The 72,089-nt window shown below is 43.4% G+C and overlaps 4 protein-coding genes across 6 annotated transcripts in view; all 4 read right to left on the reverse strand.

The window, feature by feature from the left end:
• LOC109864621 (zinc finger protein 800) overlaps positions 1-2,014 on the reverse strand; it is a 16,785-nt gene extending 14,771 nt beyond the window's left edge. Inside the window, exon 1 of one of the 2 annotated variants that reach the window (XM_031798061.1) lies at positions 1,658-2,014. The gene's annotated coding sequence lies outside the window, so the exon portion shown is untranslated. The remainder of the gene's footprint in view (positions 1-1,657) is intronic. The other variant, XM_031798062.1, reaches the window with a different exon arrangement.
• A 3,671-nt stretch (positions 2,015-5,685) lies between these two features.
• LOC109864321 (ataxin-7-like protein 1) lies at positions 5,686-37,571 on the reverse strand. Of its 2 annotated transcripts, XM_031797627.1 has the most exons (12): positions 37,417-37,563; positions 36,884-36,952; positions 33,751-33,855; positions 30,663-30,781; positions 20,573-20,762; positions 19,929-20,335; positions 18,268-18,350; positions 17,817-18,061; positions 16,895-17,117; positions 10,061-10,182; positions 9,014-9,698; positions 5,686-8,773 (listed from the first exon to the last, which is right to left on the reverse strand). In XM_031797627.1, the coding sequence occupies exons 4-12, from the start codon at positions 30,676-30,678 to the stop codon at positions 8,756-8,758; spliced, it is 1,989 nt and encodes a 662-aa protein (XP_031653487.1). In that variant the 5' UTR covers positions 30,679-30,781; positions 33,751-33,855; positions 36,884-36,952; positions 37,417-37,563; the 3' UTR covers positions 5,686-8,755. The 2 variants fall into 2 exon arrangements, with proteins under 2 accessions (XP_031653487.1, XP_020307625.1); XM_020452036.2 differs by lacking the exon at positions 30,663-30,781 and having other exon boundaries at positions 37,417-37,571.
• A 1,323-nt stretch (positions 37,572-38,894) lies between these two features.
• Positions 38,895-48,545, reverse strand: LOC109864348 (synaptophysin-like protein 1). Its single transcript, XM_020452078.2, has 5 exons — positions 48,148-48,545; positions 46,118-46,236; positions 44,233-44,437; positions 40,595-40,786; positions 38,895-40,365 (listed from the first exon to the last, which is right to left on the reverse strand). Exons 1-5 carry the CDS (start codon positions 48,217-48,219, stop codon positions 40,225-40,227), a joined length of 729 nt encoding a protein of 242 aa, XP_020307667.1. The 5' UTR covers positions 48,220-48,545; the 3' UTR covers positions 38,895-40,224.
• Positions 48,546-62,696: 14,151 nt separating this feature from the next.
• Positions 62,697-72,089, reverse strand: part of LOC109864323 (nicotinamide phosphoribosyltransferase) — a 25,499-nt gene continuing 16,106 nt past the window's right edge. Inside the window, exons 6-11 of the mRNA XM_031796981.1 lie at positions 71,573-71,709; positions 70,565-70,790; positions 69,791-69,910; positions 68,520-68,660; positions 66,027-66,161; positions 62,697-65,837 (exon numbers count right to left, since the gene is read on the reverse strand). Coding sequence (XP_031652841.1) covers positions 65,724-65,837; positions 66,027-66,161; positions 68,520-68,660; positions 69,791-69,910; positions 70,565-70,790; positions 71,573-71,709 — 873 coding nt within the window. The 3' untranslated portion in view covers positions 62,697-65,723. The remainder of the gene's footprint in view (positions 65,838-66,026; positions 66,162-68,519; positions 68,661-69,790; positions 69,911-70,564; positions 70,791-71,572; positions 71,710-72,089) is intronic.

Genomic DNA, 72,089 nt, shown 5'->3' on the forward strand with positions numbered 1-72,089 from the left:
AGTTTTATTGTCCAATTGCAGTTGTGTCTGTCTGTGTAAAGGACTTCCCATTAGTTCATTTAAAAAAATACATAATTCATCTGAACAAGTACAAGGTTCCTGCAGTTTGACAGCGTTTTGATAGTTTCATCCTCACTAGGGCCCAAAGTAAAAAATTTAATAAAAAACATATGACCTGATTAGACATTTTTTTGTCCCATCATAGCCCATATAAAACTGTTTTACCGTTGATTTATTACCAGATCATACCCTACAACTAGGGTCCAGAGTTTTACCTAGTTAGGTTTGCCTACCAGATCAGGAGAAACTCTGTGCTCCTCACGCCGAGGAGTGTGCTCCTCACGCAGCACATAGGCTAGCTGTTAGAGCTTTGGACCAGTAACTGAAAGGTCGCTGGTTTGAACACCCAAGCAGACATGGTGAAAAATATGTGTCCTTGAGCAAGGCACTTAACCCTCATTTGCTCCAGGGGTGCTGTACTACTATGGCTGACCCTGTAAAACATTTCACTGCACCTATCCAGTGTATGTGTAAAATACAACTGTTTCTTCTAAGAATCATTCTATATAGGCCTAGGGATCTCTCGAAATGTCAACTTAGTATCTCAAAATGTTGATTTATGTAGGCCTATTTCGAATTAGTATCTGAACATATAGTATCTGAACATATTGAGATATCCAATTGTTCAGATACTATCTCATTTTTTGTGTATAGTATCTCGAAATGTTGAGATAGTAGGCCGCCTGTTGACATTGTGGGAATGGGCTTCCATAGATATGTGCAACGCAGCATATCGTTGCGCAGCACTGAACTTTCCCAGTTTTGTGCTAACTACGTGATGTTCCAAAGGACCATTTTATTCAGGCTGTCCTCACTGGCAATCTGGAAGCCAGAGCGCAGGGCATTTTGCCGTTCTCATGGCACGATTTGCATTGCCTCATTATCCCCGAAAATCTCCTTTACACGGTTATATTGTCAGCCTCAAAACGCCAGTATGTTGAGCAACAAAAGACCAGCTTAACTTGATCAAAGCAGAAGCCAAGTACAAAATGCACCTTTCAAGCCGTAAAAGAGAGGCCCCTTCTACATTTTGCAGCATGGCAGGGGAGTGCGGCGTAAAAACGGGCTAACCCATACAAAATAAATACAACGAGAACGTACAACACTCACATAAACACATCCATCACCATCTTAGGGAAATCCCTAAACCACTCTCAGATATTTGGCTTTGTAAAGACTCTCCCGAGTGGACGATATTACGAATGTAAAACGCTGCGCTTTGCGGCTCTGTGCCACCTTTTCCAAGAAGCAGCTTGGCGCACAGACCGGTGACCCTTCCGGCTTTGCGCGTCTTTATAACGACTAGATTTTTACCAACAAATCTAATTTTAGCAATGAAATATGACTAAATACATCTAGTTGTAACTATCATCGTATTTGAGGCCCTGGAAATATTATTTAAGGGCGAGTTTGAGTCGCCGAAACCAATTCCTCTCCCCTCCATGGACAGGCAGAACAAGAGAACGATGACGCCATTTTCTGCAAAAACAACCACGTTCGGGGAGCCAAGGCGAGGGTTTTTACGCTTCCATAACGCGTTCCGGGTCTTCGATTAGACATTTAGGGCGAATATAAATGTGTTAAGAATAGTTCTTACCTGTATAAGTCTTAACCTGACGATGGAATCCGGTTTCACGGAGTAAAGCTACGGGCTTGGGCCGGGGAGCGACTTCGAGTCCGCGTCCCTGTCTGTAGCTAGCCGGGGGTTGTTTATTACGCCTCTCAGCGCTCGGCTCTCGCACTGAACTGTTCCTCCAGCAGCTGCCTTTGTGCACTCAGAGGGGACCGTTCAGCTAAAGGCGGCCGCTGCGCAAAGGTGCAGCACTTCTACTTTTCTTTATAAATGCCAGTCTCGTTGGCACTTTGGGGGGTAGGAGAGGAATAGTTGACCCCCCCCCCCTCGTGATCGAGGAACACTGTTGCCAAATTCAGGCCGTTTAGTGCTCCATTTACTAAGCGCGCGCACAGGCTTTCCAGAATCCAGGACACACAAATTAAACCGAAACGTTAGGTCGTTTTGTTCTCTTCTGCGCATTCTTGTCGTTGATAAAAGTGCATTATTCCTTGGGAAAAGTCGTAAAACGCTAAACGTAAAATAATAAACTGATGATTTGGAACTGTTGGAAATGTTGCACCATGGCCATTTATAATTTCTGTGTTTTGAGTTTATTTAATAGTAGGGCAAACAGAACAATGCCACAATTTTGAGAAAAAATACATTTATTTCAATAAATCGAAGTTATTTATCTTGCCACCAAAACGCAACCTACAATTGTTCACCTGTGGGTTGAAGTGAACGAGTAGCCTATCCAGTGATTCATTTGTTTCATTAAGGATCAAATATATTACTTTCATAAGTGATAAGATAGGCCTATATTATAATAATGATACAATTATATATTTCAACATTTCCCTTGATACACAGGAATACAGGATTTCCCCTAAAGAACGCATCATCTACAGCCCTTTTGATAATCTCATTTAATTAAAAAAAAGTTTAGTCTAGAACATTCCAGTAGCCTATTAGATAAGCCTACATTTTCATATTGCATAACTAGTCCTACAGCATAGCCACAATTAGTCAATGCAGATTATGAATTGTCGTGATATGTTAATATTGGTTGCAATAACGCATGTCCAGCATCGGCACCAGCCTGGTCTCATAGACTAGACACAACATAGTAAATCCGGGACACTCAAATTAGTGTGATATGTTATGTTTGGTATGGTTACATAAGACAGAAGGTTACTAAAGGCAAAAATAATGGGGTGGTTGGTCGGGGTGGATGGGTGGGTGGGCATATAACTGGATAATCTAGCAACCCAAAGGTTGTGTGTTTGAATCTCATCAAGGACAACTTTAGCATTTGAGCTAATTAGCAACTTTGCAACTACTTGCTACTTTTTAGCTACTTTTCTACTACTTAGCATGTTAGCTAACCTTTCCCCTAACCTTAACCCTTTAACCTAACTCCTAACCTTAACCCTAACCCCTAGCCTAGCTAACGATAGCATTAGCCACCTAGCTAACCCAGCTAACATTAGCCACCTAACTAACATTAGCTACAACTAATTGGTATTCGTAACATATCATACATTTAGCAAATTCGTAACATATTGTATGAATTGTAATTTGTAACATGTTGTAAGAAAGGGATGATGGACATCCACAAATTAATACATTCTATATGAAACACAGTGGAGGCTGGCGGGAGGAACTAGAGGAGGACGGAGTCATTGTAATGGCCACGTTTGACTCCATTCCATTAATTCCATTCCAGCCATTACAATGAGCCCCTCCTCCTATAGCTCCTCCCAACAACCTCCACTGATGAAAGGTAACATATCATACTAACTGGAGTGTTACGGAAGTACTTTTACTCTGTTACGTCTACCCTTGTGTCCAGGTTGCCGGCACACAGTCTGTGAATTTTTGTTTTCATGGATAGCCAAGTAGAATGTTGGCATAAAAGCAACCTTGCCAAATAGCTTACCCATATGGATTGATAAAATGTTGCTCAAATGTAATAAAGTTTCTACAACATTTGGTAATTCGTTAAGGAAAATATGATTTTCAGCATTAAATGTTCTAGTGTGCTTAATAGTGAAAGAGCTAGAATAGGTGGAGAGACGGGGCTACTCATAGGTTCCATGGAATGCCTTCTCGCAGGTGCTGCAGCATTTTGTTGCTATGTTACCGCAATCTGTCGTGAACGCCGAAAGTGTCGCTTAGCTAATCACGTGCTGAATAAAAATGTGGACATCGCAAACAGTGCACTCTAGGCCGAATGCCACGAAGATTTGCGCAAAGATCGTCTATTATTCACTATAAACTCGGTGGTTCGAGCCCTGAATGCTGATTGGCTGACAGCCATGGTATATTTGAGCAATAAGACACGAGGGGGTGTGGTATATGGCTAAGGGCTGTTCTTTACAAGATGCAATGTGGAGTGCCTGGATACTACAGCCCTTAGCCGTGGTATATTGGCCATCTACCACAAACCCCAGAGGTGCCTTATTGCTATTATAAACTGGTTACCAACATAATTAGAGAAGTCAAAATAAATGTCCCCAACTCCGCAATGCGTCGTGCCTAAGAACAGCCCTTAGCCGTGGTATATTGGCAATATACCACACCTCCTCACTCTTTAAATCGTTTAATTAACTCATAAATATTAATAATATTATGCTAATCATTCAAACATAGGTCTACAAGTTATGGCTGTAGGCCTGCAATATCTCACCATGTGATGTGTGTTTTAGACATTATTTTAGATTCAGTAGAACAGGTATTATAGGCCTTCATATTGTTTAGCCTACTTCCACATAATACAGTATTAATCACCAGTCTAAAAGTAGTCGGAACCAACTTCTAGCGTAGGCTACAAATTGGGGCTTCTGAAAAATATAGTTGTTGTGGTATTTGAGTAGACCTCTAGAGTTCTAATCCCCGAGACCAGACCCTGTCCTTTAGGCCCAGTGAGAAATACAACAAAAGGTGGCCACCGCTATCGGCCAGACAATTAACCAAAGGACCAGCATTAAACCATTATCATAAGAATGCTGTTTGCGATGGGGGGGAAAAGCCCTCGGAATTCATTGACATGCTGCATAGTGTTGGAAACCTTTTATGTCATCAATTACATGCAAGCTGCCTTTCCCATTTTACCTACTGACATCTTTTTGACATTTTGGAGCACTAGTTTCTCTATTTGTGTTGCTATAATAACCACTTTACAACACACAAATAGGCCTACTTGTGGGCAGTTAGGAACTATTCCCTTTTGATTTTAAAAGTGAACAGAAAAGGCTCTTATGAGGCCTTCCAGCAAGCCTACCAATTCTTGCGATGTGGCGGCACCTGTTGCTACACTAGACATCGTCTATAAGCGCAGAACCTTTTACAGGCGGATGGATAGGCTACTGTGAAGAATAGGATGAACACAGCTCTGTAGTAGCCATCCCTACACACCAGGACTTGTTGTTCTCGCAATATATTACGAACAGAAGAATGCTCCCTGCTCAACACAGTTCCAGATGTCAGTGTTTGTTCACCAACATAATGATCAGGTCTGGTTTCAAAATGGATTCTGGCTCACCTACTAGACTGTATACCAAGTGATCGTTTGTGGTCATGTGTACTAGGGGACTCAAAGATCTCCTAAACATCAGCACTACACCCACCCCGGCCTTTACTCACTGCTCCAGTCCATGTGGCACAATCCATACATTTTATATTAGGTAGGCCTTTAAAAGTGCCACCCTTGCAGGAATGAGGGGAATGGACTTTGCAAGTGTACAGAGGACTAATTCAAGTAAATGGAAATGTATGGGTGTCTGTCCCTCTTTCAAGCATAATTCATTGTGTACATCCCCCCCCCCGCGGGAAACAAAGACATCAATTGCATCCTCCTCGCATCCTCTCTCCTTTCCTCCTTCTAAAAACCCATTGGGGAAGGTCAGAGGGGTGGGACCTCTGACTTCTTATCCAATGGGTATTGAGGAGGCAAGGAGAGAGGACGCGAGGAGGATATAATTGAGATTCTCCCACGGAATTACTATCCTGCTATGCTGAATCGTGCACCTGGGTGAAGTTATTCCATCAAGAAGGGACAGGACAAAACAGCAGGTAGAAAACATTTTATATATCCTTTTTTAATCCAAAACATAGTCAAACCTGAAACTACACATCTAAATGTGTTAAAAACACCATGGGGACAACAGGATAAAAGAGTCACCCAGGAGTAGAAAGCACATGATGGACGCCACCACAGACTGATAAAGGTGAACCAGTGACTATTTCATAGTAAGATCTCGACAAGGACCAGGTTCTGCTTTATTTACAGTGAATACAAAAATAAGGCCTTACTTACAGAGAGACATCCATGTCCTGGGTGAGTAGCGAGGAGACTGCACTGAAACACTAGTCTACTCAAGTCTGCGTCATTCCCTATAGTGCACTACTTAGGCACTGTATTCCCGATACAGTGCCCTTGTTTTGCCCAGGGCACTTATATTAGGGCATTGGTCAAAAGTAGTGCACTACAGGGAACAGCGTGCCATTTCAGACCAACACGTAGGGAAGACCTCAATTGCATTCTCCTCGTGTCCTCTCTCCTGCCGTCATTCTCACAACCCATTGGAGGAGAAGGTCAGATGGGCGGGACTTTTGGCTTTCTTATCCAATGGGTTTTGAGAAGAAGACGAGGAGCGAAGAAGCGAGCCGTATGCAATTGAGATCTTCCCATAGTGTACTGCTACTCCCCATAAACTTGAGTCAGCCTCTGAGGCAGTTGAACTAGATGCCATATTTGCTGCTCCACACTCAGTGAAAATAGTGAGGGGAGGAAAAGCAAAGTTAACCTTCAGGAATACTACCTAGTCAGTCACGTGCCGTTTGTGAACCTAAATGACTGGAGAGGGGCATTGCTGCCTCCTGACGGGACTAACCATTAGAGCAGTGCACACATTTTCAGTGATCGAACAGTAACTGGTAATTGAAAGGGAGTTATAAACTGATATTCTGTAAGCCTAATACTATGTTGGGAAGAAGTTACATGTCGACATTGACCACTTGCAGAAAGCGAGCATATCTGACCGAGATGGTGAAAAAGAGACAATACCTTCACCTATGAGCACTTATAGAAAAATGGAGGGCCTAAGGACTTGGAAGAGTGTGTACTCCTGCAGAGGCAGGGTCTGAAGACAAAACGGCAGGCATAGAAACCTTCCCCCACAATACCTCCCCCTGGACCAGGCAGACAGTGTTTGTGACTTCCCTTAGCCATGGTGACAGACACATTCTGTCTTGAGATTCAGATAGCCTACACCTTTCAAACTCAACTCCGGACCTCAAAGCCAGTTTCAATGCATTGTTTTTCCCCATTTTCCCCATCAGTCCCTGATTTAGACCTGGGACACCAGCTGGGTGCAATTACTGATCAGGTAGAACAGAAAACCAGAAGGCTCCGGCCCTCGTAGGGTCAGAGTTGAATACCCCTGGCCCACACTACACAGGTTTATAGAGGGGATTGACGTCACAAGGAATACAGGCCTAGTCTTCATATTTACTGTTGTTGACAAAACACCTTTACAAATGTATACAGTGCCTGGTGAAAGTCTACACACCCCTAGCAGTCTTCGCATTTTGCAGTCTTACAATTCCCTCAAAAAAAAAAAAGGGAATATATTGGATTTTTCCCCCTTTTTCCCCCTTCCGATCTACCAAACCGTCAACATTTTCAAAGTGAAAGAAAAACGAAAGAACATTTTCGAAATTCATTACAAATACAAAAAAAATTAAAAATGTGTCTTGATTGTGCGCGTCCTCCCACCCCAGAGTTCATACTTGGTGGCCAGCAAATATCTATAGAAATGGAAGTAGATTTAATGACCTGGGCATATGAGGAAAAAGGCAAACACTGAACAGACTTCCCCACCTACACTATGCAACAGTAGGGGCACTGCCACTGTTCTGAAATACGCATCGAAGTCATCTAAAGTAACTTCCTACAGAAAGAACTCGCTAGACAGAAGTCAAATTCCTGTCTGGCAACCACCACATTTTCTCTAAAGGCCACCGTCGTTTTCAGATCAGGAAAGACAAAAAGGAGGAGACGAGGAGAAGATGCCACTTAAGACTATTGAGATGCAGCCCATGTCAGTGACGTCCCTGTAGTGTGTCCATGCTTGACAGAATAGAAGGACACAGCGCAGTGGAACCAGCGATATTAAAAGAAGATGGCTGGTGCCATATGTACATTTCTGTAATGTACATATCATATAGAAACATTGGAAGAAGTGTGAAACGAGAGAACCACCGGCAGAGGACCCTTGAAAATACTAAGCATCGTATTAAGAGCGCACACGTCACCTGGCAGGTAAAACACTATAGCTTCAGTTCTTTTAGTAAGGGGAGACTAATAATAAATAATAAAATATATGTACACATTTTCAACAATAACTATGATTATAATAATACTTTTTAAAATTGACATACAAATATAATTTTGCTCAATGTTTGTAGCTCTACTCTGGTCAGTAAGAAAATGAAGAAATTATAAATTATTATACATTTTTCAAAAATCCAACACCATCGTTTTTTCCATTTAGGGTGTAGGTCCTGACACTCTGTGTCGCAACATTTGAGACGAATAGTAAAAACAATCCTCGATAACCTGAATTGTTCCTATTTTGCAAGCCATTTCATGAAAAAGTGTCGGTATGAAGTCTTCCCTTGTGTGACAGACAGGTTGTTGTGTAGCCTCCAGGAGGAGAGCAAGTGCACTTTGAACTCTGGCATGCTGGAGAGAAGGGTGTGTGTGTGGTGAGGAAGGGAGGTCTGCTGGGGCTGTCAAGACAGGTCTGTCTGAGGAAGTTTTTGGACATGGGAATTCCTTCCTGGTCACCTGACCACACAGGAACAGGAAGCTACAACAACAAATGTCTAAATGCATGTAGAGTGATGAAGATGCCAAACTAAAGCAGGTTCCCTTTTCAGAGGGCAGTTTGTGATGATGAGTGTCTTGATTCATGGAGACTACCTCTGCAAAACCGCCCATTGGCTGATCAATGTGTGGGCGGGGTGACATCACTGTTCAGAGGTGCAGGACCCTGTGTTACTGACATTGGGTCAAAGGTCACAGATTCTAGTCCATGTAGCTGCCCAGCATTCTGTCCATGTCTCCTGTTATTGTCAATGATGCAACTTGGACTGCAAGAGAAAAGAGAAACAGGGGGAGAGGAAGAGCAGAGGGAAGGCAAGAAATGGAGAAAGAAAGATACAAGTTGACAGTCAAGCTCAACCCATATCCAAAAACGGCATCAATCTGTATAATCCGTGACAGCAAAAATAAATATGAGGCAGGCTAGTTGTATTTGAGCCAAGCTAACTTGAAGCTGTCAAGTGAGGTGAATTACCATGTGAGTAACCAGGTGAGTTAGGTGTGTTTACCTGTCGAGGTGACTCGGGGCCTGAGGCCAGAAGTCCAGTGCTGTTCCTCCTGAAGATGCCGTCCAGCCCTGCTGCTGCTTTGGTCACCTTACTGGGCTTTCCTCCTCCTCCATACGCACTGGGGCTCCTCCTCTTTCTCCCCTCCACCCCTCCTCCGTGGGCCAGGGGGCTGGGTGGAGGCAGGGGGCTTTGGTGGTCCGTAGTGAGGGGGTAGGGTGTGGTGTTGGTTGGGTCAGGGTTGGAGTACCAGTCCTCGGCCCTGACCCCCACCTCACTGGCACTGTGTCCTAAGGTCTTTCTCCTACCACTAAGGGGGGGAAAGCCAGAGCTGAGCATGGGGGTGGGAGTCAGAGTGTGGTAGCTGCTGTTGTTCCCCCTGAGAGTGTCAAAACTAGATGGAAGGGTGGTCCTCCTCTTCTTGGCCGCGACACCAGTGGCCCCTGGGGGCCTGATGGGTTTGGTGGAAGTGCCGTTCCGTGGTTTCCCTAAGGCGGAGACAGTGGCCAGGGAGGGGTCCCTGATGCCAAACAACCCTGCTGCTGATGCATTCTGGGGGAAGGCTGTGGAGTAGGATCCAAGGGAGAAGGCTCCGTTGGTGGAGGGAGGGAAGGAGGGGGAGGAAATGGGGGGAGGAGGGGTGAGAGAGCTGGGGGAGGGAGGGCTCTCAGCAGCCAGGGGCATCTTTCTGTAAAACAGCAGAGGACAGAGACAAGCAGAGGCAGTGCGTTAGGAAAACCAGAGCCATAATGAAATACTGACCCGTAGATTTACAGGGGTTCAGAGACATTACTGTCTAGAATATGAGCTGACGTCCTATTCCAGAGCCTCAGCAGATCCAGGTCATACTAACATCTGCCATTCCACACCTATTAATAGTGTCTATGAGTCTCTGTGTGTCTTCCCTAGACAGCTGAACCCACTTTCTCCATAGGGCATCTCAGAAGTCTTAAGCTGGATGTAAATACATTGGAGTTTGTCCCAGAGCCCAAGAACACGGGCCGACAAATCATTTAGACTGGTACACCAACAGACGCACACTTTCCTCACCTCCACATCTGAGCGTTGACATGTTTCTCCACCATGCAGTGTAACGCCAGCCTCATCCTGTCCCACCGCCGGTCAAACACATAGTGACCACGCCCCATCAGCCTGCTGTTGAACGCACAGCACTGAAACATGGAGGGAGGGGTTAACACAGTCGGAGAAAAGAGATCAAATCAGCTTGTATGGATGGGCTTCAAGCTAAGGGGTGTAACGGTTCACCAAACCCATGTTTCGGTACGCATTGAGGTTTTTAGGGGTCATGGTTCGGATTTCGGGACAGTGGGAAGATTAAATGCCATTCACAATGTTCCGCATTCACAATGTTCCGCATTCACAATGTTCCGCATTCACAATGTACAGCATTCACAATGTACAGCATTCACAATGTACAGCATTCACAATGTACAGCATTCACAATGTACAGCGTCACAATGTTCAGCATTCACACAATGTACAGCATTCACAATGTTCCTGGCATTGTCTGTCGTGACAGGATTGTTATGGCGGGCCTCTCAGGTTTCCACTCTGACGCTGCGTTTGTGACCATGTGGGAGGTGGGAATTCACCAGTTGGATGCGTTCATGTGATTTGAACTCACTGAGAGACGCAGATTGGCTAATGGCTAAACTAAAAGTACAGCTATTATACAGTTCCAAATCCACACAAATTTATTTTTTTAAAGCAATTTTTCGTTGTCGTATTGAACTGCTGAAAATGCTGTTAGGGGTCATTTCCTTAGTAGGTGACGTCAAAGGTCAATATGGGGGAGAAGTGGGAGCTCAGGAGTTTCCCACTAGTAATAACCAGTTGGAGGGTCGTTCAAGTGGCAAATTCCAACTTCCATCTTGGTAACGAACGCACCATGACACTGCATCCTTCAGTGCCAGATACGCACTTGTGGCGCTCATAAAGGGGGTGTTTCTGTAGCACGGTACATCTCCCACTCCGGGGTAATGCGATGTGATGACACTTAAGTAAGTGCCAATTCATTGAACACTTTGGTTTTTGTATGCTTATATAGAGCAGGTGCTACCTGTTTGCTGAAATGGGTGCAAGAGGGAAGTTTGTTGTGTGGCTCGAGCACTATCACGAGGTGCTGAAACCCTCTGTTCTCAACCACCGAGAATAGGCACATATCCGCGGCTATAAACCGAAGACTGTAAAAAATATAAACATAGCCTACCTATCTCTTGGTCAGGTCAGAATCTGCTGCCAAGGGCTGCTTGCATGCGGTATACTGAGGTGATGTCAACATATTTGAGGTGTTGCCAGCTGCATAAGCTATTCTCGTTGAGCGTGGCAACATACTGTTAACGTTTTACCCACAACTCTATGTCCATCGCTGTAGTAATCTACTAGGAAGCTAAAATGTTCCCAAACGGGAGATTTAAACGATGGAGGATCCTCCAATTCTGGTTTATCGACCCCACCATAGAACTAGTTCCCCGGCTGCGCCTCAGAAAAGAGCATTTTCAAATGCCCCAATTAAGATTAAAATTTTGATTAACAAGCGCATAGCTTGTTTTAACAGAATAGCCTGAAATGTTGTTTTTCCTGTTAAGATTTACTCAAGAGGTGTAGGCCTGTAACCACAGCGTACGTATCATATCTTCTGGCGCCAACAGAGATGGTCGCTTCGCTTCGCGTTCTTAGGAATCTGTGCAGTATTTATTTTTTTGTATGTATTATTTCTTACACTGTTACCCCAGGAAATCTGAAGTCTTATTACATACAGCCGGGAAGAACTATTGGATATAAGAGCAACGTCAACTTAACAACATTACGACCAGGAATACGACTTTCCCGAAGCGGATCCTCTGTTTGGACCACCACCCAGGACAATGGATCGGATCCCGGCCAGTGACCCAAAACAACGGCGCCGCAGGAGGGGCAGGAGAAGCGGTCTTCTGGTCAGGCTCCGTAGACGGGCACATCGCGCACCGCTCCGGAGTTTACTACTCGCCAATGTCCAGTCTCTTGACAACAAGGTAGACAAAATTCGAGCAAGGGTTGCCTTCCAGAGAGACATCAGAGATGGTAACGTTCTTTGTTTCACGGAAACATGGCTCACTCAAGACACACTATCGGAGTCGGTACAGCCACCTGGTTTCTTCACACATCGCGCCGACAGAAACAAACATCTCTCTGGTAAGAAGAAGGGCGGGAGTGTATGCCTTATGATTAACGAGTCGTAGTGTAATCATAACAACATACAGGAACTCAAGTCCTTTTGTTCACCTGACCTAGAATTCCTTACAATCAAATGTCAACCGCATTATCTACCAAGGGAATTCTCTTCGATTATAATCACAGCCACATCAAGCAGACACATCGATGGCCCTGAATGAACTTCATTGGACTCTATGTAAACTGGAAACCACATATCCTGAGGCTGCATTCATTGTGTTGGGGATTTTAACAAGGCTAATCTGAAAACAAGATTTTATCAACAAATCGAATGCGCTACCCGGGCAGAAAGAATCCTGGACCATTGTTACTCTAACTTCCGCGATGCATACAAAGCCCCGCCCCGCCCTCCTTTTGGAAAATCTGACCACGACTCCATTTTATGCTCACAGCCTATAGACAGAAACTAAAACAGGAAATGCCTGTGCTCAGGTCTGTTCAACGCTGGTCCGATCAATCTGATTCCACGCTTCAAGATTGCTTCGATCACGTGGACTGGGATATGTTCCGCATAGCGTCGGACAATAACATTGATGAATACCCTGATTTGGTGAGCGAGTTTATAAGCAAGTGTATCGGTGATGTTGTACCCACAGCAACTATTAAAACCTTCCCCAACCCATCTGGACAAGAGGAATACCTATGTAAGAATGCCGTGCATCGACTACAGCTCAGCATTTAACACCATAGTACCCTCCAAACTCGTCATTAACCTCGAGACCCTGGGTCTCGACCCCGCCCTGTGCAACTGGGTCCTGGACTTCCTGACGGGCCGCCCCAAGGTGGTGAGGGTAGGAAACAACATCTTCACCCCTCTGATCCTCAACACTGGGGCCCCACAAGGGTGCATTCTCAGCCCTCTCCTGTACTCCCTGTTCACCCATGATTGCATGGCCATGCACTCCTCCAACTCAATTATCAAGTTTGCTGACAACACTACAGTGGTAGGTTTTCATTACCAACAACGACCAGACGGCCAACAGAGAGGAGGTGAGGGCCCTCGGAGTGTGGTGTCAGGAAAATAACCTCACACTCAACATCAACAAAACAAAGGAGATTATCGTGGAATTCAGGAAACAGCAGAGGGAGCATCCCCCTATCCACATCGACGGGACAATAGTGGAGAAGATGGAAAGTTAAGTTCCTCGGCATACACATCACGGACAAACTGAAATGGTCCCCCCACACAGACAGCGTGGTGAAAAAGGCGCAACAGCGCATCTTCAACCTCAGGAGGCTGAAGAAATTTGGCTCGTCACCAAAAACACTCAAACTTTTACAGATTGCACAATCAAGAGCATCCCATCGGGCTGTATCACCGCCTGGTACGGCAACTGCTCCGCCTACAACCGTAAGGCTCTCCAGAGGGTAGTGAGGTCTGCACAACGCATCACCGGGGGCAAACTACCTGCCCTCCAGGACACCTACACCACCCGATGTCACAGGAAGGCCAAAAAGATCATCAAGGACAACAACCACCCGAGCCACTGCCTGTTCACCCCGCTACCATCCAGAAGGCGAGGTCAGTATAGGTGCATCAAAGCTGGGACCGAGAGACTGAAAAACAGCTTCTATCTCAAGGCCATCAGACTGTTAACCAGCCATCACTAACATTGAGTGGCTGCTGGCAACACACTGACTCAACTCCAACCACTGTAATAATAAAACATTGGATGTAATAAATGTATCACTAGTCACTTTAAACTATGCCACTTTATATAATGTTTACATATCCTACACTACTCATGTCATATGTATATACTGTACTCTATACCATCTACTGCATCTTGCCTATGCCGTTCGGCCATCGCTCATCCATATATATTTTTATGTACATATTCTTATTCATTCCTTTACACTTGTGTGTATAAGGTAGTTGTTGGGGAATTGTTAGATTACTTGTTAGATATTACTGCAAGGTCAGAACTAGAAGCACAAGCATTTCGCTACACTCGCATTAACATCTGCTAACCATGTGTATGTGACCAATAAAATTTGATTTGATAGCCTATAGGTTTAGTGTTTACATTTTGTAATATTTGTATGTATTCATTCGTGTTCACAGTGCGGACCGGACTGAGGTCTCCGTACCGAACGGTTCAGTACAAATATGTGTATCATTACACCCCTACTTTTTACATTTTTAAATGTAACCTTTATTTAACCAGGTAGGCTAGTTGAGAACACCTTTATTTAACCAGGTAGGCTAGTTGAGAACACCTTTATTTAACCAGGTAGGCTAGTTGAGAACACCTTTATTTAACCAGGTAGGCTAGTTGAGAACACCTTTATTTAACCAGGTAGGCTAGTTGAGAACACCTTTATTTAACCAGGTAGGCTAGTTGAGAACACCTTTATTTAACCAGGTAGGCTAGTTGAGAACACCTTTATTTAACCAGGTAGGCTAGTTGAGAACACCTTTATTTAACCAGGTAGGCTAGTTGAGAACACCTTTATTTAACCAGGTAGGCTAGTTGAGAACAAGTTCTCATTTACAACTGCGACCTGGCCAAGATAAAGCATAGCAGTGTGAACAGACAACAACACAGAGTTATACATGGAGTAAACAATAAACAAGTCAATAACAAAAAAAAAGAAGTCTATATACGTTGTGTGCAAAAGGCATGAGGAGGTAGGCAAATAATTACAATTTAGCAGATTAACACTGGAGTGATAAATGATCAGATGGTCATGTACAGGTAGAGATACTGGTGTGCAAAAGAGCAGAAAAGTAAATAAATATAAACAGTATGGGGATGAGGTTGGTAAATTGGGTGGGCTATTTACCGATAGACTATGTACAGCTGCAGCGATTAGTTAGCAGTACAGCAGTACAGCGCCCTTAACCACTGCGCCACCCGGGAGGCCCTTCTTTGGATGTTTTTGTTCTAAACAAAGTTGTTAAAAAAAATAGGACATTCTCAGCTTTATGTGAGCATATTTGTTCCTCAGCTTTCAATATTGAGGAAATAACAGCACTTGACAGACAGAGTATGTGATTGAGATGATGCGCTGACGGACCCTGCCATTTGCAGTCAATACATCAAGTCGTCTTATTGATGCCTGCCAATGGAAAGTTTTTGTTGAGGCATTACATTTACTGTTAGGTCAATTACATGGCCATCTAGCAACAATGTCATATATTTAGGGTTAGCAATATGTGTTTTGAGTTCTTACTTCCTCAGGTGGTGAATTGTGTGTCATATTGCCGAGGCCAATATGCACCAAAAAAAAAGATGCAGGCAAAAGAATCTATAAAAAGCCACGAAGAAATCTGATCATTCTGGATCCTATTTTGACCGGTTGCACATCAAAATATCCCTCATGCATTCACTGAACATGTTAGATGAAACATTGTAGCTAACTTTCATGTCGGTCTTGGCACTGGCAAAGTCGAGATCCCTGCCACTAATGGAAAGTGACTGTGTACTTATCGTTATCGAGCAAAATGGGTAAATTTATTGTGATATGGCTTCATGTCCATAACACACAGGTCTACCCCTCCCCCCCTGCACACACACACACACACACACTGTAGAGATTTGATTGTGTAAGCAATATTGTGGAAACCTCAGCCGGCATGCCTGATGATAATACTATAGGGCTATGCCTTAGTAATGACTGAGGAGCTATTGCCATGTCACCGTACTGAGTGGCACAGTGGTCTAAGGCACTGCATCCCAGTGCAAGAGGCGTCACTACAGTCCCTGGTTCCATCCAGGCTGTATCACAACCGGCCATGATTGGGAGTCACATAGGGCGGCGCAAAATTGGTCCAGCGTCGTCTGGGTTTGGCCAGGGTTGGCCGTCACTTGCCTAGTTAAATAAAGGTGAAATATTTTAAAAAAAATAATCTGCAGCGCCAGCTGTGTCATCAGAGACTCTGGGTTTGCGCCCAGGCTCTGTCGTAACCGGCCGCGACCGGGAGGTCCGTGGGGAGACGCACAATTGGCCTAGCGTCGTCCGGGTTAGGGAGGGCTTGGCCGGTAGGGATGTCCTTGTCTCAGCGCGCACCAGCGACTCCCGTGGCGGGCCGGGCGCAGTGCGCGCTAATTAAGGTTGCCAGGTGCACGGTGTTTCCTCCGACACATGGTGCAGCTGGCTCCCGGGTTGGATGCATGAGGTGCGGCTTGGTTGGGTTGTGTATCGGAGGACGCATGACTTTCAACCTTTGTCTCTCCCGAGCCCGTACGGGAGTTGTTGCGATGAGACAAGATAGTAGCTACTAAAACAATTAGATACCACGAAATTGGGGAGAATTTTTTATATTTTTTATAAAAAATAAAAACATCCAAAGCAACGTTGTATAGCATATTCACCGAAAATTACAGATGTAACCAAAATGCGCCGGTAAGAGGGCAATGTCCGTGTCGGTAGTTTTCTGTTTATCTTCCTAGCTCTAGGGAAGGGGCGTAGGGTTGATTTCAGTCGGGGTGTTAGACAGATAAGGGAACGTTTTATAAAGGAAATGTAGCAATTACTTACAGCTGAAATGTAGCAATTACTTACACACCCTTTGTACAAATTATACATATTTTTGCACATAGCTACCTTAAATGTTAAATGTTGTGTAGACAACGCATTTAACCTACATTTCTCCTGTAAGTGACCCTGGAAAAGAGCGTCTGTTAAAAGACTAAAGGTACATACCCCCAGCGGTCGAGGGTGGTGAGGGGAGTAGTGGCAGGATGGTCGGTCTCCGTCTATGTCTCTGTCAGGGTCCTCCGGTGTTCCTGGGTCGCCCTCATAACTGGACAAATGACCGTCCCTGTCCTCTCCTGCCCTCTGCCAGACAGGGGCTGGGGGGTCCTGGGTCGAGGCTGGAGGGACGGGGGTGGAGGATAGGACAGCAGCGCCCCCACCACCTGGTACCCTGTACACACACAGAGAGAGACAGAGAGACAGAGAGACAGAGAGAGAGAGAGACAGAGAGACAGAGAGAGAGAGAGAGGAGAGAGAGAGAGAGAGAGAGAGAGAGAGAGAGAGAGAGAGAGAGAGAGAGAGAGAGAGAGAGAGAGAGAGAGAGAGAGAGAGAGAGAGAGGAGAGAGAGAGAGAGGAGAGAGAGAGAGAAGAGAGAGAGAGAGGAGAGAGAGAGAGAGAGAGAGAGAGAGAGAGAGAGAGAGAGAGAGAGAAAGAAAGAGGAGAAAAATTGAAAGGTAGAACATTTTTAGAACTTGACACTAACATGACCTACAAAACGAACAAGCGTCAAAATCCCCTTGTTTCACTTGGATTCATTTGGATTCTAGATTCTGCTATCAACAGTAGTTTACATCACCCCCTAGTGGTGTGAGTTTGAACTGAGTGATTAAAAAAATAATCTAATCAAAGTTCATTGGTTGCGTACACAGATTTGCAGGTGTTATAGCAGGTGCAGCAAAATGCTTATGTTACTAGCTCCAACAGTGCAGTACAATGTCTTGCAAATATGCAACTTTGGTCTAACTTCGGTCTAATGTTCCTGAGAAGCAAACACAGCATCTTCATTGAACAAATATCCATAACAAGTATACGATTCCATTGAATGAATAGAAGCTATACATTGACTTTGGCCTCAGTGCTGCCCCCTACCTGGGTATGTGTGCATTAGCCAGCCGCAGTTTGAGAGTGGAGACGGTTCTGCCATTGTGGCAGTGGGGGGGCAGGGTGGAGGGGGTAGTGTCATTGGCAGGGCTGCTCTGACTGCCCCCCTGTGACTCCCTCCTCTGCCCTCCCTCCTTCTCTTTCTCCTTCGCTCTGCCCTTGTGTTCTGCCAGGAGGATATCAAACTCTTTCTGCCTGCCTGGGACGGCCCGCCGGTGGATCAGGGAGTGAGTCTGGAACACACACACACACAATATGATAACAAAGAGAAGTGGGCATAAGAGAGCAATAAAAACACATTTAAATGAGACTTCAAATGTAGCTTTCCCTGGTATCAAGGAAAATAAAGCACACAAGGCAAAATAAAGTAATGCGAACTGATGGTCAGAATAAGCTGTGTAGCCAATGGGAAGTGAGGTTAGAGGTCAGTGTGTCTCACCTTGCAGGTGAGTGATCGCGTGCAGGACCGTTTGCTCTCCGGGTCCTGGACTCCACAGTGCTTGTTCGGGTCAAACACCCTCCCTGTAAACACCAGACGGAGAGAGAAAAAAACAAACCAGGTCATCACGGCTGATTTCAGAATTTTGTCTTCCGGAGTACCACGAAGACATCTTTTGCCAATATATCGTGAATGACAGGAGAGAAGTGTCTTACAAAGTCGTGTTATAGGACCTACAGTAGACTGTTGTTCGACTGAAACTTCCCAAATTCTCCTGAGAAGTTTTCCCCCGGAGTTAAACACTTCAATTGTTCCTGTAATCTTCCACATGTCATCTCTATAATCTAGCTAGATAGTCTGAGTTATGGGAGTGGTTGGGAGTGTGTGTGTGTGTTTGGGAGATGAGAGTGTATGTTCATGTGTGTGAGTGTGTGTACGCGGGAGATGAAACGTGTGTGTGTGTGTGTGTTAGTGCGTGTGTGTTACCGCTTGTGTGGGAGATGAGAAGTGTGTGTCTCTCTCTCAGGAGTATGTGTTTAGGAGATGAGAGTAGATGAGGCCAGTTGGGAGTCCCAAGCGGTGGGAAGGTTTTTAAGGAGCAGACGCCTTGGCAGCAGTAGCTCATGAATTACACTTACTTTTAAATCATAGAGTCGGAGGTACGCACAGAACAGAGACAACAACATACGGAGAGAGATAGAGAGAGAGAGAGAGAGAGAGAGAGACTGGGACAAGAGACAGGAGAGAGGAGTAAAGGAAGAGAGGAAAGAAAGGAGAAAGGCAAGAGGAAGAGAGAGAGAGAGAGAGAGAGGGGGGAGAGAGAGAGAGAGAGGAGAGAGAGAGAGAGAGACTGGGACAAGAGACAAGAGACAGGAGTAAAGGAAGAGATGAAAGAAATGAGAAAGGCAAGAGAGGTGAGATGAAGAGAGAGAGGGGGAAGAGAGAGAGAGAGAGAGAGAGAGAGAGAGGCGGAAGAACAAAGACATAGGAGAGCTGGAGAGAAAGGTACGAGGGAAGTCTCCTCCACAGTAGAATTAGCAAGGCCCCAGTGCATAGGATTAGTGTTGAGCAACAGCCTCCAGTCTCTCTTCTTTCAAACAGCCCCCACCCATGCCGAGTTCCTAACCCATCATATGAATCTGTTCATGCCCCATCACTCCCATGACTGGGCAGCTTTCAAAGGTTAGGGGAGATAAGGAATATGGAGGGGTTTTACACTTGGAAACATATTTATACCATGACCTTTTATGGTGCTTAGATAGATATGCACCATCCTGGTGGAAGAGTTTAAGCTGATACACATTGCATACCAGATAAAAAGGTACATTAATACATTGTATGTTCTCTCCATCGGTCGTTGTGTCTATTCACCTTGGAGGAGGATGAAGTTGGCTGACCTCTGGTCAGTTTTGATCCCTGATTATAATACTGCAGATATAATGTATGCCATTTAGCAGACGCTTTTATCCAAAAAGCGACTAACATCATGCATTAATACAATTTCCGTGTGGGTGGCCCCAGCGGGAATCAAGCCCATGATCATTGGCGTCGCAAGCACCATTCCACCAACTGAGCCACACAGGACCATGATAATGATTAAAAAGGTAGGATTGGGAGTAGGGTAAACTGATCCTAGATCTGTGGTTAGACTGTGTTCTCACCTGACAGTCTCCTGTGAGGCCTGGGGGTCTTGGTTCCATTCTGCTGTTTCCTGTCCAGGGGGGAAGGGGTTGCAGGGGTCCGAGGGGAGGGGGAGTGGGAGGCGGAGGGTCTGCGGTGGTCCAGGGGGGAGAGGCTAGAGGGCCGTTTATCCACGGGAGAGCGGGCCGGGCTGGGCCGTCGGTCCACCGAGGGGGGTGTGGAGGAGCAAGGGGCCGTGGGGCCACGACCGTTCACCAGCATTTCCTGAGACCCCCTGAGGGGAGCTGGGGGGGTCAGGGAGGGTTTGAGGGAGGAGGGAGAGGAGTAGGAGGGGGAGGAAGAAAAGCAGTGGCCTCTGACATGTGTTCCGCTCTCTGTCCGGCCCAGACATGGCATCTTCTCCAGACTCACTACTGGCAACGACACACTGGAGAGAGAAAGGGGGATGGAGCGACAGATAAAGCAAGAGAGAGGGATGAGAGAGGGGGGGGGTGCTAATTGATTGAGTGGAAAGTTCAGGATTTTTTAAAATTAAAATAAATGTATAATAATTAATAATAATAATAATAACCATGACAGGGTTCAATGCAGGAAATTCAATGCAGAAAATTCAATGCAGGAAAATTCTGGATGTTCACAAGATTTGGCCAGTGTGTGTACTCACCATGTCTTGCTGCGGACACCCTTGGGAGGGTAGACAGCGAGCGGGGCCTTGTTGAAGCGGGAGTGGGGGTAGTCTCTGGGGACCCTGAAGGGCAGAGGGGGAGTAGGACCCGGGGTGGGGGACACTGCCACATTGGGCTTCACAGAGGCCACTGGACCCCTGGAGGGACATGGGGAGCCGTGCCGACGCTCTGAGAGACACACACACACACAGAGGGTCAGGAGAAATACAGACTGAACATACACAGCGAGAACACATCTTGTAAACACCCAGCACCATGAGAACGTCTTAACGCTGTAGATCACGGACTAGTCAGTTATGCACACAGTGGATCTGTGATGTTTGCAAGTGATCCATGGCTCCATTTGACTGTACAGGTTGACCTTTATTAGGCGTCGTATCGGTGCGAGTCGCACATTCTATACTGTCACTCACTCAAACCTTCCTCTTTTGTTGGGCAGCTAAAAGCACAATTTGGTCAAACAGTAAAGTGCATTATACATTATACAGTAAAGTAAATGATACAGTAAAGTACATGATACAGTAAAGTACATTATACTCATGATTCCTATAATGTAAGTGTCTGTTTCACTGGGACCTATGACGTGATGAGCCACTTTCCTCTCCAGGAAAAAAGTGTGTTTTCCGATTGTAAAAACATTTCAAAATCCAATTGCAGGAACAACACAGCTTTAGACGCAATTACTGTTGTCCATGTTGAAGAGAGGAGAGTCTCAGCTTTTTATAGAGATCATTTTGTTGGGTTACAGCCTGAATTTAACATGGATTAAATGTAACAACAATTGACACTGGCCTACACACCATAACGTCAAAGTGGAATAATATTTAGCTAAATGTTTACAAATTAATTAAAAGTGAAAAGCTGAAATGTCTTGAGTCAATAATTATTTAACCCTTTGTTATGGCAAGACTAAACACGTTCAGGAGTGAACATAATAACAAGTGTCATGAACTCACTGTGTGTGCAATAACAGTGTTTAACATGATTTTTGAATGACTACCTCACCTCTGTACCCCACACATACAATTATCTGTAAGGCCCCTCAGTCCAGCAGTGAATTTCAAACACAGATTCAACCACAAAGACCAGGGAGATTGTCCAATGCCTGACAACAAAAAGGGCACCTATTGGTAGATGAGCAAAATTTTAAAAAGCAGACATTAAATATCCCTTTGTCGATGGTGAAGTTATTAATTATACTTTGGATGGTGTATCAATACACCCACTCACTGCAAAGATACAGGTGTCTTTCCTAACTCAGTTGCCGGAGAGGAAGGAAACCACTCAGGGATTTTCACCATGAGGCCAATGGCGACTTTAAAACAGATAGAGTCAAATAGCTGTGATTGGACAAAACTGAGGATGGATCAACAACATTGTAGTTACTCATTAATACTAACCTAAATGACAGAGTGAAAATAAGGAAACCTGTACTGAATACAAATATTCCAAAATATGCAACAAGGCACTAAAGTAATATTGCAAAGCGATTCACTTTTTGTCCTGAATACAAAGTTATGTTTGGAGAAAATCACATTACTCACCATTTTTTCAAGCATAGTGGTGGCTGCATAATGTTATGGTTATGCTTGTAACCATTAAGGAGTGAGATGTTTTTCATGATAAAAATAAAAAAAATAAACGGAATGGAGCTAAGCACAGGCAAAATCCTAGAGGAAAACCTGGTTCAGTCTGCTTTCTACCAGACATTGGGAGACGAATGAACCTTTTCATCAGGACAATAACCTAAATCACAAGGGCAAATCTACACTGGAGTTGCTTACCAAGAAACAGTGAAAGGTCCTGAGTGGCCGAGTTACAGTTTTTACTTAAATATTCTTGAAAATATATGGCAAGACTTAAAAATGGTTGTCAACTTGACAGCGCTTGAAGAATTTTTTAAAGAAAAATTGGCAAAATGTTGCACAATCCATGTGTGTAAAGCTCTTAGAGACTTACCCATAAAGACTCACATCTGTAATCACTGACAAAGGTGATTCTAACATGTATTGAGTCAGGGGGTTGAATACTTATCTAATCATTTATTTATTTTAAACAAATGTTCAAATTGTTCTTCCACGACTATTTGTTGTGGACAATTAAATCCATTTTAATTCCACTTTGTAACAACAAAATGTGGAAAAAGTCAAGGGGTGTGAATACCTTCTGAAGGCACTGTATCCCTCTCATTATTACCTTAGGCCTACCATATTTGTAGGTTGTTTTTTTTTAAACGTAAAACTTTGAGATATCTAACAGAGTTCTAGGCTACAGTGCCTTGCGAAAGTATTCGGCCCCCTTGAACTTTGCAACCTTTTGCCACATTTCAGGCTTCAAACATAAAGATATAAAACTGTATTTTTTTTGTGAAGAATCAACAACATGTGGGACACAATCATGAAGTGGAACGACATTTATTGGATATTTCAAACTTTTTTAACAAATCAAAAACTGAAAAATTGGGCGTGCAAAATTATTCAGCCCCTTTACTTTCAGTGCAGCAAACTCTCTCCAGAAGTTCAGTGTGTTACGGCTCTCTTCTATCTCCTCCTCTGACGAAGAGGTAGAACAAGGATCGGACCAAAATGCAGCGTGGTTAGTTCGATACATGTTTAATGAAAACGAATACGAACAATACAAAAACAACAAACGGAAAATGTGAAAACCTATACAGCCTGTCTGGTGAAAACAAACACACTGACACAGGAACAATCACCCACGAAAACACTCACAGAATATGGCTTAAACATCCCAAGGAGCACTGTGCAAGCGATAATATTGAAATGGAAGGAGTATCAGACCACTGCAAATCTACCAAGACCTGGCCGTCCCTCTAAACTTTCAGCTCATACAAGGAGAAGACTGATTAGAGATGCAGCCAAGAGGCCCATGATCACTCTGGATGAAATGCAGAGATCTACAGCTGAGGTGGGAGACTCTGTCCATAGGACAACAATCAGTCGTATATTGCACAAATCTGGCCTTTATGGAAGAGTGGCAAGAAGAAAGCCATTTCTTAAAGATATCCATAAAAAGTGTTGTGGCTTGTGGCAAACTTTAAACCTGGGAGACACACCAAACATGTGGAAGAAGGTGCTCTGGTCAGATGAAACCAAAATGGAACTTTTTGGCAACAATGCAAAACATTATGTTTGGCGTAAAAGCAACACAGCTCATCACCCTGAACACACCATCCCCACTGTCAAACATGGTGGTGGCAGCATCATGGTTTGGGCCTGCTTTTCTTCAGCAGGGACAGGGAAGATGGTTAAAATTGATGGGAAGATGGATGGAGCCAAATACAGGACCATTCTGGAAGGAAACCTGATGGAGTCTGCAAACGACCTGAGACTGGAACGGAGATTTGTCTTCCAACAAGACAATGATCCAAAACATAAAGCAAAATCTACAATGGAATGGTTCAAAAATAAACATATCCAGGTGTTAGAATGGCCAAGTCAAAGTCCAGACCTGAATCCAATTGAGAATCTGTGGAAAGAACTGAAAACTGCTGTTCACAAATGCTCTCCATCCAACCTCACTGAGCTCGAGCTGTTTTGCAAGGAGGAATGGGAAAAAATGTCAGTCTCTCGATGTGCAAAACTGATAGAGACATACCCCAAGCGACTTACAGCTGTAATCGCAGCAAAAGGTGGCGCTCCAAAGTATTAACTTAAGGGGGCCCAATTTTTCAGTTTTTGATTTGTTAAAAAAGTTTGAAATATCCAATAAATGTCGTTCCACTTCATGATTGAAGCCTGAAATGTGGCAAAAGGTCGCAAAGTTCAAGGGGGCCGAATACTTTCGCAAGGCACTGTATATGAATTGCTTGAACATGAAATAGCGCGGTGGGAGAAATCATCCACTATTGGAGAGAGAGAGAAAAAAATAAATCACATTTTCTGACTGGACATTTAGCGCCGCTTGGTGAAACTAGGCCATGTCTTCATTGTTCTCTTGCATTCTGTAAATATAAGGTATTCATTGAAATAGGCTACAGCAAATAGGAATATAGACAGTTTCCTCGGAATGTCACCCACGCACTGCCCTACACCACCGGACTCCGCTTCTCTCTTTATTTTAAAACGGCCAGTCAAGTTGAAATAGGTTAGGCATCGTCTGTCACATTATGTCGTCGTCACCATCGACAATGGCTGTCGATCATCCTCGATATAGACATAATATCGCCCAACCCTAGTTACAAGTGCATCCTTAAAAGCTGCTGGGGTTTAAACTCCTTCTCTTTTACAAAAAGTGAATAGCTCAATTGATAGCAAGAGAGTTACACATTGTAGGCCTACTCGATTACCTCCCTAGCAAAGTAATTTTTTTTACTTTGAGGCTATAGAAATTCGTAGCTCAGCCTCTGAATATCAGAGGCAAACAGAATATATTCACATAGGCAAGAGTCTCGTCTTTCTCGTGCATTTTGTGGCTCGTTTCTAGCATCAGAGGAAAGCGCTGTAAACGATCAGTTTTGACTTCTTCAAAATCTTAAACTAACAAACGGGTATTTTCTTTAAAAATTTTCAATTTTCTTTAACAAAGTAGGGTATGGTATACCCTCACATGGACCTGCCCCCTTAATGGTTTTAACTTAACATACAAAGTCCTTCACGGACACAGAGGTATTTAAGGAGTGGTGACACAATTGAAGGAATTGTCCGAAAAATCTAAACATAGCGTATAATTGTCAGCCAAACAGGTAGGCCTACCTCTTATTTCTTAAATAGGAAGAAATAGGCTCCAACACAAAGCCTTCGTTGTTAGTTAATTAGTGAAATGTTTTTTAATTTTTTTAACAATTACTCAAATTAGCGTAATTTCAGCACCATGTGCTTTCCACCTCCCGATTGATTGCACAGCGGCTGCAGCTTCTCATTACAGCACCACAAAGCTGTCATGGAAGTTACTCGACACGGGTTTATTGTGAGGTCAATTACGCTGATAAAAAGCCTCATCATGGGCAATGAAACATTTTGTTCCGCGGCGTTTGGAAAATATCAAGTGTGACGAATAGGAGCCCGGAACAAAGCAAAAAAAAAAAAAGTTGCCCCCCCCCACCCCCCAGTAATTTTCTAACTGTCCCCTAATGCATATAAAGATGTAGACAAATTCATCTCCATAAAATGAAAAATATCATCTGGAGCCCTATTTTGCCAGTAAAATATAACAATATCCGAATTGTCAACCCAAAATCCATGACAATCACTAGATTAGGTTGCACATCAAAATATCTTGAATCATGCATTCCTGCTTGGACATGTTGAATGAAACAGCTTATTTCTTGAATAGTAGTAACCTATTACATGTATTAATAATGCACTGGGAATGACTTGATACAATTACTAATAAAATATACAGTACCAGTCAGGTTTAGACACCTACTCATTCAAGGGTTTTTCTTTGTTTGAAATAACACATATGGAATCATGTACAAACCAACAACAAAAGTGTTAAACAATATATTGTATTTTATTGAAAGTAAAGTAGTCAACGTTTGCCGTGACAGCTTTGCACACTCTTGGCACTCTCAAAACCAGCTTCACCTATGCTGAGCACTTGTTGGCTGCTTTTCCTTCACTCTGCGGTCCAACTCATCCAAAACCATCTAAATTGGGTTGAGGTCGGGGATTGTGGAGGCCAGGTCATCTGATGCATCTCTCTCGTTCTTGGTTGAATAGCCCTTACACAGCCTGGAGGTGTGTTGGGTCATTGTCCTGTTGAAAAACAAATGATAGTCCCACTAAGCGTAAACCAGATGGGATGGCGTATCGCTGCAGAATACTGTGGAAGCCATGCTGGTTAAGTGTGCCTTAAATTCTAAATAAATCACAGACAGTGTCACCAGCAAAGCACCACCACACCTCCTCCTCTATGCTTCACGGTAGGAACCACACATGCGGAGATCATCCGTTCACCAACTCTGCATCTCAAAGACATGGCAATTGGAACCCAAAATCTCAAATTTGGACTCATCAGACCAAAAGGACAGATTTCCACCAGTCCAATGTCCATTGCTCAAATTTCTTGGTCCAAGCAAGCCTCTTCTTCTTATTGGTGTCCTTTAGTAGTGGTTTCTTTGCAGCAATTTGACCATGAAGGGCTGATTCACGCAGTCTCCTCTGAACAGTTGATGTTGAGATGTGTCTGTTATTTGAACTCTGAAGCATTTATTTGGGGTGCAATTTCTGAGGCTGGTAAATCTAATAATCTAATCTCTGCCACAGAGTTAACTCTGGCGCTTCCTTTCCTGTGGAGGTCCTCATGAGACCCAGTTTCATCATAGCACTTGATGGTTTTTGTGACTGCACTTGAAAAAACTTTCAAAGTTCTTGACATTTTTAGTATTGACTGACCTTCATGTCTAAAAAATAATGGACTGTTGTTTCTCTTTGCTTATTTGAGCTGCTGTTGGCATAATATGGACTTGATATTTTGCCAAATAGGTTTAGCTTCTGTATACCACCACTACCTTGTAATAACACAGCTGATTGGCTCAAAAGCGTTAATGAAAGAAATACCACAAATGAACTTTTAACATGGCACACCTGTTAATTGAAATGCATTCTAGGTGACTACCTCATGAAGCTGGTTGAGAGAATGCCAAGAGTGTGCAAAGCTGCCATCAAGGCAAATGTTGGATACTTGGAAGAATCTCAAATATAAAATATATTTTGATTTGTTTAAACAGCTTTCTTTTCATATGTGTTATTATATAGTTTTGATGTCTTCACGATTATTCTACAGTGTAGAAAATAGTCCAAAGAAAGAAAAACCCTGGAATGAGTAGGTGTGTCCAAACTTTAGACCGGTACTATAGTCATGGCCAAAAGTTTTGAGAATGACAAATATTAATTTCCAAAGTTTGCTGCTTCAGTGTCTTTAGATATTTTTGTCAGATGTTACTATGGAATACTGAAGTATAATTACAAGCATTTCATATGTGTCAAAGGCTTTTATTGACAATTACATGAAGTTGATGCAAAGAGTCAATATTTGCAATGTTAACCCTTTTTTTTCAAGACCTCTGCAATCTGCCCTGGCATGCTGTCAATTTACTTCTGGGCCACTTCCTGACTGATGGCAGCCCATTCTTGCATAATCAATGCTTGGAGTTTGTCAGAATTTGTGGGGTTTTGTTTGTCCACCCGCCTCTTGAGGATTGACCACAAGTTCTCAATGGGATTAAGGTCTGGGGAGTTTCCTGGCCATGAACCCAAAATATTGATGTTTTGTTCCCTGAGCCACTTAGTTATCACTTTTGCCTTATGGCAAGGTGCTCCATCATGCTGGAAAAGGCATTGTTCGTCACCAAACTGTTCCTGGATGGTTGGGAGAAGTTGCTCTCGGAGGATGTGTTATTACCATTCTTTATTCACGGCTGTGTTCTTAGGCAGATTTGTGAGTGAGCCCACTCCCTTGGCTGAGAAGCAACCCCATACATGAATGGTCTCAGGATGCTTTACTGTTGGCATGAAACAGGACTGATGGTAGTGCTCACCTTGTCTTCTCCAGACAAGCTTTTTACCGGATGCCACAAACAATCGGAAAGGGGATTCATCAGAGAAAACGACAGTCCTCAGCAGTCCAATCCCTGTACCTTCTGCAGAATATCAGTCTGTCCCTGATTTTTTTCCTGGAGAGAAGTGGCTTCTTTGCTGCCCTTCTTGACACCAGGCCATCCTCCAAAAGTCTTCGCCTCACTGTGCGTGCAGATGCACTCACACCTGCCTGGTGCCATTCCTGAGCAAGCTCTGTACTGGTGGTGCCCCGATCCCGCAGCTGAATCAACTTTAGGAGACGGTCCTGGCGCTTGCTGGACTTTCTTGGCCGCCCTGAAGCCTTCTTCACAACAATTGAACCGCTCTCCTTGAAGTTCCTGATGATCCGATAAATGGTTGATTTCGGTGCATTCATACTGGCAGCAATATTTGCATTAATTTCATGGCAAAGAGGGACTTTCAAATTAATTGCAATTCATCTGATCACTCGTCATAACATTCTGGAGTACAGTGGGGCAAGAAAGTATTTAGTCAGCCACCAATTGTGCAAGTTCTCCCACTTAAAAAGATGAGAGGCCTGTAATTTTCATCATAGGTACACTTCAACTATGACAGACAAAATGAGAGAGAAAAAAATCCAGAAAATCACATTGTAGGATTTTTTATTTACTTATTTGCAAATTATGGTGTTAAATAAGTATTTGGTCAATTACAAAAGTTTCTCAATACTTTGTTCTATACCCTTTGTTGGCAATGACAGAGGTCAAACACATACACACAAGGTTTTCACACACTGTTGCTGGTACTTTGGCCCATTCCTACATGCAGATCTCCTCTAGAGCAGTGATGTTTTGGGGCTGTTGCTGGGCAACACGGACTTTCAACTCCCTCCAAAGATTTTATATGGGGTTGAGATCTGGAGACTGGCTAGGCCACTCCAGGACCTTGAAATGCTTCTTACGAAGCCACTCCTTCGTTGCCCGGGCGGTGTGTTTGGGATCATTGTCATGCTGAAAGACCCAGCCACGTTTCATCTTCAACGCCCTTGCTGATGGAAGGAGGTTCTCTCTCAAACTCTCACGATACATGGCCCCATTCATTCTTTCCTTTACACGGATCAGTCGTCCTGGTCCATTTGCAGAACAACAGCCCCAAAGCATGATGCTTCCACCCCCATGCTTCACAGTAGGTATAGTGTTCTTTGGATGCAACTCAGCATTCTTTGTCCTGCAAACACAACGAGTTGAGTTTTTACCAAAAAGTTCTATTTTGCTTTCATCTGACCATATGACATTCTCCCAATCTTCTTCTGGATCATCCAAATGCTCTCTAGCAAACTTCAGACGGGCCTGGACATGTACTGGCTTAAGCAGGGGGACACGTCTGGCAATGCAGGATTTGAGTCCCTGGCGGCGTAGTGTGTTACTGATGGTAGGCTTTGTTACTTTGGTCCCAGCTCTCTGCAGGTCATTCACTAGGTCCCCCCGTGTGATTCTGGGATTTTTGCTCAGCGTTCTTGTGATCATTTTGACCCCACGGGGTGAGGTCTTGCTGGATGGAGGGAGATTATCAGTGGTCTTGTATGTCTTCCTTTTCCTAATAATTGCTCCCACAGTTGATTTCTTCAAACCAAGCTGCTTACCTATTGCAGATTCAGTCTTCCCAGCCTGGTGCAGGTCTACAATTTTGTTTCTGGTGTCCTTTGACAGCTCTTTGGTCTTGGCCATAGTGGAGTTTGGAGTGTGACTGTTTGAGGTTGTGGACAGGTGTCTTTTATACTGATAACAAGTTCAAACAGGTGCCATTAATACAGGTAACGAGTGGAGGACAGAGGAGCCTCTTAAAGAAAAAGTTACAGGTCTGTGAGAGCCAGAAATCTTGCTTGTTTGTAGGTGACCAAATACTTATTTTCCACCATAATTTGCAAATAAATTCATTAAAAATCCTACAATGTGATTTTCTGGATTTTCTTTTCTCATTTTGTCCGTCATAGTTGAAGTGTACTTATGATGAAAATTACAGGCCTCTCTCATCTTTTTAAGTGGGAGAACTTGCACAATTGGTGGCTGACTAAATACTTTTTTGCCCCACTGTATATGCAAATTGCCATCATACAAACTGAGGCAGCAGACTTTGTGAAAATTAATATTGGTGTTATTCTCAGAACTTTTGGCCACAACTGTATATTGCATGACAACGTTTTTTTATGGGTGCGACAGAATCATGAGCTGGTGCCACCAAGTGAAAAGGTTTGTCTGAAACGCTGGGATCCATATTGCAGTAGAGTGCATAGGAGAGGAGAGGAGAGGAGAGGAGAGGAGAGGAGAGGAGAGGAGAGGAGAGGAGAGGAGAGGAGAGGAGAGGAGAGGAGAGGAGAGGAGAGGAGAGGAGAGGAGAGGAGAGGAGAGGAGAGGAGAGGAGAGGAGAGGAGAGGAGAGGAGAGGAGAGGAGAGGAGAGGAGAGGAGAGGAGAGGAGAGGAGAGGAGAGGAGAGGAGAGGAGAGGAGAGGAGAGGAGAGGAGAGGAGAGGAGAGGAGAGGAGAGGAGAGGAGAGGAAGACTTACGGTTCTGGCTATGCATGTCTTTGGGAGGGGAGGGTGAGGAGGAGGAGGAGGAGGAGGAGGAGGAGGGTGGGGAGGTCCTTTACTCTCTCTGCCTCACTGGGACTCTACTCCCCAGACACCTAATCAGGACAGAGGGACATGTCAAAAACACAACACAGCCACACGGGCGCTCCCACCCACACACACACATCCTCCCACACACCCACCCACCCCAAACGTGCTCACACACACACACACACACACACACACACACACACACACACACACACACACACACCTCATTAAATGCTTGTTGTAGATCTACTACTCATGCAGACTTTGCACAAAAATTTGTGTGGAAAGCTTGTGAACTGTGCAGTGGGGATACAATAATGCATTATAGCATTATATCACTGTCGGCAAATAAAAATCTTAGTGATTATTCATTTTGGAATCAACATCTTTGTTCTGCCCTGGCAATTTCCTAAATAGACTTGGCCCCGGCAACACAGCCATCCTGCCAACTGTCCTCGGCCAACTACTGTCTGACAGGCTGTATCACCCACTCCACAGAATCTGTCTCATTGGTCACAGTTTAGTGACTGACAGTGTGAGGAGCCAATAAGATGACAGTCTGTGGGAATGACAAGGAGATTGCCTTACCCTGCCAATGAGTGCTGAAATACCAACAGCTCGTTAGAACAATACGGATGACTGAGCACACAGATTAAGCAGGCGTCAAGGCCTCTGTGTGTGTGCGTATGTTCCAGGTGTGTGTGAGCGTGTAACTGCGTCCGTCAGGCAGGTGAGTAAATAGGCAAGGTTAAGCAGAGGGGGCAGCTGTATTGGGAGCTAGGATTAAAGTCCACCTCATTCAGATATGTAGTAGTAGTAGCAGCAGTAGTTACACAGCAGCCCATCCAGATTGGTTACTTACAACTGTAGTTTAGCGTACATCTAACAATGCACCCAAGTCTATGTCTTGTGCTTCTGCCCTTCTAAGGTACAAGTTACCACATGTAATTTTTTTTATTTAACCTTTATTTAACTGGGCAAGTCAGTTAAGAACAAATTCTTATTTACAATGACGACCTACAAAAAGGCAAAATGCCTCCTGCTGGGACTGGGATTAAAATAAATGTAAATATAGGACAAAACACACATTACAACAAGAGAGACAACACTACATAAAGAGAGACCTAAGACAACAACATAGCAAGGCACCTAACATAGATCTAGGGTCAAAATACCCTATCCTAACCTTAAAAACATGATTAAGGGCTTTTAAAACTAGCTGACCCTGTATCAGTGGTTAGGGGCAACAACTACCTAGTCCCTCAAGCCCGTTGCCATGACATTGCCAATCGAGCGAAATGGTGGCTAGCGTGAGAGCCCTGTGAGGCTAGCAACCACAGGAAGTAGGAAGCTCAGCTTCTCAGAGCTCAGCTGGGTTTGTTTACATCCGCACCGCCAGCACTAGAGGAAGACACCCACCAGAGAGAGAGAGACAAAGAGAGAGGAGAGGAGAGAGAGAGACAGAGACAGAGAGAGAGAGTAGAGAGAGACAAAGAGAGAGGAGAGAGAGAGAGACAAAGAGAGAGGAGAGGAGAGAGAGAGAGACAAAGAGAGAGGAGAGAGAGAGAGTAGAGAGAGACAGAGAGAGTAGAGAGAGACAGAGAGAGAAGAGAGAGACAGAGAGAGAAGAGAGAGACAGAGAGAGACAGAGAGAGACAGAGAGAGACAGAGAGAGACAGAGAGAGAGACAGAGAGACAGAGAGAGAGACAGAGAGACAGAGAGACAGAGAGAGAGACAGAGAGACAGAGAGAGAGACAGAGAGAGAGGAGAGGAGAGAGAGAAGAGACAAAGAGAGAGGAGAGAGAGAGACAAAGAGAGGAGAGAGAGTAGAGAGACAAAGAGAGGAGAGAGAGTGAAGCCCCAAACCCTTCTGCAACAGCCAATACATTTCATATCGCGACACAGACAACGCAGCACATTACTAAACTACTCTACACAAGTCAGCACTACACTAAACCACACACACAATCACTGTCGCTCCTTCAACACCACACACAACAGCTGCCCACACTGGAACCAAAGCAAGCACACAAACAACTAGCTGCCTCGCCAACACACTGCACTGCAGTGAGTGCCAAGCCCACACATCAAAGTCAGGAAACGAAACTAAGCTGAGAGGACAGAGCCTGCAAGGAGTTCAATTAATCCAGGACCATACGAGCAGAGTCACCAGACAACAACACACACACACTATGAATAACAGTCTAGCACACAGACATTCTCAGAATGACACACACCCCACCTCTGAATAACACACAAAAGCTTTTCCGTTAAACTGCTTAATCAGCCTCCGCCGCCAGCTACAGATGTGTCTGTCTGACTCCTGCAGCCTGGCTGGCAGAAAGAGTATTTCTCCACACACACACACACACACACACACACACACACACACACACACACACACACTGGAGGAGCATAGCTGAAAGGCATTGACCCCTGAGCAAACCTGACCTATTCAGAGCCTGTCAATGAGCAGCTGTTGTGAGAGGAAGCTTTCCTGTTTCCCCTAACCACAGATCTAAGGTCAGATGTACATGCGTTATAACAATTTAGTGGTTAGGAAAAAGTCTAGGTCCTGTCTGAGAGGACTGCAGCTGGAGGCAGCAACCTGCAGGGGGAAGGAGAGAGCACTCAAAGTGGGTCGTGTGTGTGTGTGTGTGTGTGCGCGTGTGTGTGTGTGTGTGCGCGTGTTTGCCTGTCTCTTGGCACAGAGAGACTCCTCTCTCTAGGACATGTGCAGCCAGCAGCAGAGAGCAGATGTAAGCGCGCTCCGCTCACTGGGGATCAACGAGAACGTAAGCAGACGGACAGACAAGAGCTGGTTTTCAATTATTATTATTTATTTTTTTACTTTAACTCTGCATTGTAGGAAAAGGACCCGTAAGTAACCATTTCCCTTTTAGTCTACGAAGCATGTGACAAATAAAATGTGATTTTAATTTGGTCCAGCACTGACCAATGTTTAAGGGGCTCTTACTGTGATGGGTTAGAGTTAGGGGTCTTACTGTAGTGTGTAGGGGTTAGGGTTCTTACCGTAGTGGGTGAGGATGCCCTGGGGTTTGACCACTTGGTTGCAGACATTGCAGACGACGAGACAGAAATCCTCCTGGTTGGGAAACTGGCCAAACACGTGCATCTCTGCAGGACACAAGAGACGGGAACAGGGACAGGGGTGAGCTAGGAGAAGGACCAGAAAGCTGCATTGATCTAAGGGCAGCTTGTTGTTTCCTCCCATGGTTAATGTTGGGAGGGGGAGGGGTTCAGCTGATCCAATCAAAATGTCTCTTCCTACTTCCAAACAGGCAACTTCACAGAGATCTTACTCATCACTATGTGGACTCTGCATCCCAGGGGGATTGGCAGGTTAGCGTTTGTCGTCGTGAATCTTGCTCTGGAGGCAGCTCTGCAAAGTCATCAAACCACGATGCCTACAACTAACTACCGGGAAAAATCATGACAATAAACATAAACCTATGGGAAAACTGAGGATTTGGTTCGTCTTCGCCTTGACCTGGCATGTCCTGTCGACTGGAATAGATAAGAGGCCTGTCATGCTTGGTGGGTATATAACTGAGGCGGTACTCATGCTGTCCCGGACCGTCCGGGAGATCTTTGGCTGCGTCCCAATTCTCCACAAGTGTACACTTTGGGGAGAAGGGGGATGCTGCCTCAGAGCCAAGTCAAGGTCTCATGGAAGCGAGGACTGAAGCATCACTCTGGCTAACACTAAACATATACAATAATGCCTGCTGATTGATTGTGTCTTTGTATTTTAAGATGTGAGTGACTGTGCTTGTCCACCAGTGTATCAGTGGTGTTACTTGTCATGCTCTGTGATTTGTGTGGACCCCAGGAAGAGTAGCTGCTGCTTCTGCTAAAGCTAATGGGGATCCAAATAAACTAAATCGAGTGGATCTGGTCCAGAAAGTTGCTTAGACATAATGGTTAAAGGTTAGGATTGGCGGAGGGTTATTCTGATGCTAGATCAGTGGTTAAGGGCAACCTTGACCTCCATGGTCCAGCCCCTACACTGTGTGGAGCATCAGACCACTCCGGTAGACCAGCCGCTCTGCTCTAATGAAAATAGCCCATCTTTTTTTTTTTAAACCTTTACTTTACCAGGGAAGACATCTTTTTCAAATGTGCCCTACAAGTAAAACATCACAAATCACTTAGAAAACCAGTTACATCCCTCCACAAATAAATCCCCAATCAATACTCTGAACTGTACCAAAACATCAAGACCTTTCGGTTACTGGCCCAATGCTTTTAACCTATTTGTTAACAAATTAACAATGAAAATGCTTTGCACGTATATTTAATTATCCACGTGACATTATTAAATACAAGGATGACATTGGAAATGGTTTCATTCAATAAAACAAGCAACTTTTTAAAAAGTAGGGTTGATGTCATTCACCCCATTTAAAAAAAGACGTCTAAGTTGGCAGCCTACACACCTTTCACACTTTGATTTTTTTGTCGGCTAATCAAAAGCTGCTCAACAGTCTGAGGTTCCAAGTGTAGCGAGTGAAGTGAGATATCTCTAATCAACGCAAACATGGAATTAAAATGACAGAATTCAAAAGTGAGCTAAATAAAAGGGGGGGGGGCTACGACAAACAACCAAGAGGTGGGCTGTTGTTTAATCTGAATCACGGTGTTGCCATTTCTTTACAAGGACGAGGAGTGCAGTAACTGTAGCCTCGGTTAGCTCGTTACCTAGCTAGTCACCTAACGTTGATTTGACGCAGTCAAAACAGGCACTGTCGTGGCATGATGAATAAGCAGCAGCTAACTGGGCCAGCTTGGCTACTTTGTTCTCTCACACACACACGTACACACACACGCACGTACACACACACACACACGCACGTACACACACACACACACGCACGCACGTACACACACAGGTCCTTCCTCCTACTAAAAACATAAGTAAAAACATGTATTCCAACTATCCAGATATCCAAGAAAGAAAATCCTGATATTATTCTAATAGTGAAATTATTTCAAATGTCCACATCCCTAAACCAGAAACAACAAGTATAGCACTTATAAAAGCACCAGTTTTTTTCTCATCTGTCTCTGCCAAGACAAATGAGAACAGTGTGTAGCTTACTCCAGCGCTCGCCTGCCAGAACGACAGAAACTGCCAAAACACTGCTGCTAAAACAATCTTGTCTTTCGTGAATGAGCGCTACCCAGGCAGAGAGAGAAACACACTGTCTGTCAGACACCCACTGAGAAAATAGTTTAAAGCAGGGGATAACATTTTTCTATATATTTGTGCATTGTCAAGTCTCACTTATCCTCTAAACAACATTGTCAGATAACGAATTGAATTATAGACTGCATCAGCTGTTGACCTATGTCGTGGAGAGAAGGCATAATGCTGAGTTCACCATATAACAATGGGCATAATCGCTGTCTGGCACTAATCTCAGAGATGATTAGGCATTGGACTGTAATGACGTCACTCAGTTAGCTATTACTGTCTGCTTGACACATGGTGTGACCTCATCGGCTGATGGTGTGACTGACTGAGTGTGTGTGTGTCTCACAACCTGCCTGACTCTTGGCCGGGGAACAACAACACTGGGAGACTCCATTCTGACTGAGTGAGTGGATCTCCTTACCTTATCCATTATGGGGTCCAGGGCAAACACAACTGGCCTTAGATCAGTGTCTAAAGGGCAAGTCAATCTTCCTCTGTCTCAGTGTGTTGGCCTGGGATCAGCAGTCAGAGCATGTTGGTGATTCCAGTCTGGCTGGGACTGAGAGAGGCTGCTTTGGCACTCAGTCTGACTGAACTGAGTTAGTACTGAAGTGTACTGAAGTGTACTGCACTTGAGTGTAGCTCCTGTCTGTCACTCTGGGTGGCCCACCAACCTACAGTTATCAAATCCCCTCATTTGTACATTGTAGGTGGAGCCAAGAACTTCTAGGGTACAAACTCTAGGTAAGCTGGAAGGGAACATAGTCATGCACATGTGACAGTTCCTGCTTGACCAATATCATGCCACTAGATATCAATTCGTTTGTAATTAACAAATTCGTACACTCACTACCATACAAGAATGCTGGAGTGACACCTGGAGCGTCATCAGTCCACAAGAACAAGGCTCAGGTGACAGTCACCACAGCACGTTTTGATCAACCTCACCTTCTTTGCTGAGTTTAGTTCCTTCCCAGTTGTTGTACAGCTCTTTCAAGCGGTTTCCGACGAGCGAGTCTGTATTTGAATAATATAAGAAAATAAGGTTCATATTGGAGTTAATGTACTAGAGGTTAGTTGGTGCTTGAATTAAACATACATCTCACGCACGCCACGCTGGAACGTGTCATGACGTCCAGCTCGATAACTAGGTCGCAGCTGTAACGTTAACTGACGAGGTGCCTTGACAAATCAAGCAAACTGTCACCAACAAGCAACGAAAAGTTATCCTGGCCAGACAGCAGTAAACTAACATCACGAACATGTTGAGAATGCATCAGAGAAATGAGTACACAGCATTGGCAAAACATGCGTTTTATCGATCTGTTATGCATTTGGTAACTAACTTAATATGTGGTTGTTATCTTCCAGTTTTGACAGATGCATGGAGGACACGGCTGGCTAACTCAATCTCAGTTCAACAACACTGTTCGCACGTGCCATTTTTATAGAAATGGACGACAAAATTGACGTGCACTTACTGTCAGAATAGTGTAATTTTGCTGCGCTGATAAAAGTCGACCAAGGTTTGCACAGGAACGTATCCGGATTTGGTAGTTGGCGATCCAATGTCGCCATTGCACTTCCTTCTTGTTGCTTGCTTTTTTCCCTCTCCTTCGCAGTACGCTAAACGAGACAAGCGGAGCACCTGACGTCATTTTCGTCACGTTCCGTCTTCGCTCGGCCTCTGGCGGCAAGGAGTTGAAAGGTTGCAAAGGGGTGTGTGGGCCTCTGAAGTTCAAACGTTTGTTTTTCTGATACATAAATGACACGTGTGTTGTTGTTTTTCTCAAAATTGCATTTCACGCATTGTTGATTTGCTGAAATATATTCCGATGTCTTACATATTCAATATGTTTTATTTAATGTTTCAGTAACAGTAGAAGATTTTAGGCTGGCAATAGCCAAAGTACAGCACATTTGACCAATATATGAGCAATATTACAGTATAATACAGTACAACAACGTGCAGTCGTTGTGAAGCAGCAATATCCTATTCGGTCAATAATAGTTTTACTACAGACAAGAATATTGTACACTTTTGCACAACACAAACAAAATACCTTTTGCTGCCCATACACATTATTATATGAAATATCACTTTTGCTGATCACAAATTTGCCATAGGAATCCTATACATTGTTCCAAGAGCTCTTCAGCGCAACAACAAAATATGACTCAGCATTGACCTCTTGTGGTTGGAATTGAAAATTACGTCTCTACTCAATGATGGACAGACAGTGGCCTACAACATTGGCTCATTGGTATGGTGATGTCGATGTTTGTGAAAATATCCATACAGTCAGTACCCATACAAACAAGTGATTGTTGGAGAAATGTATGGGAAAATGTGTGGATGAGTGGTCAAACTTGTGTTATAAGCTGCAGACTGTGTTATAACATTAGTTATAGGTCAGTGATAGTAGGCTGGGGTTGAACAGGAACCAAAGCCAATAGGGCCGCATGACTTCAGCACGTGTCGGTTTGGACTACCACAGACCACATGACTGAGCATGTAACAGTGGTTCTCTAGCTGCAGGACATCACTGGGAGGAATACTTGAGCCATGTTCCAATAGGCTACTATAATATTGCATCATTTCATCCTTCCGTGAGGTAATTGTCACCCTCAAAGACAGTCTGGTAGGTCTAAGCAATGATCACATAGATTTAAATTATCCAGTCATGTCAGATGAGCACTTAAAGGAAGGGAGGAATGATGCATTAAGGATGCCAGTGATCAGCTCAGACACACCGGAGCAGCGTTACCAGATAATATCCTGTTTGTTCTTCAGACAAATGGTAAACAGTGAGGTCACTAGACAGACCATGAAACAAAAGCTGCATTATGTCTTTGGGGTCAGAAATCTCCCGCAACCTCCCCAGGATGGCTTGTAAAATAAGTCAATATTACCAGAGAGAGAGAGACCCATTCTACTTTTATACAAAAAGAGAGAATGTAGGAAATGCAATCTTTTTTATTCCAAAAGAAAGTAGACATTCATAATTCGCATGTTGTGGAAAGGACAGCTCCGTCTCTCTCCACAACGGGGCAGATACATACAGATCCTCCATGAAGCTAAAGTTGGTCTGATGACTACAAGAAGAATACAGAGTCATAACCAGGATACCAGACATTACAAACACACATGCACACACTCAACATTGGTCTTCCATACACAAGCACTTCAAGTTACACTTTTATTAGATCAAAGGTAATAACAGAAAATAGATCAGAAATGCAAAGGTAATGGCAGGGAATAATAATTCATGAAGCAATCTAAAAAGAAAAAAGAACAGGAGATTTCCAAACATAAAGCCAGCACATGCACACTTTCTTAGTGGCTGAGATAATACTAAGTACAAATCCATGGCAGACTAAAGAACATCATTTAAAAAAAAATCAGTCTTCGCAACAGAAGATGATATTGAAAGATACAAGATCAAGACTGGAAAGTTCTACTTATTTTCAAGTGAAACAAACATTCAAATGTATATATATATATATATATAATTTAAGAAAGCGTATGGCCAGTGGTAACAGTCAGAGACAGATGCATTCTTGTGTAAACGGTGTGAAATGGCTAGCTAGTTAGCGGTGCGCGCTAGTAGAGTTTCAACTGGTGACGTCACTCGCTCTGGGACCTTGAAGTAGCTGTGGAGCGATAGATAATGATGCTTCGTGGGAGGCAGTTGTTGATGTGTTCAGAGGGTCCCTGGTTCGAGCCCAGGTTGGGGCGAGGAGAGGGACGAAAGCAAGACTGCCACACTTGGCAAAAAGAGGCAAGTGAGGACAGATCAGGATTCCTTCTAGGCCATGAGGCGAAAGGACACATTGTTTAAGAATCTGAATTATCCCAGGTTAGGGTTTGGTAGAAATGCCCAGAACAAAGACACTGTAGTTGCCGGTCAAAGTCCACAAATGCTGTCAATGAGTCTGTACCACAGCTTAGGAGAAAATACCATTGGTTCGTGAGATTTACTGGTATGAGAAAGCACCGGTTTAGAAGTTAAAGAAGGCACGAGGAGAGAAAGCATTAGCATGCTAAGGCACAGAAAGACATGGCCCAAAATTGGGACCGGTATTGAAGGCACAGATATATTCGACAAAGCATAGATAATGATAACTAAGGCACAGTAAAAATATGGCCGTTTCCACCCAGACAATCAGCAGGCAAGAAGCTGCCTATTACCATAAAACTTATAGTGTATCTATCCAATCCTCTCAGAGCTACAGGAGTACTTAGGGTGTGTAGGGGCTATTTTGGCCATTGGATGTGGAGTAGAGTATTAGATAGCAGCAGGGACTTGTTGACCACGCCCGGCCCCAGCCCTCTGCCGGGCAGTGTACTTCTGAGAGTGGCAGCGGGTCTCCTTGTACACAATCCAGGCGTTCCCAGCCCACACGATCAGATTCAGGTACCCAAACACCTAGAGGAGATAGGGATTGCTTTAGTCAGAGTGAGACCATGTGGTCAAACAGAAGTGAGCATGGCAAACACAGTATTTCTGTTGGATGTGCAGAAAAACTGTTACATTTCACCTCTTTTTAAATCTATGTGAGTATCATGCAATTCAAGTGAATGTGAACTTGATACATTCTGATGAACAAGCATCGTCTATAAGAAGATTTTTTTTTTGAAACGGTCGAGTTACTCACCACAGAGACATTGAGGGTGCGCATGTTGGCGAAGTCAGTGACCTCGCAGGACACGTCTCTCTCCTTGCAGAGTGCCAGTGTGGAGGTGATGTCCGCCGTCCCGGTGGCATCCTTCACGTTCTGCAGCCCCTTGGCCCATGCTGAGGAACACACTAGCCACAGGAAGGCAATCGCTGCCGTCAGACCAAAATCCTGGGGGGAGAGAGGGAAGAGGAAACCCAAGTCATCCTCCCTCACTTTGTCCCCATTTAAACCACTTTGCTTCAGCCTGGTTTAAAATGGACAAGGGAGTACATTCAATTGTAGCCTGATCCCTGATCTGTTTATGATGCCTCGCTTGGCGTGACAATGACCAAAAGGAGTTATCAAGACAGAATAAACAGTTGTGGGACCACGCCAAATTAATTGTTCACATCCTACTGGAAGATGTGCATGAATAACTCAAGAAATTGGCTTAAAACACCGCTCGGCGGTCGTCGTCACCGGTCTACTAGCTGCCACAGATTCTTTTTCCCTTTTCTGTTGGTTTTGTCTGGATTGTTTTCGCCTGTTTCTTGTTAACCGTTTATTCAGGGCGATTTAAGCCTTCAGGTCTGCTTTTGGGGCGGCTTGTTTATTTTGCTGTCAGTGGAGGTTCATGTTTTATGGCTTACGGTTTGTTTTCGTTCCTGTTTTTGTGGTCATGTGTGCCTGCTGTTTTTGGCTTGACCCATATTTGGAATAAACATTCTCCTTTGGAACGTTGCTCTCTGTGCTTGACCCCACACCCACCAATCCTAGCTATCCTGACACATGTGACTAACAGAAATGTAATAATGTGTTCCTAAACAAAGGGGGGGGTCAAAATCAAAAGTAACAGTCAGTATCTGGTGTGGCCACCAGCTGCATTATGTACTGCAGCGCATCTCCTCCTTATGGACTGCACCAGATTTGCCAGTTCTTGCTGTGAGATGTTACCCCACTCTTCCACCAAGGCACCTGCAACTTCCCGGACATTTCTGGGAAGCCCTCACCCTCCTATCCAACAGGTCCCAGGCGTGCTCAAAGGGATTGAGATCCGGGCTCTTCGCTGCCCATGGCAGAACACTGACATTCCTGTCTTGTAGGAAATCACTCACAGAATGAGCAGTATGGCTGGTGGCATTGTCATGCTGGAGGGTTATGTCAGGATGAGCCTGCAGGAAGAGTACTACATGAGGGAGGAGGATGTCTTCCCTGTAACGCACAGCGTTGAGATTGCCTGCAATGACAACAAGCTCAGTCCGAATATGCTGTGGCACACCGCCCCAGACCTTGACGGACCCTCCACCTTCAAATTGGTGTAACGCTCATCCCTTCGACGATAAATCCGAATCCGACCACCACCCCTGGTGAGACAAAACCGCGACTCGTCAGTGAAGAGCACTTTTTGCCAGTCCTATCTGGTCCAGTGACAGAGGGTTTATGCCCATTAAGCGAGCATGCCTAAGACACATTCACGCAGATGAGCAGGGACCTTGGGCATCTTTCTTTTGGTGTTTGTCAGAGTCAGTAGAAAGGACTCTTTAGTGTCCTAACTTTTCATAACAGTGACCTTAATTGCCTACTGTCTGTAAGCTGTTAGTGTCTTAATGACTGTTCCACAGGTGCATGTTCATTAATTGATTATGGTTCATTTAACAAGCATGGGAAACAGTGGTTAAACACTTTACAATGAAGATAAGTTATTTTGATTTTTACAAATTATGTTTGAAAGACAGGGTCCTGAAAAAGGGATATTTCTTTTTTTGCTGAGTTTACATACATCAGACATTAAAAAAACAGAAGTCAGGACATACAGTCACATTTTATTGATGTCAATGGGAGACTTCTGTTATTCAAAACTGATTAGCAGTATATATTCAGGAACAAATTACCATGTCGAATCAACCAAATCAAGGACAAACGTTTTCTGATACACTTGGAAAAATGGACAGCTGATATTTGGTTTAAACCTAAACTTAGAACCAGGGGTTGGAACCGGTTCAAGGAACAGAACCCAAAACGGTAAAATAATGAAATTTTTCAAGGAACAGAACCAGAACCGAGAACGATGGTCATCTAATACGGTTCCAGAACAGAACTGTTATTTTAAAAGCATGGGAACCAGTTAATAATGTTCTGGGCATTTTTTTTCAGTTCCACAAAAATCGAAACAAAGTGCCTATGCAAAGCCCTCACTCTGCCACTCATAAATGTAGTGTCTGCCTGCCAGCTGAAAATCTTTGCGTGTGTGTGTGTGTGTGTGTGTTGGCTAACTGCCCCTTCCTTCGCTTCAAAACATAGTCTATTGTAACTACTGAGGTTACACGAATGTTTCAGAAATTAGGGAGAGAGATTTTTAATTTTCAATGCTAGTTAAGGATACTATAGTTATCACGTTTCACATTGGATTTGTTAACAAAAAAAGGTAAGATCTGTTCTTGTGCCGCTCTGCTACACAAACTTGTCTAGCTCTCAAAAACTCAAGGCAGCATTATGGGTATGTATTGGAACTGAGAGTCATGATCAAGTGCTAGCTCTGGCCCAACGTTAGTCCAACGTTAGTTAAGCCAACTCTCTGAAGTTCAAAGACATTCAAAGTTCCTTCATAGATGTCACTCCTCCTAGGTATAATTCTGTGGTCCTAATTCAGATTATACATGTCGTAACAACAAGATGCCCAGCGCTTTATGGCCAGCGCTCTTCTCACGGGTTAAATTTCAGTCGCATATTACACCCTACTTGTCTGTCCACTGCATGTACATATTGTAGATGCCTGCACCATAACAAGCTGCTCGATCCATTGGTGAACTCATTTAATGTCAAGCTAAATATAGATTTAAAAATGATTTCAGATGTTTAAAAAGAAATGTGAAAAAACTATACAAACCCTAAATGTTTTGGGTGTTCGAACCGGTTTAGTACTTTATTTTTGCTGGTTGGAACAGTGGAACGGATTTTTTTTTTTAAATGAAACGATTGGAAAAATAATTTTAGTTCAAAACCCCTGCTTAGAATGTCAACTCTCATCAAAGAGAACTACACCTTTGAACCGTATGTCTATCTGAATCTAACAAAAAGCCAAAGGTCAGTTCCAGCCCCCTCCCTCTGGCTATAGAGATGGGTAGATCTAACAGATCGCCTGAAGAAAAGAGCACTTGCCTAATGTGTGATCTTGGGGAAATCTAAAACAAAATCCAGGTTGTGTTTTATTGCCCTCTGTATATTCATCTCAGATGTTCTGAGACATTCTTTTTTGTAACATTTTTGGTGATAACCGTGAAGTATTCTGGTTACGAGACAAGCAGAGACTTAAATTTAGTTTCAAACAGGATGTGTTTGAGATTGAAAAGTTTGTTCACAATGCCTAGAGGCGAAGGAGAAATGTACTGTTTGTGTAGTGTGGCTGGATGGTAGCTGTACTTGCAATGATTATTGTATGCGTATGATTTGAGTACAAGGAAAATGGTACTCTGTATAGTAGTGTCTTGTAAGCCCATGTGGGCTGGGCAACAGTAGGTGTATGACACTTACATAAATAACATCAATCAAAATCAAATCATATCAATCATATTCATTTCAAGTCATGTATGAGAATCTCAATCTAGGTTTTGTCCCTTTACTTTCCCAATACTCACAAACATAGGGCCGAAGTCAGAGTCCTTGTACACGTGCATGTAGCCCAGGTAGACGAGCAACGCCACTATAGAGTACAGGAAGCAGATGATGGCCACGCCCACAAAGAACTGGGCCGAGGAGGCGGAGTCTCCCACCAGGTGGGTGACGGGCACGGAGTGGTTACACAGAGTGGTGTTGCTCTCCACTAGAGCAACCAGATTTAACCTGGGGACACAACGCAGCTTAACACTTCAGTGTACATCTCTACGTGATATAGCAGAGTTATCCAGAGTATTTCTGTAAGAGATCAATGTCACACTAAATATACTGAACAAAAATATAAACGCAACATGCAGCAATTTCTAAGATTTTACTGAGTTACAGTTCATAAGGAAATCAGTAAGTTTAAATAAATTCATTAGGCCCTAATCTATGGACTTCACATGACTGAGAATACAGATATACATCTATTGGTCCCAGATACCTTTAAAAACAAGTTAGGGGCGTGGATCAGAAAACCAGTTCGTATCTGGTGTGTCTACCATTTGTCTCATGCAGCGCAACACATCTCCTTTTCAGGCTGTTGATTATGGAATGTTGTCCCAATATCCAGCGGAGTTGTTGGATATTGGCAGAAACTGGAACGCGCTGTCGTACACGTCGATCCAGAGCATCCCAAACATGCTCAATGGGTGACATGTCTGGTGAGTATGCAGGCCATGGAAGAACTGGGACATTTTCAGCTTGTGTACAGATGCTTGTGACATGGGGTGATGGCGGCGGATGAATGGCACGACAATGGACCTTAGGATCTCGCCACGGTATCTATGTGCATTCAAATTGCCATCGATAAAATGCAATTGTGTTCGTTGTCCGTAGCTTATGCCTGCCCATACCATAACCCCACTGCCCCCATGGGACACTCTGTTCACAATGTTGACATCAGCAAACCACTCGCTCATACAACGCCATCTGTGGTTGTGAGGCCGGTTGGAAGTACAGACAAATTCTATAAAATTACGTTGGAGACGGCTTATGGTAGAGAAATTAACATTACATTTTCTGGCAACAGCTCTGGTGGACATTCCTGCAGTCAGCATGCCAATTGCACACTCCCTTAACTTGATACATCTGTGCCACTTTGTTGTGTGAGAAAACTGCACATTTTAAAGTGGCCTTTTATTGTTCTTGGCAGAAGGTGCACCTGTGTAATTATCATTATATTTAATCAGCTTCTTGATATGCAACAACTGTCAGGAGGATGGATTATCTTGGAAAAGGATAAATGCTCACTAACAAGGATGTAAACAAAGTTGTGCACAACATTTTAGAGAAATAAGCTTTTTGTGCATATGGAACATTTCTGGGATCTTTTATTTCAGGTCATGAAACATGGGACCAATACTCCCCCATGTTGCATTTATATTTTTGTTCAGTGTACTTATACCCAGGGGATATAGAATGACAATAGCAAGAGGAAAGAATGACTTTTATTGTCAACATTTCAGCTGCTAATCATCCTGATTGACAATTAAAAACTATTCATTGTGTCATCTATTTTAACCTGATACATCTTCACTGTACAGGTCACTTCCTGTTTGTGTCATACTACACCTGGAATAAACCCCAGTCATTACACTGCACACGAAAACACTCATCCAGATTAATGGAGGAAATAATCAGTTGAGGTCATGGGGTCAAGTTGTTTCCTCCACCACGAACATCCTTCTACAGATGATATCTATACAACAACTTCCTTCCTAGTTCCAGCAGGATATCTGATAACACATCAAGGCATTTCAAAAGGCATATTTCAAAAGGGGTCTTTTTTGTAGTTGGGTCTAATAGTTGTATGGGTTATCAAACACAGTAACACAGAGAGAGAGAGAACTGACTGACACCCACCTGAAGGGATAGCTAAAAGTAGCATTCAGTGTCTCGTTCCTTCCTTCGCTGCAGAAGAGTGACACGATAGTCCTTCCAGAATACCCCCCACAACTCCCAAATGCAAAGATGGCTGTCAGCTGTTTAAAACAGAGAAAGAGAGAGAGATTGAGAGAGAGAGAGAGAGATATCACGTAAACTGTTTTAGCTGAGCAGGGAGAAGGGAGAAACATTGCTTACACTGAACATACTGTGAGATACTGTAGTAGACCAGCTCAGGGGGGGTGTTTGGATAAACGGAATGAAAGAATTGAAGAGACTGCATGCAGCATCACACCCAACAGCAAGCTTGCCAAGAGAAAGAAGGATCTAACGGTGTACATAAAGATCTGTTTTGATCCTCTTCTCATTCTCTCTGCTGCAATACATGTGGTTCTCTGTTGATGCTCTCGCTCCCTCTCGATGTAGGCTATTAGATCAGTGTCTAGGGGGAAACGTAATGCTACTTTGTGACTGTGTCTCCATTTTGCTTCTGGAGAGGCCCTTCTTTCTCACCCTTCTCCAGATGTTTTCATTTCACAGTGTGGCAACTTCCTGTTGGCTGACGACCTCATTGCAGCAACTTGTGCCATTTCACAGCAATTAACATCTAGTGAGCACTGCAAATGCACAGACAGAGACAACAGCTTGCTATGGTCAGATGACTTGGGTGACTGGGGTGGTGCTGCCTGTCTGGTTGCTGCCTGTCTTGCCTGCAGCCTGTATCTTGAAGGATTTGCACAGTGAGAGAGAGCGAGAGAGAGAGAGAGAGAGAGAGAGAGAGAGAGAGAGAGAGAGAGAGAGAGAGAGAGAGAGAACAGCTGAATTGTTAACCTCATTTCCTCCTGCATGGCTACACAGGGTTCCTTTGACCGAGTTATGCAGGCAAGTCGGTTAAACTTGATTCATGAATTCTCTCCAAAAGCATGGCTTCTCAGGACAACATGGTTTCCAAAGTGGAAGGAATGTAACCCTGGACTAAAAATGATATCACACCACTTCAGTGCTGATTAACTCTCTAAAAGTCTAAGCCCACTACATCCCATAGAAACGCATTGATAACACATTCATGACAAAAAATGAATCAAACAGAATAAGGTTTTGAAGTATCTGTTCTTTATCTAGAAGATACTGCCTAAGAAAGCACAGGAAATATGTGTTTTTTGGACACATATTTAACCCCAAAATGACATCCATACTTCCATTCATTTTTTAAACTGGCACCGGGTTTGGAGGTTCAGACATTACATGTGAGAAGACCGATATTCGGAGATGCGGATGGAGTAGATTGAGACGCATCCCAGATATCTCGAGGTTAAATGGACAGATTTTGATGAGGATTTTTCTATTATGTTCCTTAAATTGAGTCAGTAGGGTGCGTCAATATGGTCTCAAGGATTTTTAAGTTCTGCAAAAACCTGTCAGCTTGATTGAGGCAATTTTAATTTCATTTTCTTCTAGGTGTCAGATTATGTCAGGGGCACAGAGCTTCCTGGCCCCAGATCTGCATGTTCCCTTCAAGATAATGATTGTTTATGCTGGGTAACATTTAAGTGAATTATTAATGAGACATGAATTAATGTATAACACCTCTTGCCTTTCATTTGAAAGGCAGGAAAAGGTTTTTGAACAGGGACATTTCAAAACCATGCCAGTACAAACTGATCCAGCCCCTAGCCCGCTACTCTAACAGACTTTGCTGAAATGGAGAGTTTAATGAATGTCATACTGTAGGCTATCATTATTTTGTCATTGCAGAATCAGGAGAAGAGAGACTGACAAAACAAAACTGTGACCCATTAGTTTATGAAAAACTGATGAAAGCTTGTGTGGTTTGCTCCAACATGCAATACGATTGAAATGCAACAAAAAGCATGATATACAGTACATGTCTTTTCTATTTGATTTTATCAGGCCACAGCCCCGAACTAAAGTGAAAAATCCCTCGGCTTTTAGAACTGTTGAGCTGCATATTTTCTCCAGTAAGATTCTGGACAGTGTAGCCTACTTACCCATTCTATAAATTTGATGAATCCCAGCGGTTCCTTGAGAGGCGCCAAGTTCAGTCGAAATCCTGTTATCATCTCCCCCGACTCCCCAACTATCTAAATATTATCTGAATGAAAATTAAGTATATGTTGCTAGAAAGTAACGAAACAAGTTTCAATAAGTTTGACAGAATGACGTGGTACTGCGCGCAATGGCTTTGTGCGCTCTGTTTTGGTGATCCCTGTCCCTCCTACGCAAATGCCGGAGGCTAGAGTAGAAACAAATTATGAAAAAGGGTCAGTTTGCCTTTTAGATTAATTTTTACTCTCTCGGTAGATAGTTGCAACTTGAATCAACTAGGATTAGGTCGATTTAAAAAAAATCCTAAATTGGCTAAACAATTGATAGACCAATGATGGAAAGTAACGGTTCTCTCAACTGCGCGTCTCGAATTTCTTAACACAAAAAAACCCATTGTGTAAGCCTGCAAATTACTGTAAAAAAAAATGTTTGGAAAAATCTTCGCTCTCTTGTTGTAAGTTTCTGCTACTCTAGTCATATGGCCTGAAAGCAAATCAAGGCCGTCATTGTAAATACGAATTTGTTCTTAACTGACTTGCCTTGTTAAATAAAGGTCAAATACATTTAAAAAAATGTAAAATATATATATATATTACAACATATTGGATGACATTCACATTCCATTCACCCAGTTCAATGTAAAATCGATAGGTTTAGGCTATTACATGATACTCACATTTTACTCACATTTTCCCTATACCCATCATGAGGTTGCTGCAACCTAGCCTATGAATGAAAGTGTACAATGTACAGTTGAAGTCGGAATTTACATACACCTTAGCCAAATACATTTAATCTCAGTTTTTCCACAATTACTGACATTTAATCCCTGTTTTAGTTCAGTTAGGATCACCACTTTATTTTAAGAATGTGAAATGTCAGAATAATAGTAGAGAGAATGATTTAGTTCAGATGTTATTTCTTTCATCACATTCCCAGTAGGTCAGAAGTTTACATACACTCAATTAGTATTTGGTAGCATTGCCTTTAAATTGTTTAACTTGGGTCAAACGTTTTGGGTAGCCTTCCACAAGCTTCCCACAATAAGTTGGGAGAATCTTGGCCCATTCCTCCTGACAGAGCTGGTGTAATGAGTCAGGTTTGTAGGCCTCATTGCTCGCACATGCTTTTTCAGTTCTGCCCACACATTTTCTATAGGATTAAGGTCAGGGCTTTGTGATGGCCACTCCAATGCCTTGACTTTGTTGTCCTTATGCCATTTTGCCACAACTTTGGAATATGCTTGGGGTCATTGTCCATTTGGAAGACGCAAGTTTTAACTTCCTAACTGATGCCTTGAGATGGTGCTTCAATATATCCATATAATTTTCCATCTTCATGATACCATCTATTTTGTGAAGTGCACCAGTCCCTCCTGCAGAAAAGCACCCCCACAACATGATGCTGCCACCCCCATGCTTCACAGTTGGGATGGTGTTCTTCAGCTTGCAAGCATCCCCCTTTTCCTCCAAACATAACGATGGTCATTATGGCCTAACAGTTCTATTTTTGTTTCATCAGACCAGAGGACATTTGTCCAAAAAGTACAATCTTTGACCCCATGTGCAGCTGCAAACCGTAGTCTGGCTTTTTTTATGGCGGTTTTGGAGCAGTGGCTTCTTCCTTGCTGAACAGCCTTTCAGGTTATGTCGATATAGGACTCATTTTACTGTGGATATAGATACTTTGTACCTGTTTCCTCCAGCATCTTCACTTTGCTGTTATTCTGGGATTGATTTGCACTTTTCGTCAAAGTACGTTAATCTCTAGGAGACAGAACACATCTCCTTCCTGAGCGGTATGATGGCTGCGTGGTCCCATGGTGTTAATACCTGCATACTAATGTTTGCACAGATGAACGTGGTACCTTCAGGCGTTTGGAAATTGCTCCCAATGATGAACCAGACTTGTGGAGGTCTACAATTATTTTTCTGAGGTCTTGGCTGATTTCTTTTGATTTTCCCATGCTGTCAAGCAAAGAGACACTGAGTTTGAAGGTAGGCCTTGAAATACATTCACAGGTACACCTAAAATTGACTCAAATGATTTCATTTAGCCTATCAGAAGCTTCTAAAGCCATGACATAATTTTCTGGAATTTTCCAAGTGGTTTAAAGGCACAGTCAACTTAGTGTATGTAAACTTCTGACCCACTGGAATTGTTATACAGTGAGTTATAAGTTAATTAATCTGTCTGTAAACAATTGTTGGAAAAATAACTTGTGTCATGCACAAAGTAGATGTCCTAACCAACTTGCCAAAACTATAGTTTGTTAACAAGACATTTGAGGTGTGGTTAATAAACAAGTTTTAATGACTCCAACCTAAGTGTACGTAAACTTCCGACTTCAACTGTATGTTCACACAGGTCAGGTATGTTTATGCCTGTTTTGTTCCGTTTAAGAAATGTTTTCAACAGAATTGGCAGAATGAATACACCCCTGATCACCTGTAAACACAGTTCACTTTCATAGCAGCCACATTGTATTCCTTCTCGCATGTATTCCTATGCGCTCTCCTCCTCTCACCTCTTCCCTTCGCTTGTGGACTTCAATGCACAACACATCAGCTGTATGTGACCAGGCGAAAAAACCTTTCCAAACCAAACCACTAAACACAGCCTACATAGTTGTCACCATATTAGCTAAAGTAATATCATAGTCAGCTAATATAACTAACTCGTTAGTAAACAGGCTACAATTATGCAGTAACGTAAGTGTACAATCAGTAAGCAGTTACAACGGCGGTCCCCGGTGGCAATAATTAATAATACCAAAAGCTTAGCTTGACTTTAAGAGTTGTGAGTTTAAGAGTTTAAGTGTTGTGTTGGAAAGTCATATCCAGCTAGCTAACATAGCATCCGTCTGTTTGATCAGGATGTTTCAGTAAGCTAAAATAGCTAGCTAGCTGTAGCGTATGCTTCCAGTACTAGATTAATTCTCTGATCCGTTGATTGGGTGGACAACATGTCGGTTCAAAAGCTCTGGTAGGCTGGAGAGGGTCCCCGGAATTTGTCATAATTACTGTGTAAGTCTATAGAAGGGGGTGAGAACCATGAGCCTCCTAGGTTTTGTATTCAAGTCGATGCACCCAGTGGAAATTCTGCACAGGGACACTCAAAGTCAATCTTAAATCAATCAATCTTTATTATCAGCGCTCTGGAGAAGTTCCAAACAACTCAATGCATCAAATCTTTACCAAGCACAGGCAGGAACCAAGGATTATTTATGACACTAACACAAGATGAACATTTTCAAGGCTATCTTTTCACAAGATAAAAATGTCCATCACATTCCATCCTCTTATATCTGTAATTTTAATAAAGAAGGCGCTGAAGAACATGGCTGACGTTTTACATTCAAACCAATAAATTGTGCAATTTTGTGCGATTTTTTTGCGTTTTGTGTAACTTATTTTTGAACTTATTGTGTACATAATGTTGATGCTACTGTCTCTTATAACCGAAAGTAACTTCTGGACATCAGAACAGCGATTACTCAACGTGGACTGCAAGAAACTTTTTCCTTTAACGAGTCCGACGAGAAGGATATCCTACTTTCAATGGAACAGGCCCAGATCCCCGCCTTTTGCTTGAAAAAAGATGTAGCAAACGGGGCCTCAGATCGGGCAGCCTTCTGAGAATCCGTAGGCGAGCGAGTAAACTCCCACTGCCATCTTTTCTTCTTGCTAATGTGCAATCTTTGGAAAATAAAATTAATGACCTACGATTAAGATTATCCTACCAACGGGACATCAAAAACTGTACCATCGTATGTTTCACCGAGACGTGGCTGAACGACAATACGGACAAAATAGAGCTAGCAGGATTTTCCATGCACCGGCAAAACAGAGACGCTACTTCTGGTAAGACGAGGGGTGGGGTGCGTGTCTATATGTCAATAACAGCTGGTGTGCAATGTCTAATATTAAATAAGTTTTGAGGTATTGCTCGCCTGAGGTAAAGTATCTTATGATAAGCTGTAGACCACACTATCTACCAAGAGAGTTCTCATCTGTATTATTCGTAGCCGTCTACTTACCACCACAGAACGAAGCTGGCATTAAGACAGCTCTCAACCAACTATATAAGGCCATAAGCAAAGAAGAAAATACTCACCCAGAAGCAGCGCTCCTAGTGGCCAGGGACTTTAATGCAGGCAAACTTAAATCAGTTTTACCTCATTTTTACCAGCATGTCACATATGCAACCAGAGAAGAGAAAATCCTAGACCACCTTTACTCCACACACAGAGATGCATACAAAGCTCTCCCCCGCCCTCCATTTGGCAAATCTGACCATAATTCTATCCTCCTGATTCCTGCTTACAAGCTAAAACTAAAGCAGGAAGTACCATTGACTTGCTCAATACGGCAGTGGTCAGATTACGCAGATGCTACACTACAGGACTGTTTTGCTAGCACAGACTGGAATATGTTGCACGATTCATCCATTGCCATTGAGGAGTACACCACCTCAGTCATTGGCTTCATTAATATGTGCATCGACGACGTCGTCCCCACAGTGAGTGACTGTACGTACATTTCCCAACCAGAAGCCATGGATTACAGGCAACATCCACATGGAGCTAAAGGCTAGAGCTGATGCTTTCAAGGAGCGGGAGACTAATCCAGACGCTTATAAGAAATCCTGCTATGCCCTCAGATGAACCATCAAACAAGCAAAGCATCAATACAGAATTAAGATTGAATCCTACTACACCGGCTCTGACGCTCGTCGGATGTGCCAGGGCTTGAAAACTATTACGGACTACAAAGGGAAACCCCGACATAAGCTGCCTAGTGACGTGAGCCTACCAGACGAGCTAAATGCCTTTTATGCTCGCTTTGAGGCAAGCAACACTGAAGCATGCATGAGGGTACCAACTGTTCTGGATGACTGTGTGATAACTCTCTCGGTAGTCGATGTGAATAAAACCTTTAAACAGGTCAACATTCACAAAGCCGCTGGGCAAGATGGATTACCAAGACGTGTAGTCAAAGCATGCGCGGACCAACTGTCAAGTGTCTTCCCTGACATTTTCATCCTCTCCCTGATCAAGTCTAATACCTACATGTTTTAAGCAGACCACCATAGTCCCTCTGCACTAGACCCACTCCAATTCGCATACCGCCAAAACAGATCCACAGATGACGCAATCTCAATCACACTCCACACTGCCCTTTCTCACCTGGCCAAAAGGACCACCTATGTGAGAATGCTATTCATTGACTACAGCTCAGCATTCAACACCATAGAGCCCACAAAGCTCATCACTAAGCTAAGGACTCTGGGACTTAACACCTCCCTCTGCAACTGGATCCTGGACTTCCTAGCGGGCTCCCCCAGGTGGTAAGGGTAGGCAACAACACATCTGCCACACTGATCCTTAACACTGGGGCCCCTCAGGGGTGTGTACTTTGTCCCCTCCTGTATTCCCTGTTCACCCATGACTGCATGGTCAAACACGACTCCAACACCATCCTTAAGTTTGCTGACGATACAACAGTGGTAGGCCTGATCACAGACAACGATGAGATGGCCTATAGGGAGGAGGTCAGAGAACTGGCAGTCTGGTGCCAGGACAACAACCTCTCCCTTAATGTGAGCAAGACAACGGAGCTGATCGTGGATGACAGGAAAAGGCGGGCCGAACAGGCCCCCATTAACATTAATGGGGCTGTAGTGGAACGGGTCGAGAGTTTCAAGTTCCTTGGTGTCCACATCAACGACAAACTATCATGGCCCAAACATACCAAGACAGTCGTGAAGAGGGCACGACAAAACCTTTTCCCCCTCAGGAGACTTGGCATGGGTCCCCAGATCCTGAAAAAGTTCTACAGCTGCACCATCGAGAGCATCCTAACCGGTTGCATCACCGGCTGGGATGGCAACTGCTCAGCATCTGACCGTAAGGTGCTACAGAGGGTAGTGCGAACGGCCCAGTACATCACTGGGGCCAAGCTTTGTGCCATCCGGGACCTATATAATAGGCGTGTCAGAGGAAAGCCCATAAAATTGACATAGGCTCCAGTCACCCAAGTTATAGACTGTTTTCTCTGCTACCGCACGGCAAGCGATACCAGAGAGTCAAGTCTAGGACCAAAAGGCTCCTCGACAGCTTCTACCCCAAGACTGCTGAACAATTAATAAAATCGCCACTGACAATTTTCATTGACCCCCCTCTTTTGTACACTGCTGCTACTCGCTGTTATTTATCTATGCATAGTCACTTCCCCCCCACCTACATGTACAAATTACCTCAACTAACTTGTACCCCTGCACAGACTCGGTAACGGTACCCCCTGAATATAGCCTCATTATTGTTATTGTGTTACTTTTTATTATTACTTTTTATTTTAGTCTACTTTTCTTAACTATTCTTGAACTGCAATGTTGGTTAAGGGCTTGTAAGTAAGCATTTCATGGTAAAGTCTACAGTTGTTGTCACACCCTGACCTTAGAGATCCTTATTTATTCTCTATGTTTGGTTAGGTCACGGTGTGACTCGGGTGGGAAAATCTGTTTTCTATTTCTTTGTTGTTTTTGCCAAGTGTGGTTCCCAATCAGAGGCAGCTGTCTATCATTGTCTCTGATTGGGGATCATATATAAATTGTCATTTTCCGTTTGGGTTTTGTGGGGTGTTATTTTCTGTTTAGTGTCTGTGCCTGACGGAACTGTTTGCTTTCGGTTTTTGTTATTTTTGTTTGAGTGTTTCTTGAAAATAAATATCATGAACACTTTCTACGCTGCGCTTTGTTCCACTCTTCCTTCCACCGACAACGAGCGTTACAGTTGTTGTTGTAACGGGTGTCATCGTCGGATGAGGAATAATCGGACCAAAGCGCAAGTGTTCATGCTTTTTATTTCAACTGAACACTATAACAAAATAACAAAGAGAACAAACGAAATCAGGTGCAGAAAACACTAAACAGAAAATTACTATCCACAAAAACCCTATGGAAAAAAGCTACCTAAGTATGGTTCCCAATCAGAGACAACGATAGTCAGCTGTCCCTGATTGAGAACCATACCCGGCCAAAATAAAGAAATACCAAAACATAGAAAAAGGAACATAGAATGCCCACCCAAATCACACCCTGACCAAACCAAAATAGAGACATAAAAAGCTCTCTAAGGTCAGGGCGTGACAGTTGTATTCAGTGCATGTGACAAAGTTGAATTTGATTTTAAGCATTTAGATTTTAGCTTCTATATCAAAATATGTCATTATAATAAATCATAATAAAGGTTATACTTCTATTAATGGGAGTGAATCTAATTTCATTCATAATCATCATAAAGCTACAATCAAATGAGTAAATAAAAAACAATTACGCAAAAAACGGAGACTTTCAAACCCTTCATTCTTGGTTGTACAATCCAACTTGCAAAATCATGGCTTAAGACATTCACTTCATACATTTCCACATATGCTTCATTACACAATTTCATTTATGGATTCTGGCAATGACATGTCAGCTGGAGCTTTTGTTGCGAGTGGCATGTATATGACAGATTGGTATCTCAGTCCATTTCTAGTCTAAAGTACTATACATTTTGCAATGTGCAGACCTCCACAATCAACCTGAAACCCCATATAAACCATTTTGGATCAACCTAAATTAATTACGGGCACGTTGACCACCCACCCCCCTACCTCCCGGCACTCATTATTCTGCCGTTTCAGTTTGTCCTCCCAATGGCACATGTTCAAAGTGGATGGCCCTTGATAATGTCTCTCACCTGAGTCGCCACTGTCCTTTACAGTCCATTATGTCTTTGTCCATTTTCCTACCAGTACATGAGAGAAGTTGGACGGGATCTCGTGCATACTCACTCCACATTGGACTCATGTCGCACTCCTCAGAGAAAAGGCATGAGAGAAAAGGCTGGGTTTTTCAGCACATTTCTTATCAAAGTGGGTTGTGTGTGGGTGCTGGCGTGTGTGTGGTAAAAATCGTAGCGTAGCAATAAATAGAATGGCCAGGCTTACTTAATTTGGGAGCTCCCTCAACAGCTGGATGCGGGCACCTTTACACTGCACAGTACACAGTCTCAATAACGTCTCTCCTAAGGCACCTTCAAGAAACGTTCAAGAAGCCCCTCAAAGGGAAAGACACAGATCCATTGGCAAAAAAAGAAAGAACGAAAATAAACATCTTAATCAGTCATAAAAAAATATTTAATCCTTATCGAGTATACTGCATCTTGGGCAGGAATAGGCACCTTCCAAAGTCCCAGAACCCCTCTCTTGTAATCATTGTCATTTTGCATTGCCATACAGTTCTGTACAAACTGTCCCTGGGACATCAACTAGTTAAAATATGAAACCTATTGTTTACCAAATCTGCTAGGACCTTCAAATAGTTGGTGCTGGCTTATCAGCTCAATATTCGGTACTAAAAACATTTACTTGGATCTTCTTATTCTGGACACAGTTTCACGTAATGTGAACAGATTATTGTTTTGGATGACATTACCTTCTTACTTAAATCACTGGTGCTACCCAAACTGTAGAATTGACTAATAAAAATTAGAACCTGTCAAAAATGTATAATTTCAATTATTCATACCTCTGTCCCAAATTTCCCCACTGTGGCCCTTACAGATTGTTTTTTTGTTCAGTGAGTACTGGTGGCTATCTATTGTTCCACAGCAAACTTATCTCTAACCCAAACACCAGATGGTGGCCTCTAATTTAATATCAGTCCCAATGCTCAATCCCTCTGTTCGCAATGTAACAGCATATTGAAAGACTTACTTCTTCAATTTACTAAGACATTGCATTATTAGAGTGCTATCTGATATTACCATTCTCTTTGTTACCTTCACGTCTCCATATCTGTTTCCTTCTACTCTTTCCAATAAAAAATAAAAACATTCTCAATCACTACTCCGAATACACACCGATTATTTAGTATATATAAAGATAAGATTAAACCATGAAAAGTCTGATGGGTGACCATATTAGCCTATCAATTGTGAATTATATCAACTCAGCAAAAAAGAAACGTCCTCTCACTGTCAACTGCATTTTTTAAAGCAAACTTAACATGTCAAATCAAATCAATCAAATCAAATTCTATTAGTCACATACACATGGCTAGCAGCTGTTAATGCGAGTGTAGCAAAATGCTTGTGCTACTAGTTCCGACCATGCAGTAATATCTAACAAGTAATCTAACAATTTCAAAACAACTACGTTATACACACATGGAATGAATAAGAATATGTACATATAAATATATGGATGAGAGATGGCTGTGCGGCATAGGCAAGAGGCAGTAGATGGTATAGAGTACAGTATATACATGTAAGACGAGTAATGTAGGGTATGTAAACACTATATAAAGTGTCATTGTTTAAAGTGACTAGTGATACATTTATTACATAATATTTTTTATTATTAAAGTGGCGATGGCTGTGATGATGACAACATCACTGATGCACTTGCTAATAAACTCGGTCTTTGAATCAGCATATACATCAATGTTGTTGTCTGAGGCTATCCGGATCGAAGCAATCTTGAAGCGTGGAATTCGATTGGTCGGACCAGCGTTGAACAGACCTGAACACGGGCGTTTCCTGTTTTAGTTTCTGTCTATAGGCTGGGAGCAACAAAATGCTGTCGTGGTCAGATTTTCCGAAAGGAGGGCGAGGGAGGGCTTTGTGTGCGTCGCGGAAGTTAGAGTAGCAATGATCCAGAATGCTGCCAGCCCGGGTCGCGCATTCGATATGCTGATAAAATATAGGCCTTGTTTTCAGATTAGCTTTGTTAAAATCTAAAGCTACAATAAATGCAGCCTTAGGATATGTGGTTTCCAGTTTACATAGAGTCCAATGAAGTTCTTTCAGCGCCGTCGAGGTGTCTGGTTGCGGGAGAATATACACGGCTGTGATTATAATCGAAGAGAATTTGCTTGGTAGATAATGCAGTTGGAATTTGATTGTAAGGAATTTTAGGTCAGGTGAACAAAAGGACTTGAGTTCCTGTATGATGTTATGATTACACCACGTCTCGTTAATCATAAGGCATACCCCCCCACCCTTCTGCTTTCCAGAGAGATATTTCTTTCAGTCGGCGCAGTGCGTGAAGAAACCGGGTGGCTGTACCAACTCTGATAACGTGTCCCAAGTGAGCCATGTTTCCGTGAAACAGAGAATGTTACCATCTCTGATGTCTCTCTGGAAGGCAACCCTTGCTCGAATTTCGTCTACCTTGTTGTCAAGAGACTGGACATTGGGAGTGGTGAGGGATCTACGGAGCCTGACCAGAAGACCACTCTGTCTGCCCCTTCTGAGGCGCCGTTGTTTTGGGTTGCCTACTGGGATCCAATCCATTGTCCTGGGTGGTGGTCCAAAGAGAGGATCCGCTTCGGGAAAGTCGTATTCCTGGTCGTAATATTGTTAAGTTGACGTTGCTCTTATATCCAATAGTTCTTCCTGGCTGTATGTAATAAGACTTCAGATTTCCTGGGGTAACAGTGTAAGAAATAATACATACAAAAACGAAATACTGCATAGTTTCCTAAGAACGCGAAACGAGGCGACCATCTCTGTCGGCGCCATGTGTAAATATTTGTATGAACATAACAAGATTCAACAACTGAGACATAAACTGAACAAGTTCCCGGGGGGGGGGGGGATCAAAGGTTACAATCAGTATCTGGTGTGGCCACCGTCTGCATTAAGTACTGCAGTGCATCTTCTCCTCATGGACTGCACCAGATTTGCCAGTTCTTGCTGTGAGATGTTACCCCACTCTTCCACCAAGGCACCTGCAAGTTCCTGGACATTTCTGGGGAGAATGGCCCTAGCCCTCAGCCTCCGATCCAACAGGTCCCAGACGTGCTCAATGGGATTAAGATCCGGGCTCTTCGCTGGCCATGGCAGAACACTGACATTCCTGTCTTGCAGGAAATCATGCACAGAACGAGCAGTATGGCTGGTGGCATTATCATACTGGAGGGTCATGTTATGTCAGGATGAGCCTGAAAGAAGGGTACCACATGAGGGAGGAGGATGTCTTCCCAGTAACGCACAGCATTGAGATTGCCTGCAATGACAACAAGCTCAGTCCGATGATGGTGTGACACACTGCCCCAGACCATGACGGAACCTCCACTGCCAAATCGATCCTGCTCCAAGGGCAGGCCTCAGTGTAAAGCTCTTCCCTTAGACGATAAACGCAAATCCGACCATCACCCCTGGTGAGACAAAACCGTGACTCGTCAGTGAAGAGCACTTTTTGCCAGTCCTGTCTGGTCCAGCCACGGTGGGTTTGTGCCCATCGGCGACGTTGTTGCCGGTGACGTTGTTGCTGGTGAGGACCTGCCTTACAACAGGCCTACAAGCCCTCAGTCCAGCCTCTCTCAGCCTATTGCAGACAGTCTGAGCACTGATGGAGGGATTGTGCATTCCTGGTGTAACGCGGGCAGTTGTTGTTGCCATCCTGTACCTGTCCCGCAGGTGTGATGTTCAGATGTACCGATCCTGTGCGGGTGTTGTTATACGTGGTCTGCCACTATGAGGATGATCAGCTGTCCGTCCTGTCTCCTTGTAGCGCTGTCTTAGGCATCTCACAGTACGGACATTGCAATTTATTGCCCTGGCCACATCTGCAGTCCTCATGTCTCCTTGCAGCATGCCTAAGGCACATTCACACAGATAAGCAGGGACCCTAGGCATCTTTCTTTTGGTGTTTGTCAGAGTCAGTAGAAAGGCCTCTTTAGTGTCCTAAGTTTTCATAACTGTGACCTTAATTGCCTACCATCTGTAAGTTGTTAGTGTCTTAACGACCTTTCCACAGGTGCATGTTCATTAATTGTTTATGGTTCATTGAACAAGCATGGGAAACAGTGTTTAAATCCTTTACAAGGAAGATCTGTGAAGTTATTTGGATTTTTAAGAATTATGTTTGAAAGACAGGGTCCTGAAAAAGGGAGGTTTCTTTTTTTGCTGAGTCGTGAATGATGCCCAGCATAAGAAGCAATGCATTTTTTGGGACTTTTTCGAATCAAAATCGCACACCTCATGTAGCCCATAGTCCTATATGTTTTATTAGTCTGCTTTACAAGCGTGTAGAGCCTAACTGACATATATAAGCAGTGAGTGAGTTTCAAGTTTGGGGAAGATAATTTTCACCATAAAAATGCACCTTTATAATAAAAGCATATAATAAAAGCATACATAATTGCATTTGCGGTCACATTGATAATCGGCCATTTTTGATAATCGGTCACTTTTGATAATCAGCTAATGGGACATTTGCGATTATAGCCTACTACAATGTGCGCATTGCTGCGTTTATAATGTGAAGAAATAGCCTAATAGTTTATCAACATATTAAACTAAACGTTCTGATCTGTTGCGTCAGCCACATTGCGTAAGGTGTTTTGATGCAAGTGGTTGTATTAATTTGAGATCTATCCGTGCCGCAAAAGGCAAGGATTTGTTTTAGGGTAAATTACCGTCACAAAGGGGATGCCAGCTGTGAAATTCGAGGCATTATCAAGTGCTTGTCAAATTGTGAATGAGAGACTATTGGAGTGTGTACAGCCTGCGCAGAAAAAAACCAAAGCAGAGCTCATGCCTTTCGAGCAACTTTATTCAAGTTATCATTAGAATCTCACCATGCAGCCTTACAATGTATAATCAAAATCAAAACATATAGCCCAATGTTTGTAGAACAACTAAAGTTATATTAAATTAACCATATAGGAGCACCCATTTCTTTGGTAACCGCTCAACATAGAATAGCCCCGTGTGCGCACTCCCTCAAATCGTTTGGAAACAATGCTTCTATTTTATTCAGTTTTGTTCAAATGTATTCTTCATACTATAAAATAATCTCAAATAATGCCACGGAATTATAAGCAAATCTTGTCTGCTAAATAAACTAGTGTAGCCACACAGTCATATGGCATAGCCACATCAGGACCTAAAATAAGGACAACTCAGAGTATGCTATTCTTTTCTTCTGAAATAGTCTACATTTCCTTCATATCATGCTTCTTTAGACCTGTCTAAAATAAATACTGTATTTATTGCGACTGTGTAGGCTATATTACATGTATTTATTAGACATTTTAAAATGTCTTGGAGGCTATGTATGTATGTATGTATGTATGTATGTATGTATGTATGTATGTATGTATGTATGTATGTAAGCCAGGAGATGCTAAATGTGTTCATTAACGGTAAATGACTGAGTATGCAGTCATATTGTTTGCTTGCCAATCACCAGCTGACTAAATTGCACAGCCCTATGTATTACCAGGGTGGAGGACATCTCATAAGCATTTGTAGTTTTATTGGTTAGGGTCAAGTCCCGTACAATGCTTTAACCTTATCTTTACCCTTATCTTATCTTTACCCTTATCTTATCTTTACCCTTATCTTTATCAAATGATCCATAAAGGGAGCACTCTGAACATTTCTCAGAATATTCTTTACACCGCTTACGTACGTTCATTTGTTACTTCATCAGATCTCTCGTAACCCATTACACTCCATATTATGTTACGTTTATCTCTAGTGACCACTTATACACTTGTGTTACATCACAAACTCCTCCTCTACACCAGGTTCTATTCTTTCAGGGGTTTAAATATTCACTCTAGTGTTCTATTTGACAGTATATTCGGGAATAGACCTATCTTTCGTTCATATCTTTACATTCACTTTTCCCTATATAACTATACTTAGGTATTCACATCCACACCACTCCATGTGCATCCTATGCACCATATGTGTCTTCAACAGTTCTCTAGCCTCCCAGAGACAATGGAATAGTGGTCCCAGACCACAAAGACAATTCCCAGAAATTCCTGTAGAATGCTACTCCCTATACATATAAAACAACAATAACAGGTGCTATTATTTGTAGTCCCAGACCATGGGAGTGGTGGACACTCTAGCCTTCTTCTGTCACATGTATTACTGCCATGGTTCCTCTATAGTCCATACAGCATCCACAGTATCAATAGTTTATATAGTCATAAATGTTATGGCCTCTATAGTCTTGCCGCATACATATAGAATAACACACACACACTTTCACTCAGTAACTCCACACACACAACTTTCACATCCACATCCACTACACGCACACAACTCACATCAACATTCGATTCGTGCTATGACTTGACTTAAGACTAGTGGTACCCTCCATTTTTATGCTACGTTTTATTATAATAAAAATTATATATTTTTTATACAAATTCTTTTAAATGTACTTTCTGAAATCAGTTGCCGTGTCCCTCGTTTGTTTGTGGATGATGTGTCACCTCCTGGGCAGCTAAGAGTAAGGGTCTGGTCTGGGTGGCTCCTCGTCCTCTTTCAGTCAGACAGGAATTTCCCCTCACGCTTCATAAAATGTGCCACCGGTTTTCCTCGCAGACCCCCAACTGGAAAACTCTGCAGGCCGAATCAATCATCCTGTTTGTGACGCCAAATAGTTGTAGAAATTCTACACAGGGACACTCAAAGTCAATCTTCAATGAATCATTCTTTATTATCAGCGCGCTGGAGTGGTTCCAAACAACTCAATGCAGTCCCGTTATCCCTTATATACTGGTTACAGACATGTTAAATATGCATAGTTCATAGGGTTGGTTCCGGCATGTGTCTAGCACTGTCTCCTATCTTTAACTTAAAGAACATACTCTGGGCGTTCTGCCAGATCGTCCTAAGGAGGAGGTCGTGTCCCCCCCCCCACCCCATATCTTTACCAAACACAGGCAGGAACCAAGGATTATTTATGACACCAAGACAAGACGAACATTTTCAAGGCTGTCTTTTCACAAGATAAAAATGTCCATCACAGGAGGATGGAAGCCAGCTGTCCTCCAGCAACACAACAGTGCAACCCTACAGAGTGCTGTTGAGGCTACTGTAGACCTTCTTTGCAAAAGTGTTTTAATCAGTTATTTGGTGACATGATTATATTTAGTATAGTTTTATCTAAAAAGGATAACTTTTTAAATGTTTTACAATAAAAATGCTCTAGGTAATTCACTGAGGAGGATGGTCCTCCCCTTCTGGCCTCCACTGAATTGTACAGTACAACTCTGAGGAAAATACTGGTGCAGATGACTATCTGCCTTTACCAATGACAAACATATGAATGAATATATGACGTCTATGGAACTCAATCATGAGGGGCCCATTGGAGGGGCCCGCCAATAAACAGAATAGAACACAAATAGTTTTTTATCCAAAGATTCACACAAGTTGTAATTATTACATTTTCCAACATGTGATATCAATATTATTTAATTAAATGCATTAAGGAAACCATATTATACTGATTTGACAGCAGCTAGAGAAGAGATTCCCTTGTATAACAAAATATTAAATCAAGGGCCTCCTGAGTGGAGCTGTGGTCTAAGGCATTGCATCACAGTGCTTGAGGCGTCACTACAGACCCGGGTTCAATCCCAGGCTGTCAGAACTGGCCGTGACCGGGAGTCGCACAATTTGCCCAGGTTAGGGGAGGGTTTAGCCGGGGGCGCTTTACTTGGCTCATCGTGCTCTAGCTACTCCTTGTAGCGGGCCGGGCGCCTGTAGGCTGACTTTGGATGTCAGTTAAGCGTTGTTTACTCCGACACATTGGTGCAGCTGGCTTCCGGGGTTCAGCGGGCGGGTGTTAAGAAGCGCGGTTTGGCAGGTCATGTTTCGGAGGACGCATGAGTCGACCTTCGCCTCTCCCAAGCCCGTTGGGGAGTTGCAGTGATCAGACAAGATCGTAATTGGATATCACAAAATTGGGGAGAAAAAGGGGGTATAATACACCAAAATATATATATATTCCATCAAACATTTCAAATTGACAGGATGGTGCTTTTAATATGTAGACATTGCAACAGTAATGTTAGTTTAAAATATCAGATAATATGGGACAACCAACATAGAACAAAACAAAAATAGAATTCACAAGTATTATTTTCAATACAGCAGTCACACAAGACTACACCAGGATTGCAAAATTCCAGTAATCACAAAATCCTGTTTGGAGGATTCTGGATTCCCTGCGTATTCCTTCCTGATTCCCGGAATCTTTCAATCTGGGTTTCTGGAAAAGTTACCCGAAATGTAACACTACTCTACACACAAACAAACAAACATTTGCTAAAACCTGACATAACACGTCAAACACAACAAACAAGCAGTGTGGAAGATTCTGGTAGAAAATGGGAATTAGACAAAAATAATAATAACACTATTTCTCCCTACTCTGTCCTCTCGCAGTATTTAGACAAAAATAATAATAACACTATTTCTCCCTACTCTGTCCTCTCGCAGTATAATTCAGTCGTTATATACACGTGAGAAGACAATTTGGCCACATCCTTGTAAATATGAAGATTTACTGCAAATATTCTGGCAATATTTACCTTTGTCAAAACAAATGATGATTTCTGAGGTAAGAACCAACCAAGACGGTATCAAAATAGTCAAATCAAGCTCTACGGAAATGTTCCCCATAATTCAATATCAGAGACAAATACCTTTTTTCTTTGCTTTAAAGAACAAGAAGGCATGTGTAACAAATAGTTGTACTTTTACACAAATTAAAAAAAGGAGCCACAAAGAGAGAGATTTGACTCTGTGAGTCCAAAATGGCACCCTATTCCCTATACAGTGTACTAGTTTTTACTGGTCAAAAAAAGTGCACTATAAAGGGAATAGGGTGCCATTTCAGACATACAGACTGTGTCGTGCAGTTCTGCAGACAGTGTTTTAGCAACATGATTAGTTGGCTTCTAGATGGCGACTTGCCCACGTGTGGGCAGTGTCTTCTAAAGAACCGGGGACAAATGTGCTTAAAAAAGGCCAACAACTTAAAAAAAAGGTAGAGTATGTGTTCCCCTGATCAGCAAATTCATTTGCATAAAGGAATACAACGTTCCTTTACGAGGAAGAAACTGTCAGCACGCACACACAAACATCCACACTCAGGAACATTAAACATATACCTCTCAGTTCTAGAACCACACAAAGTTCTGGAACTTTCCTGAACACAGTAGAAACAGTATCTCCTTTCCTGTGATCAGTTTATAGCGACACTTGGTCAGATAAACACTAACGTAACCGCAGTTTAAATGATTTCTATCCCACGATATCATTCCATCCACCACTAAAAGACAATGCTAAATAGATGATTAATTACTTTAAACAGCTCTGTACACACAACACAGGGTACAGTCAGTGTGTTTGTTTACATCTCTTTCGCTCTCATTTAGCTCACTCAACTTCCTTTATCACTTACTGGTTTCACTCACTCCTCTCTCCCTTTCCTCATTCACTCACTACTTTCTCTATCCCTTGGCCTTCACTCAGGTGTGGGTTTGGATGTGTTTGTGTGTGTGTGTGTGGGGGGGGGGGGTCTACTCTCCTCTCCAGTGGAGGACAGTGCTTCTGGGAGGGTGGGTGGAGGTTGAGGGAAGGGGTCATTGGCAATATGCCGCCTCCGGTGGGGTGATGGAGGTCAGAGGTTCAGGGGTCAGCAGCCCCTCAGTGGAGGAGCTCCTTGAGGTCACTGTCCGTTATCTTGGCATTGTCTCTGACGTCATCGAATGTGTACGTCTTGACAATTTTCCCATTCTGAAACACTGTGTGTAACAGGTCCTGGAGAGGGAGGGAGGGAAAATAACAAATACATGTCAGTGAAGAGTCTCATTAACTAACCTTAATTAATTAACTAACCTCAAAGGGTCACATTTGACAAACCTCAATAACTAAAACAACATTTATTTACAAAAGGCTATTGGAATGCATTGACGTGGGAGTAAGATATGATATGTGGACTCAACTCACCACGCCGTACTCCTCCAGGTCTCCCTTGCCCTCCTCCAGAGTGACAAAGTCCCCGCTCGCTGTCCGGTGCAGAGACAGACGACCTTTCTTTGACCTTTTGTTAGGGTCCGCCACCGGGTCCTTGAACACATTCACCTGGCACCAAAATTTAAAACAGTTACACTTCTCCTTCCAGTGAAGGTAGGATGTGTGTCTGTGTTAGGAGTCCTGCATGGGACAGTTTTTTGGAGATGCTCCTGCACTCGCCAGCCACGTCAATTCCGAGCCCCACCCGGCATCAGGATAGATTTTTCTCCGCAACCACGACCCACCCGCCAAATAATAATTTATTCTATTGTTGACTCCAGAGTACTATAGGCTATTCCCCTTTCCCGTTGACTCCAGAGTACTATAGGCTATTCCCCTGTCCCGTTGACTCCAGAATACTATAGGCTATTCCCCTTTCCCGTTGACTCCAGAGTACTATAGGCTATTCCCCTTTCCCGTTGACTTCAGAATACTATAGGCTATTCCCCTTTCCCGTTGACTCCAGAGTACTATAGGCTATTCCCCTTTCCCGTTGACTCCAGAGTACTATAGGCTATTCCCCTTTCCCGTTGACTCCAGAGTACTATAGGCTATTCCCCTTTCCCGTTGACTCCAGAGTACTATAGGCTATTCCCCTTTCCCGTTGACTCCAGAGTACTATAGGCTATTCCCCTTTCCCGTTGACTCCAGAGTACTATAGGCTATTCCCCTTTCCGTTGACTCCAGAGTACTATAGGCTATTCCCCTTTCCCGTATGAATTGATTTGTCTGCATGTCTATTCAACATTTGGATAAAAGGAAAGCATGGCATGAATTAAGAACCTTATCTTCTTATCTCACACTGTGAAAATAAGAGTCTTCTAATGAAAGCCTAAAGCTGACATACATTGAATATCGCTCGATAATCAAATAGTTTAATTGAAACTTACATAAACAACTCCCAGAATTAAATAGGCTATAGGCTGCGAAATTAGCATTCATTTATTTAGTAGGGTATACTCAAACTCTTACCAGCCCGCACAGGTTTAAAATATATATGACCTGCAATATGGTCTCAATGAACAAAAGCCTGAATTAAATGTAACAATTAACTGATAATTAACCGAATTATAGGAAACAAATACCTGCTTTCACATTCTGCAGGATGTGTATTCATCGACCGGATTGTTTTCATCCAACAAATTAAACGTCTGGAGTTTGCTAAAGAGCATTGGCACTTGAATTGGAACCAGTGCTTTGGTCAGGTGACCTGAAAATAGAGCTGTTTGACCAAGCACACCAGTGGTGGGTTCGGTGGCGTAATGAGAATGCGTGAGCAGAAAATAACCCCATTGTAAAATATAGTGGTGGATCTAATGGTACAGGGCTATTTTGCCTCCACTAGTCCTGGGGCCCTTGGTTACCGGCATCATGAATTACCAGGTTATTTTAAGATTCTGTATGGAGGAATGGTCTAAGATCCCTCCCAATGTGTTCTCAGCGCCGTTATTCTGGCAAGGTGAGGTATTGAAAACAGGGTGTCAATCATTTTGACCCCTACCTTGTTGAGAAAATGAAAGCACTACTTGTTAAACAAAATCTCTTTCTTCTCTGAGCAATTACATTAGCATAAAATAATGCCCAAATGGTTTTTTAGCATACAATTTAGCTCAGTATTTGAATGATCTCAGCCTCCAGTATTTATGCTGCAGTAGTTTATGTGTCGGGGGGCTGGGGTCAGTTTGTTATATCTGGAGTACTTCACCTGTCCTATTCGGTGTCCTGTGTGAATCTAAGTGTGCGTTCTCTAATTCTCTCCTTCTCTCTTTCTTTCTCTCTCTCGGAGGACCTGAGCCCTAGGACCATGCCCCAGGACTACCTGACATGATGACTCCTTGCTGTCCCCAGTCCACCTGGCCATGCTGCTGTTCCAGTTTCAACTGACCTGAGCCCTAGGACCATGCCCCAGGACTACCTGACATGATGACTCCTTGCTGTCCCCAGTCTACCTGGCCATGCTGCTGCTCCAGTTTCAACTTCCACCTGACTGTGCTGCTGCTCTAGTTTCAACTGTTCTGCCTTATTATTATTCGACCATGCTGGTCATTTATGAACATTGAACATCTTGACCATGTTCTGTTATAATCTCCACCCGGCACAGCCAGAAGAGGACTGGCCACCCCACATAGCCTGGTTCCTCTCTAGGTTTCTTCCTAGGTATTGGCCTTTCTAGGGAGTTTTTCCTAGCCACCGTGCTTCTCCACCTGCATTGCTTGCTGTTTGGGGTTTTAGGCTGGGTTTCTGTACAGCACTTTGAGATATCAGCTGATGTACGAAGGGCTATATAAATAAATTTGATTTGATTTGAATGATTGATTTTATACTGCTCATTTTTATCCCAAAAAAAGTGTAAATCATTTAAGACCCCACTGTAATAGTATGCATGCGTATGTGATGGTGTGTGCAAGCGTGTAATGCTCTGCTCACCCCCAGGCCATTGGTGACCACGTAGCTGCATTTGAAGGAGCAGTTGAGCAGATCCCTGGTCAGTTTCTGCAGCAGAGCACCTCCAGAGCCAAAGGCAATGTTCTCAATGCTCCACCGATGCTGCTTCATCCCCTCCACGATCTACACACAGATTTATTTTATTTTTATTTCACCTTTATTTAACCAGGTAGGCAAGTTGAGAACAAGTTCTCATTTACAATTGCGACCTGGCCAAGATAAAGCAAAGCAGTTCGACAGGTACAACAACACAGAGTTACACATGGAGTAAAACAAACATACAGTCAATAATACAGTAGAAACAAGTCTATATACGATGTGAGCAAATGAGGTGAGATAAGGGAGGTAAAGGCATATAATGGCCATGGTGGCAAAGTAAATACAATATAGCAAGTAAAACATTGGAATGGTAGTTTTGCAATGGAAGAATGTGCAAAGTAGAAATAAAAATAATGGGGTGCAAGGAGCAAAATAAATAAATAAATGAATTAAATACAGTTGGGAAAGAGGTAGTTGTTTGGGCTATGTACAGGTGCAGTAATCTGTGAGCTGCTCTGACAGTTGGTGCTTAAAGCTAGTGAGGGAGATAAGTGTTTCCAGTTTGAGATTTTTGTAGTTCGTTCCAGTCATTGGCAGCAGAGAACTGGAAGGAGAGGCGGCCAAAGAAATAATTGGTCCTGGGGGTGACTAGAGAGATCTACCTGCTGGAGCGTGTGCTACAGGTGGGAGATGCTATGGTGACCAGCGAGCTGAGATAAGGGGGGCTTTACCTAGCAGGGTCTTGTAGATGACATGGAGCCAGTGGGTTTGGCGACGAGTATGAAGCGAGGGCCAGCCAACGAGAGCGTACAGGTCGCAATGGTGGGTAGTATATGGGGCTTTGGTGACAAAACAGATTGCACTGTGATAGACTGCATCCAATTGGTTGAGTAGGGTATTGGAGGCTATTTTGTAAATGACATCGCCAAAGTCGAGGATTGGTAGGATGGTCAGTTTTACAAGGGTATGTTTGGCAGCATGAGTGAAGGATGCTTTGTTGCGAAATAGGAAGCCAATTCTAGATGTAACTTTGGATTGGAGATGTTTGATGTGGGTCTGGAAGGAGAGTTTAGAGTCTAACCAGACACCTAAGTATTTGTAGTTGTCCACGTATTCTAAGTCAGAGCCGTCCAGAGTAGTGATGTTGGACAGGCGGGCAGGTGTCTGTTTAACAGATACATGTCTGTTAAAACGGACTCTGTGTGTGTGTGTACCTCTTGCAGGGTGTTGATGTCCACTCCGTCCCCCTGTATAACTCTGATATAGGGCGGCAGAACTTTGTAGCCTTTGGAGTTCTCCGTAGGGATAAACTTCTTCCCCAGGATCTCCAGCACCTGAGTGGAGGAACCACAACGTTTTAAAAAATCACAAATAAAAACAAGAATGCTAAAATCTGTATTGGAGGCACATACAGGACCGACTGAGAGGGCTTCCATAGGGCTCAATCTCAACTACAGAAGCCCGGTCATAGCTCAAAATACCACCCAAATCATGCACCCTCCGTAGCGCAGTTGGTAGCGCAAGGGACTTGCAACGCTAGGATAGTGGGTTGGATTCCTGGGACCACCTGTACATAAAATGTATGTGTGCATGACAATAAAAGCATCTGCTAAACAACATATTATTATTACTACACTTATATCAAATGGCAGATTAACATGGACGTTGAATTTGTGGGCATCTTTCTCAGAAGACCTGATTGGGACCCATCTTCAGTACGTTATCCACAGGGTTCCCTGAGTAGGGCAGACCATGTGGGGTTTTATGGGGGTAGATTTAGGGTTTAGTTAGGCCTAGTGTTACCTTCAGTACGGTATCCACAGGGTTCCCTGAGTAGGGCAGACCATGTGGGGTTTTATGGGGGTAGATTTAAGGTTTAGTTAGGCCTAGTGTTACCTTCAGTACGTTATCCACAGGGATCCCTAAGTCGGGCAGACCATGTGGGGTTTATGGGGGTAGATTTAGGGTTTAGTTAGGCCTAGTGTTACCTTCAGCACGGTATCCAGGGGGTTCCCTGAGTCGGGGCGGACCACCAGTGGGGCGTCAGCGCTGCGCGACTCAATGAGGCTCCTCAGGTCTTCTCCCCAGATCTTCTCACAGGCGTTGTAGATGTCATAGCTGTCACTGACGATCGACACGGGCACGTTGGGGAACTGCCTCACGATGTGCTCAAAGGCATCTCGCTCGTGGTCCTTCCCCCACGCTGTGATGGTGCTGGAGAGAAGGAGGGAGAATACAAAGTTATCAGATCTACTAAAGACAACAACAACAAAAAACAAATCCCTCTCCCTGTGAACTCATCCACGTAGAGCTGCACTACCACCACTAGAGGGCATCCTTATCAACGCTTTGCAGAGACTGGACTTCCAGAAGCTCATGTCCACAACAGTGCACTGTAGCTGGCTAGCGGTGTCCTTTTAGTTTCTTTCTGAATCTATCTGTGCATTTCCCTTCTCTCAATTACAATTTGAGCTTTATTTTCATGCTATCAAATCAAGCCTACCTGTATTATAGCAAAGAAGTGAGGCGGTGTATCTCGAAATGCATTGATACCACCTCGGAGAAACCAGAGAGTGGTGGTCGGAGGGGGGCAAGAGTACTGTGTGTATCATATGGAGAGGAGTGTGACTGTGTCTCTGTGGAATCTCTGGAAGATGAAACTAAAAAGGACCGTCGTGATTCCGTGAACACAGTGACCAGGCCAGGGACTCTGGAGCCGAACTCCCAGAAACCAACGGGGCAAATGAACCGTGCAGTGGTACAGGCAACTCAGCTAGAGACGTACTGTACATATCCTGTGTGTGTGTGTGTTAGTGTGTGTGTGTGTGTGTGTGTGTGTAGTGTGAATGCAATTGATATTTGGATATCAAAGCCATCCCCTCCTGCTTGCTTTCTGGGGCTAAGAAGCCCCAGAAGTGTAATTTGTGTAATTCGGGACCAAGTAAGAGATGTTAGTGTGTTAACTGTGTGGTCACTGTGTGTCTTGACTGTATTACCTGTGCTCCGCAGCGGGCACAGAGAAGCCAGGCACGGGGTCTTTGGTGCCATAGTACTTCTTAATCACGCCGATGCCAGCCACCGTGTCTGTGCCCTTAAAGTTCACCAGGTGGGCAGAGGCTCCGATACCTGCCGTCTGAAATGGGGAAGAGAGACGGTGAGTCAAATGTCACACACACAGTATTCAGACCTTGACTTTTCTCACCTTTTGTTACGTTACAGCCCTGTTCTAAAATGAATTTGGGAAAAAAATAGACGAATCTACACACAATAACAAAGCAAAACAGGTTTAGACATTTTTGTAAATGTATTTAAAAAATAAAACTGAAATATCACATTTACATAAGTATTCAGACCCTTTACTCAGTACTTTGTTGAAGCACCGTTGCCAGTGATTACAGCCTCGAGTCTTCTTGGGCATGACTCTACAAGCTTGGCACACCTGTATTTGGAGAGTTTCTCCCATTCTTCTCTGTAGATCCTCTCAATCTCTGTCAGGTTGGATGGGGGAGTGTC

Source organism: Oncorhynchus kisutch, linkage group LG19, assembly GCF_002021735.2.
Source record: "Oncorhynchus kisutch isolate 150728-3 linkage group LG19, Okis_V2, whole genome shotgun sequence".
Taxonomy (NCBI): domain Eukaryota; kingdom Metazoa; phylum Chordata; class Actinopteri; order Salmoniformes; family Salmonidae; genus Oncorhynchus; species Oncorhynchus kisutch.

Excerpts from the sequence above, each read along its gene's own strand:
- LOC109864321 (XM_020452036.2), bottom strand. The coding sequence starts at position 37,513 with ATGGCGACATTGGATCGCCAACTACCAAATCCGGATACGTTCCTGTGC. Across the intron at positions 36,953-37,416 it reads AAAATTACACTATTCTGACA|ACTCGCTCGTCGGAAACCGC; the intron begins GTAAGTGCACGT and ends ATTCAAATACAG. Across the intron at positions 33,856-36,883 it reads AACTAAACTCAGCAAAGAAG|AGATGCACGTGTTTGGCCAG; the intron begins GTGAGGTTGATC and ends TGTGTCCTGCAG.
- LOC109864348 (XM_020452078.2), bottom strand. The coding sequence starts at position 48,219 with ATGATAACAGGATTTCGACTGAACTTGGCGCCTCTCAAGGAACCGCTG. Across the intron at positions 46,237-48,147 it reads TCATCAAATTTATAGAATGG|CTGACAGCCATCTTTGCATT; the intron begins GTAAGTAGGCTA and ends TGTTTTAAACAG. Across the intron at positions 40,787-44,232 it reads CTGACTTCGGCCCTATGTTT|GATTTTGGTCTGACGGCAGC; the intron begins GTGAGTATTGGG and ends CTCTCCCCCCAG.